Below are 72089 nucleotides of genomic sequence, written 5' to 3'. Positions count from 1 at the left end.
ATACCTTTCCTAATAATACCCAACATTCTATTCGCTTTCCTAGCCGCAGCAGCACACTGAGAAGAAAGTTTCAGCGTATTATCGACGACGACACCCAGATCCCTTTCTTGGTCCGTAACTCCTAACGTGGAACCTTGCATGACATAGCTATAATTCGGGTTCTTTTTTCCCACATGCATCACCTTGCACTTGCTCACATTAAACGTCATCTGCCATTTAGCCACCCAGTCTCCCAGTCTCATAAGGTCCTTCTGTAATTTTTCACAATCCTGTCGTGAGTTAACGACTTTGAATAACTTTGTGTCATCAGCAAATTTAATTACCTCGCTAGTTACTCCCATCTCTAAATCATTTATAAATATATTAAAAAGCAGCGGTCCTAGCATAGACCCCTGAGGAACCCCACTAACTACCCTTCTCCATTGTGAATACTGCCCATTTAACCCCACTCTCTGTTTCCTATCCTTCAACCAGTTTTTAATCCACAATAGGACATTTCCTCCTATCCCATGACCCTCCAATTTCCTCTGTAGCCTTTCATGAGGTACCTTGCCAAACGCCTTTTGAAAATCCAGATACACAATATCAACCAGCTCCCTTTTGTCCATATGTTTGTTTACTCCTTGAATTGAAGTAAATTGGTCAGCCAGGATTTCCCCACACAAAAGCCATGCTAACTTGGTCTCAGTAATCCATCTCCTTGGATGTGCTTTGTAATTTTGTTTTTAATAATAGCCTCTACCATTTTCCCCCGGCACCGACGTCAGACTCACTGGTCTATAATTTCCCGGATCTCCCCTGGAACCCTTTTTAAAAAATCGGCGTTACATTGGCCACCCTCCAATCTTCCGGTACCACGCTCGATTTTAAGGATAAATTGCATATCACTAACAGTAGCTCAGAAAGCTCATTTTTCAGTTCCATCAGTACTCTAGGATGAATACCATCCAATCCAGGAGATTTGCTATTCTTCAGTTTGCTGAACTGCCCCATTATATCCTCCAGGTTTACCGTGAAGTCAGTAAGTTTCTCCGACTCGTCCGCTTGAAATACCATTTCCGACACCGGTATCCCACCCAAATCTTCCTCGGTGTCAAGGTACTTTGACACTGGACCTGCCTCGACGCCGAGGAATGATGTCCTCTGTAGCGGTGTCGAGAAGTCAACTGTCGATCCGACTGCGGTGAAGCTCCCTCCACCGACGTCGAAGGGGAGTCGACCTGGGTGGCAGCTGAAGCCGATGCCACAGGCAGCACCACAGTCGGAGACCTCACCACAGGAGAAGAGCAAGGCACCGCTGCAGCAGATGGCATAGAAGGCGCATGCACCCCCGACACCGAAGCTGATTGTTGCAGTAAGCCTTCCAGAAGTTCTGGAAACAAGGCTCGGATATGCTCGTCAAGAGCCACCATCAGAGAAGGCTGTGGGGCCGGTGGAACAGGCGGTGTCAGAATCCATGGAGGCTCGGGAGCAGGTACCGGGCTGCCAAGAGACCGACGCATCTGCACCTCCTGCACTGAGGGGGAGAGGTCCTCTCGGCGCCAACACTTCTCGGATGCTGACTCTCTCGAAGTCCCAGAGCTCCCAGTACCATGCGGCGAAGGAGAACGATGACTGTGCTTCTTAGCCTTCATTCGACACCCATCATCGAGACTCCTCGGTACTGATGAGGAGGACATGAAATCCTCACATCTCCTCGGGGCCGGGGCCGACGAAGGTCGGTCCCGGGGGGCCTACATAACAGGAGGCCTCGAGACAGGTGGAGATCCACTCGACGCCTCACTGCTCCCAGTGCGAGTTGGTCTCTCAGCAGCCATCACAACCTGTGTCCAGTGCTTTCGACATGGTCAACCATAACATACTACTAAGACTACTTCGGCATCAGCAGAAACATACTCAAATGGATCAAGGGTTTCCTAACCACCAGAACTTATCAAGTGAAATCTAACACAAACACATTACCAGCTTGGAAACCAGTCTGCGGAGTACCGCAAGGATCACCATTATCACCAATCCTCTTCAACCGGAACTTCTCACTAAACACCCAAGCGAAATCCACCATAAAGAAAATGTTTCACTCTATGTGGAAACTCAAACGCATGAAACCATTCATCCCAAGGGAAATATTTTGCAACCTGATACAATCAATGGTACTAAGCCATGCAGACTACTGCAATGGAATTTATGCGGGTTGCAAAGAACAAATTACAAAGAAACTTCAGACCGCTCAAAATACAGCAGCCAGGCTTATATTTGTAAAAAGCGTGCTTTGAAAGTGCCAAACCCCTCCGAGAAGAACTGCACTGGTTCCCAATCAAAGAACCTATTGCTTTCAAAATCTGCACCCTGGTCCATAAAATAATCTACGGCGAAGCCCCGGGATACATGACAGGCCTCATAGACCTGCCAACCAGAAATACAACAAGATCAGCACGAACATACCTAATCTTCACTACCCAAGCTGCAAAGGACTCAAATACAAATCAACGTATGCATCCAGCTTCTCCTATTTAAGCGCTCAACTATGGAACGCACTGCCAAAAATAGTAAAAACAACGTACGACTGCCTAAATTTCAAGAAAGAACTAAAAACAAACCTGTTCAGAAAGGCATATCCCACCGACCCAACATAAGAACCTAATCACCTGCTACACAACAAAACCAAGATCGTAATGCACACAACCCAACTCTCCCTCTTCCTCTCTTATGTTCCCCCAATGTATCTACCATACATGAACCTTATCCTACCACTATGACACCTTGTATTTGTTATACAGGAACTGGCGAACGCCGTTACGGTCATACGTAAGCCACATTGAGCCTGCAAATAGGTGGGAAAATGTGGGATACAAATGTAACAAAAAAATAAATAAATAACCTCTCCTCGACGTCAATGCTCCTGTCGATGTTGCCGCCGCCACCCTCGGTACCAATGTCGATGTCGAAGGACCGGACTGAGCCCAAAAAAGCTTTTCTCGTTGGGCTTCTCGAGATGCTTGGGTCTGTTTCTTCATACGAAGATACAGACTACAAGCGGCTGGGCTATGGTTGGGCCCAAGGCTCTGGATACAGCAGGCATGGGTATCTGTACCTAAGATGGTCCTGTTGCACCGAGAACAACGTTTGAAGCCGCTGGGTGTCTTCGATGACATGGAAGAAAAAAATGGCTTCAGCGAAATCAAACGACACGATTGTGCCAAAAAAGAAAAAGCACAAAAAAGGGGAAAATCCCGACCACGTTGCCCAAAGGCAAGCCGCGTCGAAAAAGAAAGGAAACTTTAAAAGTAGAGAAAAAGATAAAGTTAGAAAACTACGGGGAAAAACTACTCTTTTTAAAAAAAAAATCTTTACAATGAAAAGAAAAATAAAAACTGAATGTTGTGAAGAGAAGTCTTCTTCCTGGGCCTGATGGAGCGGAGCGGAAACACTGCCGCACCTAACCGCGGAGAAAAAAGAACTAAAGAGACACGCTCGTGCGGCAGGCAGGAAGTCGTTTGCGCATGCGCGGTTCGCGTTGTCTGGACGACGGAGCTATCTAGAAAGACTTTGTTTATTTTGCTTGCAAAATTGTTCCCGATTCCTGGGCCGCCGCGGACGTCAACCCACATGTGAGAACAAGCAGCCTGCTTGTCCTCGGAGAATTCCATTCCACCCCCAGCATGCATCATTTCAGGCACTAGCAGAAATATTGAGAAAATATATCCACAGGGGATTGCCAGGTCAGCACAGGAACCCTTACTGCCACCTCATTGGGTGGCAGTAAGTGCTCCTCCCCAAAATGGCCATGCGGCAAGTGTGAACCTACCGCACGGCCATGGTGCTGCAGTAAAAAGGGCATTTGCATGGCATAAAGGGCCACTGCCGCTAGTGCAGAGCCCTTTTTACCACAGCTTAGTAAAAGGGCCCCTAAGTTACAAAATAATTAGAAAAATATAATAAATTGATGTCATTATTATAAACATTGTAGAAGTAGCATGCTTTGTATAAAAATGTGGTCTATAAAACCTAAACAAATGACAGCCTTGCGAAATAAAAGGGGTTGAACTATTCTGGGGATATGTTATAGGGCTGAGATATGAGGGATGAATACAAACAGCAATGTGGTACAGGACAGAGACAGGAGAGGGAATGAGATACTGGATGAGCATGATGGTCTTGTAAGGCTTTTATTATTTTACCTGTTTCCTTTCGTAATAATTCCATTTCACTTTTCAGCTTGACACTGAGTTTTTCTCTGGCCTCTTTTTCATCCTCTCTACCCTTGACTGGAATTACAAAATGCGAGTATTATCTTAGAAATTCAAAGTACTTTACAAATCAGGAGGGTGTAGGTACTCATAAGTACATAAGTATTGTCATACTGGGACAGACTGAAGGTCTATCATGCCCAGCATCCTGCTTCCAACAGTGGCTAATCTAGGTCAAAAGTACCTGGCAAGATCCCAAAACAGTACAATACAGTTTGGAAAGAGTAAACAAGTGATTCACCTCTACCCATTCCACTCCACTCATTATTTTATAGACCTCTATCACATCTCCCCTCAGATGTCTTTTCTGCAAGCTGAAGAGCCCTAGCCACTTTAGCCTTTCCTCATAGGGAAGTCCTCCCATCCACTTTATCATTTTCATTGCTCTTCTCTGTACCTTTTCTAATTCCACTATCAGGGGCATAATCGAAAGAGAAGGGTGCCCATCTTCCGACACAAATCGGGAGATGGGCGTACTTTTCGCAAGGTCGCCCAAATCGGCATAATCGAAAGCCGATTTTGGGCACACTCAACTGCTTTCTGTCGCGGGGACGACCAAAGTTCATGAGGGCATGTCAGCACTGTACCGAAGGCGGGACTGGAGCATGATTAAGAGATGGGCGTCCTCGGCCGATAATGGAAAAAAGAAGGGCGTCCCTGACGACCATTTGGCCGACTTTACTTGGTCCATTTTTTTTCACAACCAAGCATCAAAAAGGTGCCTGAATTGACCAGATGACCAGCGGAGGGAATCGGGGATGACCTCCCTTTACTCCCCCAGTGGTCACTAACCCCCTCCCACCATAAAAAAAGTTTTAAAATACTTTTTTGCCAGCCTCTATGCCAGCCTCAAATGCCATACTCAGGTCCATCGCAGCAGTATGCAGGTCCCTGGAGCAGTTGTAGTGGGTGCAGTGCACTTCAGGCAGGCGGACCCAGACCCATCCCCCCCTACCTTTTACACTTGTGGTGGAAAATGTGAGCCCTCCAAAACCCACATCTAGGTGCCCCCCTTCATCCCTAAGGGCTATGGTAGTGGTGTACAGTTGTGGGAAGTGGGGTTTGGGAGGGGGTTTGGGGGGCTCAACACCCAAGGTAAGGGAGCTATGTTGCTGGGAGCAATTTTTGAAGTCCACTGCAGTGCCCCCTAGGGTGCCCGGTTGGTGTCCTGGCATGTGAGGGGGGATCAGGGCACTATGAAAGCTGGCTCCTCCCATGACCAAAGGGCTTCGATTTGGTTGTTTTTGAGATGGGCATCCTCGGTTTCCATTATCGCCGAAAACCGGGGACGGCCATCTCAAAAACGACCTAAGGATGACCATCTCTAAGGTCGACCTAAATTTCATGATTTAGGCGTCCCCGACCGTATTATCAAAACGAAAAATGGACGCTCATCTTGTTTCAATAATACGGGTTGCCCCGCCCCTTTACGGGGCCATCCTGTAAGGACACGATCATGAAAACTTGGGCGCCCCGTTCGATTATGCCCCTCCACATCTTTTTTGAGATGCGGTGACCAAAATTGAATACAATATTCGAGGTGCCGTCACACCATGGAGCGATACAAAGGCATTATAACATCCTCATTTTTGTTTTCCATTCCTTTCCTAATAATACCTAACATCCTATTTGCCTTCTTAGCCACCGCCGCACACTGAGCAGAGGGTTTCAAAGTATCATCAACAATGACGCCTATATCCTTGCATTGGAACCTTGCATGTGGAACCTTGCATTACATAGCTATATTTCAGGTTCCTCATTGCCACATGCATCACTTTGCATTTGCTCAAATTAAACATCATCTGCCATTTAGACACCCAGTCTCCCAGTCTTGTAAGGTCCTCTTGTAATTTTTCACAATCCTCCCGCAATTTAACAACTTTGAATAGTTTTACTCAATGATTGTAAACGGTGAATCACCCCTATGTACCAGCCTCCCTTATTGTCTGATAAGAATTCATAGAAGACCCACCTCCAACTTGATTAGTAGGTTGAGTGCATAGATCTGCACTTCCAAACTTCCTTGAGGTAAGCAAAATAAACTACAACTGTGTGAATCCATCAAAGTTAAAACCAGGACTGCACTTGCCTGGGCACAGAATCTGGAGCCAATCAGTATCCCTAACTGATAACCCTGGATTTTTTTGTTTTGAGAATCTCTCTGCCACACTCTCTTACCAGTGTTGTTTTGAACCTCCAATAGGTCACTCTGCATATCATTTCTGACTCCTCTCTGCTCCATCCTCACTTCTGCCTCATGCACTGACACTGGAACACAAGGAGTTTTAGGAAATACAGAGAAGACTGTCCAGCTTATTTTAGAAAGAGAAAGACGCCCATATTTCGACCCAAATCGGGAGATGGGCACCTTTCTCCTATGGGCGCCCAAATCAGTATAATTGAAAGCCGATTTTGGGCGTCTCCAACTGCAATCTGTCACGGGAATGGAAAACGTTGACGGGGGGGGGGGGGGGGTGTCGGAGGCGTGGTGAAGGCGGGACTGGGACGTGTTTATCGGCCAAGGAGAGATGGGCACCCTCAGCCGATAATCAAAAAAAGAAGGGCGCCAGAAGCGAGAATTTGGGTCACTTTTTCTGGACCCTTTTTTCTCACGAACAAGTCCCCCAAAAGTGCCCCAACTACCTAGATGACCACCGCAGGGAATCGGGGATGACCTCCCCTGACTCCCCCAGTGGTCACTAACCCCCTCACACCAAAAAAAAAGAACTTTAAAAACTTTTTTTTCCAGCCTGTATGCCAGCCTCAAATGTCATACCCAGCTCCATCACAGCAGTATGAAGGTCCCTGGAGCAGTTGTTAGTGGGTGCAGTGGACTTCAGCCAGGTAGACCCAGACCTATCCCCCCCTACCTGTTACACTTGTGGTGGTAAATGGGAGCCCTCCAAACCGCCCCCAAAACCCACTGTACCCACATGTAGGTGCCCCCCTTCAGCCATAAGTGCTATGGTAATGGTGTAGAGTTGTGGGCAGTGGGTTTTTGGGGGGATTTGGGGGGCTCAGCACCCAAGGCAATGGAGCTATGGATTTGAGAAGTATTTTACTTTTTTTTTTTTACTTGTTACAAGTGCCCTCTAGGGTGCCCGGTTGGTGTCCTGGCATGTGAGGGGGATCAGTGCACTACGAATCCTGGCCCCTCCCATGACCAAATGCCTTGGATTTGTTCGTTCTTGAGCTGGGAACCTTCTGTTTCCATTATCGCTGAAAAACGATAACGCCCAGCTCAAATCCGCCCAAATCCAATGCATTTGCCCGGCACAAACCGTATTATCGAAAAAAAAGATGGACGCCCATCTTTTTCGAAAATACGGTCTGGCCCGCCCCTTCACGTACCCATCCTCAGAGATAGACACCCATGGAGATGGGCGTTCACGTTCGATTATGCCCCTCCACATATACCTTTTAAGACTGACATGCAGAGGAGGCAGTGCATGCAAATCTTTCTCATGAATATTCATTGTGGATATCCTGAAATCCTGACTGGCTGCGGTACCTCCAGGACCACGTTTGGGAACCACTGGCTTAGATATTTTAATTATAGGTGGTATATCAAATAAAGTGAGTGAATGAATAAAAACCTACGTTGAATGGATTTGTCTCTATCTATTACTAAGTGATCCACTACCACTGCCTGCCTCCTTCTGCATGCAAACTGGTTCTGCTCAGAATCTCACCATTGTTGACGATGTCCAAGTATCCCATGTGTACTCTATCCAGCTCTTCAGAAATCTTTGAGACTACAACAAGACAAGAAGGAAAAGCACCATTTCATATTCTTTCACAAGATACTCTGAACTTGGGAGGGGAGGGGCAGGGCTGGTCTTAGCAGTTGCAGGGCCCTGTGCAGACCAATTCAGTGGGCCCCCCCACCCGCCCACGCCCACCACCATAAGCCATAATTTATCAGTTTAAAAAGAGGTTTAGAGCTCTCAGAACCCCACCTCACCCTATACTTTGATATGCATCCATCACATTTCAATAGAGAGCGGCAGCGATTTTCATATCCCATGAGCTGCCGATCCCAAAGCCTTCTTGCTGCTGCATCCCAACCTTGCGGAAGCAGGAAGTGACTAAGGAAGAAATTGATGTCTCATTGACTTAGCTAAGGGTGCTCTTTGGTTAACTCGGTGTTAGAATGCTTAGTTTTGTGCAGGTTCGAATCCCAAGATCCCCCAAGAGGAACAAGGAGACTGTGACACTGGAGGACCCTTCAACTACTCAAGGAACACCTCTATTCATACGTACATTTCAGAAAAGTCACTTTACTTAGGATTACCCACAGCAACAGAAGAATTACTAGCAGAACATAGAGTTTGACACTGGGATTTCTGTCTTTGCTCTTCTCGATGTGGGGAACTGGAAAGAGAGAAGGTGATTAGCATTCGTAATTCATCTTACATTGGGACACATGGAATATGCCAGGTGATACCTTGCTTTCTAACACAACTGTGAACCTCATGGAGACACTGTTAGAATACAAGACCCTTGTTTCAGGAAATCCAGACAACGGGGCTGGTTTAGTAAACCGTGCTCCTTTTTCCAGATCATTAATTAATAAGTTAAACAAGAGCAGTCCTAGTTCAGATTGGTGAGCTTCTCTGGTATTTGTGTTTTTTTCCATTGAGCTCTGACCATGAAGTCCTACTCTTTATTTCTTATTTTTTAATTAGCTACCAAGTCACAACCTCCTATTATTTCCTGAAGAATCACTGTTAAAGGCCTTTATAAAATTTCTTTTAAAAATCCAAACATACTATATCAACCAATTCATCCTTTCCCACAGTAGAGGAGTGTGGTAGCTGTGTTAGTCCACTCTTAAGGTTATCAATAGAAATCAAACAAAATAAAACATGGAAAAGAAAGTAAGATGATATCTTTTTTATTGGACATAACTTAATACATTTCTTGATTAGCTTTTGAAGGTTGCCCTTCTTCGTCAGATCGGAAATAAGCAAATGTGCTAGCTGACAGTGTATATAAGTGAAAACATTCAAGCATTACTATGACAGTCTGACAGGGTGGGAGGATGGGGGTGGGTCGGAGGTATGCATGGGGACATCAAAGCATATCATTGATATTCTACCAGGATGGGTGTGGATAATTGAGGGGTGGGGTGATCAACAGAGAAATACAGCTTTATGGTTTATAATGGGCTAGTAACCCCACATCCTTGTTAAGTCCTTTCTGTTGGGTGTTAAAATATTCAATCATTCTGACTTCAAAGGTCTTACGTTCTTGTATGGTTTTAAAGTTACCTTTCAGGATTCTCACTGTGAAATCACTGGTACAGTGTCCTGGTCCTGTAAAATGCTGACCAACAGGGGTGGGAGCCCTACTGGCACCACTATTGTTCATGTGATGTCTATGCAGTGCATTTCTCCTAGCAAAAAAGGTGCCGGTACTCAAAAACCTGGCCACCCATCAGGGGTGGGGTGATCACTGAGGGACCCACCCCCACAATAGCCAAGCCCCCTGCAACCAGTCACAGAATCTATGACAAGGCAGAATTGGTGTGTAGAGCCTGAGCTGTTTCATTAAAACTTGGGGACCATGGGTCAATTTTAGCAGACAATGGAAAAGGTGCCGGTACTCAGTACCCCCAAGTACCCCCTCAAAAAAAGCCCTGTGTCTATGTAAATTGAATCTTGTCTTAAGCATCTGGCCTGTTTCTCCAATATAGCATCCTTCGTTACATTTTTTACACTGAATGATATATACCACATTGGAAGATGAGCAAGTGAAAGATTCCTTTATGTTGAATATCTTTCCTTTGTGGATTACTGTGGGGTCCTGTGAAATGTTTTGGCATAGTTTGCAACTGGATAAATTACAGGGAAGTGTGCTCTTCTGTTCCTTTTCAGTCTGTGATGGAAGTTTACTTCTGATTAGCTTGTGTTTTAAGTTGGGTGGCTGTTGGAAGGCCAGTACTGGTGGGGATGGGAATATCTCTTTCAGTAATTCATCCTCCTGGAGTATAGGTTGTAGATCTCTTATGATTTTCCTCAGTTTTTCCAGCTCTGGATTGTATGTCACTACAAGGGGGATTCTGTCTGTGGATTTTTTCTCCTTGTACTGTAGCAGATTCTCCCTGGGTGTTTTGAGGGAGGAGGCAATATTCTTGGAGATAATTTTGGGGTTGTAGCCTTTCTGTTTGAAGGATGCAGTCAGGCTTTTAAGGTGTCTGTCTCTGTCCCCTGGGTCAGAGCAGATATGGTGGTATCTTGTGGCTTGGCTGTAAATGATGGATCTTCTTGTATGTGAAGGATGGAAGCTGGAGTTGTGGAGGTAGCTGCATCTGTCTGTGGGTTTCTTGTATATACTGTAGATGTTTGTATACAGCCATCACTGATTGAGACCGTGGTGTCCAAAAAATTGACTTTTTCTGGGGAGTAGTCAATTTTGAATCTGATTGTAGGATGGTATGTATTGAAGGAAGAATAAAATTGTTTCAGAGTTTCTTCACCCTCCGTCCAAATCATAAAAATGTCATCGATGTACCGGTAGTATTTTAGAGGTTTGGTCTGGTGTGTATTCAGAAATGTCTCTTCCAGCTCAGCCATAAAAAGGTTGGCATATTGGGGTGCTGTCCTGGTGCCCATCGAAGTGCCCATTATTTGTAGATAGATATCATTGTTAAAGTGGAAGTAGTTGTGAGTTAAAATGAATTTGATTAATTTTGTAATAGTTTCTAGTGAGTATTGATGGTCCAGTGTGGATTTTTTTAGGAGTCTTCCACATGCAGCTATGCCATCCGCATGTGGAATGTTGCTGTATAGTGATTCTACATCCATCGTGACCAGAAGGGTGTTAGGTGGTAGTTGCTTGATATTTTTCAATTTATTCAGAAAGTCTGTGGTGTCTTGTATGAAGCTGTTAGTTTTGTGTACGAGAGGTTTCAGAATTCCCTCTATGAATCCAGATATTTCTTCCGTGAGTGTGCCAATACCTGATATGATTGGTCTGCCAGGGTTTCCCGGTTCGTGGATCTTGGGTAGCATGTAGAATGTGCCCACAGAAGGCTGGTTTGGTATGAGTTTCTTCAGGTGAGGTTGCGCTTGTGTAGGAAATGTTTTGATAAGGTCTTTCAGCTGTTTTGTGTAATCCTGTGTGGGGTCCTCAGTTAGTTTCCTGTAGTATTTTTTTGTCTGAGAGCTGTCTGTGCCCCTCTTCAATGTATTTTTGTATGTCCATAATTACCACTGCGCCTCCTTTGTCTGCAGGTTTGATGATAATGCGTTCGTTAGTTTGTAGGGTTCTTATGGCCGCTCTTTCTGGTGGGGTAAGATTGTACAGGATTCTTTTTTGTTTGTTGGAAAGTTGGGATTTCACCCTATGTCTGAAACTTTCTATGTAATTATCCAGCTTGTAGTTTTGTCCCTCCTGTGGGGTGAAATAAGTGTTCTTTTGTTTAAGACTGTATTCCGATGTGGTATATATCATTCAGTGTAAAAAATGTAATGAAGGATGCTATATTGGAGAAACAGGCCAGATGCTTAAGACAAGATTCAATTTACATAGACATCACATGAACAATAGTGGTGCCAGTAGGGCTCCCACCCCTGTTGGTCAGCATTTTAAAGGACCAGGACACTGTATCAGTGATTTCACAGTGAGAATCCTGAAAGGTAACTTTAAAACCATACAAGAACGTAAGACCTTTGAAGTCAGAATGATTGAATATTTTAACACCCAACAGAAAGGACTTAACAAGGATCTGGGGTTCCTAGCCCATTATAAACCATAAAGCTGTATTTCTCTGTTGATCACCTTTCCCTCACCTACCCACACCAATCCTGTTAGAATATCAATGATATGCTTTGATGTCCCCATGCATACCTCCGACCCACCCCCATCCTCCCACCCTGTCAGACTGTCATAATAATGCTTGAATGTTTTCACTTATATACACTGTCAGCTAGCACATTTGCTTATTTCCGATCTGACGAAGAAGGGCAACCTTCGAAAGCTAATCAAGAAATGTATTAAGTTATGTCCAATAAAAAAGACACTTACTGTAACACTTTTTGGGGAGGATGGCAAGAAAACATGCGAAAAGTAGTGAACTACTGTTATTACAAGTGGAGTCCTGCTGAAACTCGGCAAATAGACTTGTTCATTAGCCTTGGCACTGTGAATTCACCATGATTCTCTCTCAGTCACCATGCAAGCACTACAGTGAGCATTAGCAGGGGGGCATTCAAGATACTGAGATCCTACTCCACATGTCTTTGCTGAGGAGTGAAATTCATTGCTGTCATAGTACACACAAAACTAACCCATTTGGAGACATTACCCCGACAGTCACCATCATTTTCTCTGTGCTTCATCCCTTTTCCCAGCCCTCCCTCTCTCTCTCTCTCTCCCCCCCTCCCCGCCCAACTTTTCCCCTTTTCTCTCTCACTGTCTCCTGTCTTTTCCCCTTCTCTTTCTCTCTCCCTCCCATCATTTTCCCTTCTCTATGTGTGTCTCTCTCTTTTTCTCCCATTATGTCCCCTTCTCTCACACCCTTCTCTCTCTCTGTCTCTAGCTCTCCCTCTCTCTCTCTCTCTCTCTCTCGTTGTCTTTGTCTCAGAAAGTATCCTCCCTTTTTCTCCCTATCACTGTTTTTCACGCTCCCCTTTCTCTGTCTCCAAAACATACTCTCTGTTTCTCTCCAAGGCATAGGAGCCGGCTCTGTGGGTGCTGTGGGTACTTGAACACCCCCAATATTGAGAAAAGTCCTTGTATATGTCCAAGGAAAGATTATTTCCATTGGGCTTAACACCCACAATAGTTTTGAAACGTTGGCTCCCATGCTCCCAGGTCATCATGCTACCACCTTGTCTAGTCATCTCAGACCTGGCTAATAACACCTACAGTGACAGCACCATGTCCTAGCCTGTACAGCTGACAGACCCATGAAAGTGGTCGGGGCGGACTGACCATTCGGGCAACTGGGCAGTGCCTGAGGGCCCAGAGTCTCTGCCCAGATGCCTGGTGCGCTGCGCCACTGGTGATCTAGTGACCTCAGTGGAGGGGGGGAGGAAGGAGGAGGAGAGGAACATGTTCTTTCCTGCCTGGCCCGCTGGGCTGCCTCTATTCCCCCCCCCCCCCCCCCTCCGGCAACACCATATTTTTTTAAAAATAGCAGCTGAGACTCCCTTCAGAAGTCTCGCAAGACTGTTGAGACCTGTGAAACTGCAGTGGGCGGGGCAGCGGGGGGGGGGGGGGAGTGTTAGGTAGTGGCCGGGCAGGGAGCCCAAACCACCCTCAGTGCCTGGGGGCCCAGATTACCCTCAGTCCTTCTCCTGAAAGTGGCAATGAATGGGCTGTGAGACCAAGCAACTTTCCTTTCCTAAATATATTCTGACCTTTCCTCAGTAAATATGACCAGTAATTTTGTCCTTAAGAATAGCTTCCATCAGTGGACTAAATTCTTCCCTCACAGCCCCCACATAGGGGAGAAGATACCAGTCAAGAAGGGAGCCACACAACCCTGCTCAGTAGTGAGGCAAAGCATGGCAAATATAACTTATTTTTCAGACAGTTGCCACAACACCTTTCTCAATGAGAGCACTCTCTGCTCTGCCCCTGTCACTTAGAGAAGTATCTCCACCTCCCCTGTGCCAGAGCCGGTGGTGGGAGGCGGAACTGGTGGTTGGGAGGCGGGGATAGTGCTGGGCAGACTAATACGGTCTGTGCCCTGAAGAGGACAGGTACAAATCAAAGTAGGGTATACACAAAAAGTAGCACATATGAGTTTATCTTGTTGGGCAGACTGGATGGACTGTGCAGGTCTTTTTCTGCCGTCATCTACTATGTTACTATCCAGCTGATTTTCGAAAGTGATCGCCGGCCATTTCCCGACATAAATCGGGAGATGGCCAGCGATTTCTTAAAAGCGGCAAAATCGGTATAATTAAAAGTGGCATTTACTATGTTGCTATATTCAATGTGTAGAAAAATGCTATCAGTTGCCTTCAGTGAAACCCAGGTCAAAGCCAGGCTTAGAGCTGAGAGCTAGGCCTCTAAAAATCAAAGACCATGTCTGACTCAGATAATGTCACTGTGACAAAATGCTGAATTAAGCAACTGAGAAGCTGACAGAGGAAGACGGAATCTGTTCTCAAAACAACAGGTGGACAGACAATAACAAGACAATACCAAGAGCTTGTGAGCAAAGATGTTTTGGGTAAAGGCAGATAGCAGTGGGTCAGATGAAAGTAAAATAAGAACATCCAGGGAGGCTGAGGGGGGGCTGAAGGGAAACTTGGAAACATGTGAAGTCATTGCAATCAAAGATGTTGATGTCTAAAAGTTACTAGCTGATAATGTGCGAAGATTGCCGGTGAGAAAATAAATTGCTAATAGAAATCAATGATAGAAGAAATGTATTTAAAGGCTAGTAGCTAAGGCATTGCCCCGGAGACTACAGAAAATGTTCATGGCACCAGTTGTATGTCACAGAGCTCTGCACTCCCAGGCCCAGATGCATCAACCATACGTTAAAAAAATCTAAAACGTTAAAGTCCTTAACGAATTTGAAAAAACGAAGCATGCACCAAAAAAACAAGTTGCACATGTTCGGTGCGGTATTGAAAAGTACAATGTATCAAAGATTCGTAATCCTCGTCGGTAATCGGCCCCTAAAACATGCGCAGAGCAGCCAAGCGTTATGCTGGCTGCTCTACGCATGCCACAAACGTCCAAAACAGCAACAAAAAAAACCCACAAACACGTGGCTCCCCGCTTCCCCCTGCATCAATACAAAAATAAACATACATCAAAAAAGGATCTGGAGGGGGCAAAGGCGCTCATCAGAAGCATCCAGTATGGATGGCCTTGCCCCCCCCCCCCCCCGAGGTCGCTGCTGCTCCCCACTTCTGCTCGTATAAAATAAAAAATTAAAACAAAACTAAAAACTTTAGCAGCTCCGGTCCCCCTCCCTTCCTGTCTCTCTCTGTACTCCTTCTCCCATAGTTCCACCTCCCGGGAGCTAGAGCAGTTAAGCAAGTTCAATAAACTATAACTAAACTTGACCATGTAAACTGCAGCTGGCCATATATGACAGCCCACCTTTCATCTTACTTACGGATTCTGATAGGATTTTGATAGGACCGTGCTCTCTCTGCTTGACTCAGCTTGCATAGCTGAGATTTTCGGGAAGTCCGTTCTCCACCCACAATGTCTCATCCCATGTATCTCTTTGTACATAATCATCTTTGGCAGTATAGTCCACCCTCCTATTCCTTTTATCCTCTTCTTTCTCCTCTTGAACTCTTTTAAAGCCATTACAGAGATGCAAAGTAGGAAGTAAACCCCAAATGGTGATCGACGCTGGCAGAAAACAGTGGCCATCATTCCAGCAGTGTCCAGATAGCTCTAGAGTCAGGCAGGGGACAGAGCCAGGGTACAGCTGGGAGTTACTCAGAAACCAGTAATATTCAGTGCCAGAATCTGGATTTATTTATTTATTTATCATGACATTTCTACCCTGCATTTTCCCAAAGTTTTAGAGCGATGTACAATAAGATAAACACACAATCTCCAGCACCATTTTGAAAGTCATCTGAGTCCGGTTGCAGTTTCTCCTCAACTCTGTCTGATACCGGGGTTCCTGAAAAAGATTACGAAACAGAGCTCTGTACAGCCATCAGTTGTAGAGTTTCACTACCAATCTGTTGATTTTCAGATAAGTAAAATATTTTTTGAGTGACTGTGACTTTTTATTGGATTATTGTGGGGTTTTTTTTTGGCATTTTGGCATTCTTTTGGGGGACAATTCTTTTGAATATGGGATGTTACTTATATTGTATTACACTTTCACATGCACATTAATGGTGGACTCAAGGATTTATTTATTTATTTATTTTATTGCATTTGTATCCCACATTTTCCCACCTATTTGTGGGCTCAGTGTGGCTTACAATACATTGTAAATAATGGAAATGCAGTTTGTTACAATCAGTACCTTAAATGCAGTATCACAGTGTAATATGTTACATAATTACCTAGTCCAGTGTTTCACAACATTTTCAAATTCAAGGCACGCTCCCTTTTTAAAAATGTTGTGCAGCACAGCAACTTCCAAATATTTCAAGCAGAGCAGGCAAAGTGGATATGGGTTAGGACTCTCTCATCCCCACCCCACCCCCTTCAAATAAAATAAAAAGGCTGGAGAAGCACCAAAGCAGTGGTTTAGTAGAAGAACACAGAAGAGGTGCAGTGTGTTATGTGAATGCTGTACAAAGCAGGGCCCAGCCACCCATGCCCAACATGCTGCCTGCTAATTGCCACACTCCCTCACTCCAAATAATATTTAGTAGGGATAGAGTCATGTGTAATTAAACATGTGCTTGTAAAAGAAACTCCTGCTCATTCAAGGGCCATCACGGGGTGTGTCTCAATTCTAAGAGGTGTTGAGAACAATGTCCATGAGTGATGGCTATTTGGAGGCATACCTAATTATGGGCCTCTTATCAAGCCACACTAGTGATTCCTGTGTGGAAAATGAGGAAGCCCATTCAATTCCTATGGGCTTCCTCTCATGTGCTGCGCCGAAATTGCTGACATGGATTTGTAAATGAAGCCCTATGTCTGAAAGCACATTGACTAGGCCAGTGTTTCTCAACCAAACAAAAACAGTCTTATGGCTTGTACGATTGTGTGTGTGTGTGGGGGGGGGGGGGGGGGGGGGGGGGGGAGGAGATGCAAAAATCTTTTGCATTCAATTGTCTTTTATCTGTCTTCCATCTACTAAACACTCTTTCAACAACTTTAAGAATGGGATAAATGTAGAACAGGAAATTACCTGAAGCTTACAAGTCAATTTGCTTCTACAGTTCTGAGGTGATACAGCTTGAATTTCTTGTAACTTATGGAAAACTAAGAAATTCCACAGGAAAAAAACAAATCAGCAGGCAAAAGTGTGCAAAACAAGGTATGGGATTTTGCCCCCCCCCCCCCCCCATTAAACTTGAGAATAACTGAAAATTTCACAATAACTGTGCACAAGTTTTAGCTAGTGTAATGTTTGAGAGGGAAATGCTGTAGAAAATATGAAAGCCTTAGGCAAAAAAGATTTATTACATTAGAGTTATGCAAAAGCAAATGTTCTTACATGCCATTTTTACGTGTTTTGCCCTTGCTCTAACCATCCCTAGAACTTGCCCATACCTGCCTATTTGCTCTTATTCCAAAAGAAAACAAGTCAACTCATACTGGATTATAAAGCCTTTTTATACTAGTTTTTGGCTACCACTTTCAAACAACATGGCTTTTTCCAGTTCTATTTGGTGTTCCTAAGAAAAGATCTGGATGAATCAGGGCTAAAAGGAAGGAAACATTTACACTTTGTTTAAACCATCTTTATTAAATGCAACCATTCAAAAACTGATACAAAGTCGCAGCAACTAGATAGATAGATAGATAGATAGACAGACAGATAGCTGGTTAAAAAGGTTATAAAGTTGCCCAAGAACACTTCCACTTTCGTAGGCAAAGTACACCATCCCTTGAGAAAATATCCTTGATATCAAAACGTTCCAATTTAAGTAAATCAATCAAATGGGTACGCCACATTGCAAGAGTGGTAACAAAGGGCTCTCGCCAACACAGCAGAATCACTTTTTCCCCCAAGGAAGGTAGCAAATGGTGGAACACATCAAAAATCACCAAGGGATGCAATGCTACCAGGTGGCCCCATTGAAGATGAACCATAGATAATAAGTGGGACCAGAAATTGGTGATCAGGGTGCAGGCCCAAAACATGCGACTTAAAACGGCAGGATCATGACAACATTTTGGGCATGCCCCCATGAGGCCGAATGAGACTCGAAATGCTCTGAAGGGAGATATAGTCACAGGGCAAACTTGTACTGCAATTCTCAAAAACGAACGAAGGGAGAATATCGTTTGATTCCCAACATACAGTTCTTAAGCTGATCAGCAGTCAGCTCCACAGACCACGTAATAGCTATTTTACTGTAATACAGGTCCTCAGTAGAGTCTAAAAGATATCTAAGATGATAATGGAAGGGCACCACATTCTGAGATGCCAAGGTAAATACTGTGTTAAGAGTGTCTTATACATCTCTTCACTGTGGTTAGCCCACCCTAATGCAGTGATATAATACAACTGTAAATGCGCAAAAACAACTTACCCTCATCATTCAGGAGTTGAAACAAATAATATATTCCTAAATTCCACCAGTGGGCAAAAACAGGAAAAGTCGTGCCCACAGGGAAATCAGGATTCTGAAAAATGGCCAAATAAGGTGTGGCTGCAGCAGAAAAGTAATGGATTCAAAACTATATAAAAGAGGAAAGGTCTCACTGAACTTTCTTTCTGAGAAGTTCTGCGAGAAAAGGACATTTCTCTGGTAAGTGAACATTATTTTGCTTTGTGCTTTGGGAACTTAAAGATTGGAGTTTATGGGAGGAACTGTAGGTTAATGATAGGCAGAATAAAAATATTTTTAAAAAAAAATGAAACTATCAACTAATCTCCATACTCTTTTTCTCCCTAGTTTTAAAACTAGAACTTTGTACCAAACATTAACAGGTAGCCTCCAGCAGGCACTGCAGGAACTAGTTTAGGCTCTCCAATTTCCTCTGGAGTCTTTCATGAGGTACTCTGTCAAATGCCTTTTGAAAATCCAGATACACAGTGTCAACCAGCTCACCATTATCCACGTGTTTGTTCACCCCTTCAAAGCAATGTAATAGATTGGTGAGGCAAGATTTCTCTTCACTGAATCCATGTTGGTTTTGTCTCATGCTTTTGAATATGCTCCGTAATTTTGTTCTTTATAATAGTACCTACCATTTTGACCGGTTTCTCCTTTAAGGTGCTGTCGTACACAGATGATTTACTATTAATTCTGGGTGAGCCTCAGCATGTTCTCCCACAGTTAAATCATGTTGTTCAGTATGGGGCACTTTTGGGGTTCCAACTTAACTCAACCAAATCTTGTATCTGGGCACCAAATGTAAGAGCCTCATAAAGAGCTCAGACTTCTTGTTACCTTACAAAGGTTTAGACACGTCATAGCTTAGATAACTGAGAGGGCCATAATCGAATTGGACTGGCCATCTATAAGAGCGGCCATCTATAACGCCGGCCCCGTCAAGCGCCGTACCCGACCGTATTATCGAAACAAGATGGGCGGCCATCTTTCGTTTCGATAATACGGTCGGGGCCGGCCAAATCTCAACATTTGGCCTGCCCTTAGAGATCGCTGGCGTTAGAGATGGCCGCCATTGGTTTTCGCTGATAATGGAAACTAATGGCGGCCATCTCAAACCCGGCCAAATCCAAAGCATTTGGTCATGGGAGGAGCCAGCATTTGTAGTGCACTGGTTCCCCTCACATGCCAGGACACCAACCGGGCACCCTAGGGGGCACTGCAGTGGACTTCACAAATTGATTCCAGGTATATAGCTCCCTTACCTTGGGTGCTGAGCCCACCAAATCCCCCCCAAAACCCACTCCACACAACTGTACACCACTACCATAGCTCTTAGGGATGAAGGGGGGAACCTACATGTGGGTACAGTGGGTTTTGGGGGGGGGAGTGTTTGGAGGGCTCCCATTTACCACCACAAGTGTAACAGGTAGGGGGGATGGGCCTGGGTCTGCCTGCCTGAAGTGCACTGCACCCACTAAAACTTCTCCAGGGACCTGCATACTGCTGACATGGAGCTGGGTATGACATTTGAGGCTGGCATAGAGGCTGGCAAAAAATGTTTTTTATAATTTTTTTTGGGTGGGAGGTGGTTGGTGACCACTGGGGGAGTAAGGGGAGGTCATCCCCGATTCCCTCCGCTGGTCATCTGGTCAGTTGGAGCACCTTTTTGAGGCTTGGTCGTGATCAAAAAGGGACCAAGTAAAGTCGGCCAAATGCTCATCAGGGCCGGCTTTCTTTTTTCCATTATCGGCCGAAGCCGGCCATCTCTTAACCACGCCCCCGTCCCACCTTCGATACACTGCCGACGCGCCCCCTTGATCTTTTGCCGGCTCTGCGACGGAAAGCAGTTGAAGCTGGCCAAAATCGGCTTTCAATTATACCAATTTGGCCAGCTTTAGGAGAAGGCCGGCCATCTCCCGATTTGTGTTGGAAGATGGCCGGCCTTCTCGTTCGAAAATAAGCAGGTGAGTCACCATTTCCTTCACACAATCTATACGCAGGTTGCAAAGAGCAAATACTGAGGAAACTTCAAACGGCCCAGAATACAGCAACCAGACTCATCTTTGGAAAACCAAAATATGAAAGTGCAAAGCCATTAAGAGAGAAACTACACTGGCTACCACTCAAGGAACGCTTCACTTTCAAAGTATGCACATTAGTCCACAAAATCATTCACGGCGAAGCCCCAGCCTACATGTCTGAGTTAATAAACTTACCACCCAGGAACGCCAAAAGATCATCTCGAACTTTCCTCGACTTTCACTTCCCCAAATGCAAGGGCCTGAAATACAAGATGCTACACGCGTCAACCTTCTCTCACATAAGCACGGTTTTGGAATACACTGCCGCGCAACTTAAGAACAATCCACAAACTTCCTTCCGCAAAGTATTGAAGACCCATCTTTTTGAAAAAACATACGGAAAGAGCCAAAACACATAAAGTCCATACTCACTGTTCACTAATGCATCACACATTCAATTCTACAATCCTCTCCCCGTAATCTCACACCACTCATACCTCCACTCAGAGAAATATGTATACCATATGTCTTCATGCCTTAATATTGCCCTTTAAGCCTCCCATTGTCCCCTTCCAATGTTTCAATGTCTGTGTTCCATTGTTATATTCCTTAACGTTACTTGACTGTCTCGCTTAAATCTACACAATGTAATCCATAACCAAGTTGTAACAAATTGTATTTCCATCATTTATATCATATTGTAAGCCACACTGAACCCGCAAAAAGGTGGGAAAATGTGGGATACAAATGCAATAAATAAATAAATAAATAAATAAAATAAATGATATGTTAATTGTGACATCCTTTCATATTGTTTTCATTTTGGGGGGATATTTTCTTTTTCAATAAAATAAACGGTCACAAATTTACAATAAAAAATTATATAAAAAAATCAAAAGTCCAAATATGCAGCATTTTTTCAAACCTAATTCACGCCATCCTAGGTGATCTGGTTTGTTATCTGGGATATGGCTTTGAATATTGCTATTACTTGGATATTTGTGGTTCTGGTTATTCTACACCGATGTCCAGATGATAATACTAATAATTTCTATAGGGCTACTAGATGTACGCAGCACTGTACATGTTATATGCAGGTACTTTCTCTGTCCCTAGAGGGCTCACAAAGTTTTTGTACCTGGGGCAATAGAAGGTTTTGGGGTCCTTTTACTAAGCCGCCAAGGTGCCTACATGTGCCCAATGTGCGCTAATTTGGAGTTACCACCCGGCTACCGCGTGGCCCTTGCGGTAATTTCATTTTTTGTGTGCGCCTGCTACGCGCATCCGAAAAATAATTTTTATTTTCTCACGCATGTCAGCTTTGCGCGTAGGTCATTACCACCCGGTTAATGCTTGAGACCTTACCGCTAAGTCAATAGCTGGCGGTAAGGCCTCAGACACAAAATGGACGCGCGCCATTTTGCCGCACATCCATTTTCGGCAAAAATTTTAAAACAGGCATTTTTTACATGCACGCTGAAAAATGGATCTGCGCGTGCCCAAAACCTGCGCCTACACTACCACAGGCCATTTTTCAGCACACCTTAGTAAAAGGACCCCTAACAGGCTTATTTTCGAAAGAGAAGGACGCCCATCTTTCGACACAAATCGCAAGATGGGCATCCTTCTCACAGGGTTGCCGAAATCAGCATAATCGAAAGCCGATTTTGGGCGTCCCCAACTGCTTTCCGTCGCGAGGATGACCAAAGTTCCCAGGGGTGTGTCGGAGGCGTAGTGAAGGCGGGATTTGGGCGTGCCTAACACATGGGCATCCTCGACCCATAATGGAAAAAAAAGGGCGTCCCTGACGAACACTTAGACGACTTTATCTGGTCCTTTTTTTCTTACGACGAAGCCACAAAACGGTGCCCGAACTGACCAGATGACGACCGGAGGGAATCGGGGATGACCTCCCCTTACTCCCCCAGTGGTCACTAACCCCCTCCCACCCTGAAAAAAAATTTTTTAAATACTTTTTGCCAGCCTCAAATATCATACCCAGCTCCATGACAGCAGTATGCAGGTCCCTGGAGCAGTTTTAGTAGGTGCAGTGCACTTCAGGCAGGTGGACCCAGCAGGGGCGTAGCCAGACACCCAATTTTGAGTGGGCAGAAGAACTTCGCCCCGTCCCACAGGTGATTTGGTCTCTCCTCTTGCCTGCATGCCATATAGTAACATAGTAGATGACGGCAGAAAAAGACCTGCACGGTCCATCCAGTCTGCCCAACAAGATAACTCATATTTGCTGCTTTTTGTGTAAACCCTACTTTGATTTGTACCTATGCTCTTCAGGGCACAGACCGTATAAGTCTGCCCCGCACTATCCCCGCCTTCCAACCACCAGCCCCACCTCCCAACCACCGGCTCTGGCACAGGCACAGACCGTATAAGTCTGCCCAGCACTATCCTCACCTCCCCAGCCCTGCCTCCCAACCCCGGCTCTGGCACAGACTGTACAAGTCTGTCCAGCACTATCCCCGCCTCCCAACCACCAGTCCTGCTTCCCACCACCGGCTCTGGCACAGACCGTATAAGTCTGCCCAGCCCTATCCCCGCCTTCCAACCTCCAGCCCCGCCTCCCGATCTTGACTAAGCTCCTGAGGATCCATTCCTTCGGCACAGGATTCCTTTATGCTTATCCCATGCATGTTTGAATTCCGTTACCGTTTTCATTTCCACCACCTCCCGCGGGAGGGCATTCCAAGCATCCACTACTCTCTCCGTGAAAAAATACTTCCTGACATTTTTCTTGAGTCTGCCCCCCTTCAATCTCATTTCATGTCCTCTCGTTCTACCACCTTCCCATCTCCGGAAAAGATTCGTTTGCGGATTAATACCTTTCAAATATTTGAACGTCTGTATCATATCACCCCTGTTTCTCCTTTCCTCCAGAGTATACATGTTTAGTTCAGCAAGTCTCTCCTCATACGTCTTGTATCGCAAATCCCATACCATTCTCGTAGCTTTTCTTTGCACTGCTTCAATTCTTTTTACATCCTTAACAAGATACGGCCTCCAAAACTGAACACAATACTCCAGGTAGGGTCTCACCAACGACTTATACAGGGGTATCAACACCCCCTTTCTTCTGCTGGTCACACCTCTCTTTATACAGCCTAACAACCTTCTAGCTACTGCCACCGCCTTGTCACACTGTTTCTTCGCCTTCAAATCCTCAGATACTATCACCCCAAGATCCCTCTCTTCGCCCGTACCTATCAGACTCTCCCCACCTAACACATACGTCTCCCGTGGGTTTCTACTTCCTAAGTGCATCACTTTGCATTTCTTCGCATTGAATTTTAATTGCCAAACCTTAGACCATTCTTCTAGCTTCCGTATGTCCTTTTTCATGTTTTCCACTCTCTCCGGGGTGTCCACTCTGTTACAGATCTTAGTATCATCCGCAAATAGGCAAACTTTACCTTCTAACCCTTCGGCAATGTCACTCACAAATATATTGAACAGAATCGGCCCCAGCACCGATCCTTGAGGCACTCCACTACTTACCTTTCGCTCCTCCGAGCGAATTCCATTCACCACCACCCTCTGGCGTCTGTCCGTCAACCAGTTCCTTATCCAGTTCACCACTTCGGGTCCTCAAACATCCCCCCTCTCCCGTATACCTTTTAAATAGCAGATTTTCACCAGCAGCGAGCAGCAACTAATATACACTGCTCATGTTGGCCCCACACCCTTCCCTCTGATGCAGCTTCCTGTTTCCGCCTAGGCAGAAATACATCAGAGGGAAGGCTGTGGGGCCAGTGCGAGCAGTATGTATGTCACTGCTCACTGCAAGCGAAGATCTGCTACTTACAAGTTATGCAGGAGGGACACTTGTTGGGAGTTTTCAGCTGGTGGGGCTTGGGGATCCCTGCTAGCCACATCATAGGTATGCTGCTACTGGGTGGGCCTGAACCCAAAGTGGGTGGGCCTGTGCCCACTCAAGCCCACCCTTGGCTACGCCACTGGGACCCAGGCCCATCTCCCCCTACCTGGTACACTTGTGGTGGTAAATGTAAGCCCTTCAAAACCCACCAGAAACCCACTGTACCCACATCTCGGTGCCCCCCTTCACCTCTAAGGGCTATGGTAGTGGTGTACAGTTGTGGGGGAGTGGGCTTTGGGGGGTTCAGCACACAAGGTAAGGGAGCTATGTACCTGGGAGCTTTTTCTGAAGTCCACTGCAGAGCACCCTAGGGTGCCCAGTCGGTGTCCCAGCATGTCAGGGGGACCAGTGCACTACGAATGCTGGTTCCTCCCTCGAGGAAAGGGCTTGCATTTGTTCGTTTCTGAGATGGGCGTCCTTACTTTCCATTATCGCCGAAAATCAGAAACGACCAAGTCTAAGGACGACCATCTCTAGGGATGACCTAAATTTCGTGATTTGGGCGTCCCCGACCGTATTATCGAAAAGAAAGATGGACGCCCATCTTGTTTCGATAATACGGGTTTCCCTGCCCCTTCGCTGGGACATCCTGCGAGGACTTCCTCAGGAAAACTTGGGTGCCTCTTTCGAAAATGCCCCTCCACGTGACTTGCCCAAGGTCACTAGGAGCTGCAGTTGGAATCAAGCCCAGGTAGCCAGGATCAAGGCCCACTGCACTAACCATCAGGCCATTCCTCCATGGGCTGATATCGTTTATCATTTATTTATTTACTAGACCGTCACTTATTACAAAGGTAAATCAGAACGGTTTACAATATAAAATAACATTAAGACAATCAGTAGACATACTCTGAAATCCATTTATGATAGAAAAGCACTGCAAAAAGTCAACACACATACAGATATCACAAGCTATAATCATAAAAACATTGTTAAAAATAAAAAAACTAAAAAATTTTTCCCCTTTATTTCTATTTTAAGCGTTTTTTTCAAATGACTCTCGAAAGAAATGTGGTTTTAAAGCTTTATGAAAATGAGTATAAGAATCTTCAAGCCTAAGTTCTTTAGGAAGACAATTCCAAAGTGATGGAGTTAAGAAACAAATTGCCGATGTTCGCGTTGATTCCCATCTACTGATGCCGTGGCCAATATTTAAATGAAGCGCTGACCGCAGAGTCTGAACATTGACTCAGTAGTTTATGCATCTGATTTAGATATAGAAAAAACAGGTATAAATGTTGCATCTCAGCCAGATGTATAACCTATGGGCTAGATTCTATATACCGTACCTCAATTTCCGTGCAGAAATTTAAGAGTATTCTATAAAATATGCTTTAACTTAGGTGTACATTATAGACTACGCCGAGTGCTGCTCCGCGTGACTCAATTTCGTCACGGTTAATTACACCAGCTAAAACCTAGTGTAAATCCCTATTCGTAAATTATGCGCAGAGCGAGAGTATTCTATAACACACAGATTTTAGAAATGCCCATGACCAACCCATACCACGCCTACTTTTCAACTATGTGACTTAGAATTTACACGCATCACGTTACAGAATATGCTTAGTGAGTTCTGTGCGTAAATTTTAATTAATGCCAATTAGTGCTGATAATTGCTTGTTAACATCCAATTAATAGCGCTGATTAGCTAGTTAACCAATTAAGCTACGTACGTGCATTGTTATAGAATATGCTTCGATTTCCACAAGGAAATTAAGGCGCCATATATAGAACCCCAGGGAATATGTAAAAGGCTGTTGCTCTGCAAGGAGGAATCGTCCTCTAAATTTAAAAGTCCTTTCCTGATTTTTGGGGGCACAGACCCTGCTTAGTAACCTGCATGTTTTGTGTGGTATGTGTGTGCGTGTGGTTTGTTCACATATCGAAAAATGGGCATTCTTTTCTAAATGTTTCTTTGATTCTGGCAACCTGGGTTCAATTCCCATTGGAGCTTCTTGTGACCTTGGGCAAGCCACTTAACCCACCATTGCCCCAGGTCCAAAAAACTTAGGGATACTTTTACAAAGGCGTGCTGAAAAATGGCTTGCGGTACTGTAGGTGCGGGTTTTGGGCTCGCGCAGAATCATTTTTCAGCGCACCTTTAAAAAAGCCCTCTTCCCCGCCCCCGAAAATGGATGTAAGAGAAAAAAAAAATCAAAATTGCCGCGCGTCCATTTTGGGTCTGAGACCTTAATGCCAGAAATAGACCTAGCTGTAAAGAATTTGGGCGGTAATGATCTACGTGTGTCAGATGCCACTTGGCGCGCGTCCGCTACAGACATCAGAATATAAAAAGTGTTTTCCAAACGCGTGTATCGGGCGCGTGCCAAAAATGAAATTACGGCTAGAGCCATGCAGTAGTCGGGCGGTAACTGCATTTTGGCGCGCGTTGGGTGTGCGTAGACGCCTATTCGGCTTAGTAAAAGGGGCCCTTAGATTCTGAGCCCTCTAGGGACAGAGAAAGTACCTGCATCTATAATGTGCACAGTGCTGCGTATGTCTAGTAATGCTATAGAAATGATTAGCAGCATAGTAAGTGTTTAATAAACAAAAACAGAGATCAAGAAGTATTTGTATAATTGGTATTTTCAGCAATGTTCATCATTTATATATAGTTCCACAGAATGTACTAATAATTTGAAATATCCTGTTTGTATTTTTTTTTTTGTTACATTTGTACCCCGTGCTTTCCCACTCATGGCAGGCTCAATGTGGCTTACATGGGGCAATGGAGGGTTAAGTGACTTGCCCAGAGTCACAAGGAGCTGCCTGTACCGGGAATTGAACTCAGTTCCAAAGTCCACCACCCTAACCACTAGGCCACTCCTGCTTTTATAATCTTGAAATCTAAAATATTGAACTACTTGACCTTCTATATCTAGGATGTTTGTCTAAAGGTGTTGTCATGGAACAATGACAATGTTGTTCTGATCTTTATTTAAGCTTATTTACCGTGGAGTGTTGTTTTTGTTTGCTTTTGTATTTACTTTTCTGTCTTATGTTCTGAAAAACCTTTAATAAAAATATGGAAAAAAAATAAAATATTGAACTCTATGGAAGAGTTTAAAAAAATTGTCAATACTTTTTTTCTTTTTTTTAGGAAAAGGGGTTAAATTCATCTTCTCTACATTCTTCCTTACTTTGTCATCCTTTGCCTGGAGGTTCGTAATCCAAACCTGGGATTTCTGAGTATGACTCATATGTATCAGGACACAAAGATCTCAGAGAGAGAGAACCCTATCACAGACGGAGAAGCACACTTTTTTTTTTTCTGTCTTGTAAACAAAAAAAATCAGGAAATGAGAGAAACCGAAACCTTTCTCTATTTCCCTGTGAGAAGCATGGCGGCAGGGAACTGTCTGCAAAATGAAGCTTTTTGTTCTCTCTGTCTGGATTATTTTACAGATCCGGTGACTTTAGACTGTGGACACAACTTCTGTTGCTCCTGTATCACTCAGTCCTGGAATGGGTTAGAAGAAAACTTCCCCTGTCCTCAGTGCGGCTCAACATTTCAGCAAAAGAAACTCAGACGTAACAGGCAGCTGGCAAATGTCATATACTTATTGAAAAAGCTATTGAAACCTGTCAGGAAACGAAAAAGGAAGAATCAGTGTAACAAGCATGAAGAGAAAGTGAAGCTATTGAAATCTGGCCCGAAACGAAAAAGGAAGAATCGGTGTAAGAAGCATGAGGAGAAACTGAAGCTGTTCTGCTCAGAGGATGGTAAACCAGTCTGTGTGGTGTGTAGCAAATCTCGGGATCACAGGTTGCATTCTTTCATTCCCATCGAAGAAGCTGTGGAGAAATACAAGGTATGTGTGAAATTCACAGAGGCTTTGGGCCATTACGGGTTAGCCATTGGCATTCAACATTTTGCTGGCCAATGCTGGCGTTATCCCCAGAAATTAAATAGGGGTCATGTCCGGACTCCGGCATTGAACTTCTGGGTATATGCAGGCGGCGAAAACCTAACCGGTTAAGTGTTTCATGCAGTCCTATTTAAGTGGTTATCCTAGCTGCTTAAGTGCTGATATGCAGCGCCAAATCCACCCCGCAATTCCCCCGCCCCCCCCCCCCCCCCACCCCCAAATGGCCGGTCTCAGCTTAGGCACTAACCGGGTATTTTCAGTAACACAGTCTGGTTAAGAGCCACTGAATAGGTCCAGTTAGCCCTGGACAAGCGATTTAAGTCACCAGAAGCTATTTCTGGTCATTGAAATCACTTTAAATATCTACCCCCCCCCCCCCCCCATTGCTTTTTACCCCAGTAAAGGGCTTTTTTTTGAGAGAGTACTGAGTACTGGCACCTTTTCCATTGTCTGCTAAAATTGACCCATGGTCCCCAGGTTTTAATGAAACAGCTCAGGCCTACACACCAATTCTGCCTTATCATAGATTCTGTGACTGGTTGCAGGGGGCCTGGCTATTGAGGGATGGGTCTTTCAGTGGTCACCCTAACCCTGAAGGGTGGCCTGGCATTTGAGTACCAGCACCTTTTTTTGCTATAAAAAATGCAGTTCCGCAGTATATCCTATGATATCCCCGCATTCAGTAGCTCTCTCCCCGCTTGCTGTTGCTGGGGGACTGGAGACGCCCTCTTCAAGGGCAGAAAAACACATTTCCTCTTCACACTTCCTGTGGTTTCTCATCCTCTGCATGCCTTTGCTTTCAGCCAACAGCAGTGTGTGCAGCTATGGCAAGCTGAGCAGTAATTGCAGACTAGAGAGTATGAAATTTCAGCAGAGGATGGGGGGTTCCTGCACCCACTATTGAACAATGTTAAAAACCACATGGGAAATGTTGAGTGTGTATCCCTAGAAAGTACATAAGTACATAAGCACCGCCATACTGGGACAGACCAAAGGTCCATCAAGCCCAGCATCCTGTCTCCGATAGCGACCAATCCAGGCTTCAAAAACCCGGCAACCCCTCCCCCCCCCCCAAAAAAAAATTAATAATGTTCAATGGACTTTTCCCTCAGGAATCTGTCCAAACCCCCTTTAAATTCCGTAAGGCTAGCTGCTGTTTGAGGCTTGGGTGCTGAGTGCTACCCAAGGCCTGTGAGCGGGTGGCATCCCCTCTATGCTGAGGGGAGTCCTCCACCTGCAGTCCTGCCAGAGGGAGGTGCTGTTTCACTATTACATTGTCAATAGTGAGGGACAGGCAAGCTCTGTAGAACTCCAGGGAACCTGCCTGTCCCTAGCAACTGAGGCCCTGATGCTTGAATCGCTAACAGTCGGTGATGCACAAAGGGGATCACATGCAAATGAGCTGCACGGATCCCCCTTTGTACATCCTCGCTATTTGTGAGTTTGAGCTGATGCACTGGACCTCCTCTGTTTTTTAAAATTTACCCTGGTGGTCCAGTGGATTCTCACCCCCCAATCTTTTTTTAAACTCCCCCCCCCCCCCCGTGACCCCGGAACCTTTTAAAAAACTTTTCCGGCAAAATGGAGGCAGGAGAGCAGGAGCAACAGGTCCTCCCTCCTGCCTCGGGCCTGCCCGGAACAAAATGGCAGCGCCCAGGCCCTGCCCAGTGTATTCCTGAGATGCACTGTAAACACCATATATGGAGGTTTTTTTTCCCTATTATGGTGTTTAGCCCTGCCCAGTGCATCCCAAAATGCACTGGGCAGGGCCTGGGTGCCGCCATTTTGTTCCGGACACGCCCAAGGGAGGGAGCCGTTGCTCCTGCCCTCCTGCCTCTACCTTGTTGTAAAGGTACAGGAAGGGGCGAGGGTGTGGGTCGGGTGTGGGAGGGAGGGTTGTGTGCCTGCGCAGGGGAAGTGGTTTGGTCCAATGGACCACCAGGGAAAATTTTTAAAACACATTCCAGGGTCATGGGGGGGGGGGGGCGTGGTCACCAGGGAAAGTTTTAAAAAGATTGGGGGATCGGGGTCCACTTGACCACCAGTGAAATAACAAGATGCGGGTGGGGGGTGTTTGTGGTGTACTGGACCACCATGGAAAATTATTATTATTATTATTATTTTTTTATTTTATTTTATTTATAACAATTTAATTTTACAAGCACTAAAATAACTTGCCAGAAATACAGACAAAATAATACAAGAATTATTTCAATCAGGTAATTCTATACTCTTCCTTAGACCACAAAATAGGGAGAGTGAAACAAGACAAGGAGCTCAATTAAACAACAGTAAACAAAGAAAACGTGGTATTAAACTGATTATCCCCAGTTATTATTTATCTGAATCATTATTCCACATTGATCGTCTGGTTGGCTTCTTCAAACCCAAAACGGTTGGAAACATACTTATTGTCCAATATTAGTGGAAATAATACAACTGATTTCATGTTTTCTCTTTTAAAACCAGAAATTATTTAACAATACAAACACTTGAGTCTCTAATCCAATTCCCACTGATTAAGGTAATCCCAGTTTCACAGGCTTCACTCCTTTTGAATAAATATACTAAGAGGAATCATTTCAGAGGAAAAAACTTTAGGAATCGTACCCGGAACTCTGGGAAAACAACAATCTCGATATTAATCATTTGTAATAATATTCATTTTGTTCAAATTTTTCTGGTCTATTATCATCTTCAAAATCTTAACCATTTTCTACTCCTGTAGAACTTCATTTGCCGTATCAATGTTTCATTCTCAAAGGATTCGATTAGATTATCCATGTGGCTCACTAATAAGATTATATCGGAAGCAAACTTAATTACTATCACCGTTAGGTCCTGGAGCGCCTTCCAGATGATATTCAATGTAACCTCCACGGGAGCCAAAAAGCTCCAAGCTGATAGCTCTTGCGGATTTAGGAGTGGCACCGCACTTCCGTTTCAGCATACACTCCTAACTCACTCCTCCACTCCTTTGGACATGGTGGTTAAATGATTCGGGAGCAATGAAGTTGTTTCCAGGTCCAAGAGCGTCGACGCTCCTTCGCCTGCGCTAATCAAAGGACTCACCAACCTAGTAATCTGTGGGCAGCTCGTCACGCAGCAGTCCCACACTTGTTGCACAGGGGACAAAACGCTGGCCATCAGCGGCTGACCCCCGATTGTCCCCTTCCTCTCAGTTAAGGTAACTGCAATTGCAGAGAGGAAATTTCAAGTAAACAAAGACAGAACTTCAGAGGTCAGCTGGGCCGTTGAGCGTACGAGCTTCAGGTCACCATCTTTCCACTTTCCCTAGTTTGGGACACTCTTTGTCTGGTTTCTCCTCAGAGGCCTGTCTGATATGGGTAACCCTTCAGCATAGCCCTCTGAGTCATTGAAACACAGAAGCCTTCCACCACTACAAGGTGGTGTCCCTTTGGAGGGGGGAAAATTATTTTTAAATTCAAGGTGTGGCACCGGGAGGTGAGGTAGGAAGCACAAGCAGGCAGCCTTTATAGCTTCCTGCTTGTGCTTTTCTCCTCTCCGACAGCTCCAGAGCAGCTGTAAAATTTGCTTGTTAAATTAGGGCTGCTCTGCAGCTGGGCATCCCCTGGAATAATCATTAGATTACGAATGAGCTCATTAGAATACTAATGAGCTCATTGTAATACATTTGCATGGGGTTCTTGGTGGCTTCTAATGGCACATGTTAGAACCACGGATAACCCCTTTGTGCATTCCTAGCTACGTAAACATTTGCTTTAGACTGGCTAAATGTAAATAGCAAGGTAAGCTTTGTGCATCTGGTCCTCAAAACACAATATTGACATACCACACCCTACTGGCAGCAATGCAGTTGGACAACTTCCGCACAGCTTAGAGGGAACAGCCCTGGCATCATTGTCCAGAATGGGTTGTTGATTCTTGTTGAGAACATTTTTGTGGCTTCACCTGCGAGTTATAGGTGACCACCAGGAATGCTCTGTTATTTTCCTTTTTAGGAAGGTCCTGCAGCAGATTGTTCCTGGGTATTTGTTTGGCCCTGTTTTTCTGTCTTCTCACGTCATTGAGTGGGTAGCGTAATTTCAAAACTCTCTGTTGTAGTTTCTCCAGATGGTTGTCTTTCTCATAGGAGTCAGAACAAATGCAGCAACACTATAAGACTTTGTTGTGGACAATGGAACTAGAGGGTTTCCAGTATAATGTAGCTCTTATATTAGAGTTACCATATGTCCAGTTTTACCCAGACATGTCCTCTTTTTGAGGACACTGCGGGATGTCTGGGTGGGTTTTGCCAGCCTGCCCATTTTCCCAGGGCAGGCAAGTGGGCCTTAGGGTGTCCTGTCCTCCCCTCTCCTCCTATACCTTATTATCGTGCCCTGATGGTCTAATGTGTCGCATTCTGCAGCCTAAATGATACTTTCTCAGGTCCAGATAATTGCCCAAAGTCTACAAACATCTGTAACACCACAGGCAGAGTCCACCCCGGTTCCGCCACAAGCAGCATTATGTCATCTGCAAAAGCCATATACTTTAGTGGAGCACACGTCCTTGATACTTCAATCCCCAGTATATGCTTACTACCTCGAAGCTGTACCAGCAAAGGCTCCAGAAAAAGAATATGTAGCAGAGGCGAAAGCGGGCAGCCCTGTCTTGTTCCCCTCCCCAGAGGGAACACCACAGATGATACTCCATTCACTAACACAGCCGCTGATGGGTTTGTATACAGAGTTCGTATTGCCTGGAGAAAAAAACCCTCTATATCATATCGGCCCAGTAACGAAAATAGAAAAGACCATTCCACCCTATCAAAAGCTTTTTCAGAGTCGAAACTGATAGCCAAAGCAGGGGTGTCCAATTGAGCACATCGCTCCAGCCCCCAAATCAAACGCCGTACATTTATTCCAGCATGTCGTCCCTTCACAAACCCCATTTGATCCGATCCCACAAGCTTGGGTATCACCATGGCTAGTCTTTCAGCTAAGATTTTTGCTAACAATTTAAGATCTAGATTTATGAGAGAGATAGGCCTGTAATGGGTCCTTCCCTGACTTAGGTAAGACTGTAATCAAGGCTTGGTTGGACCATTGGGGAAAAGACCTCCTCTGTATGGCCGTGTCAAAGTAGGCTCCCAGGAGACCCACCACTCCCGTATTTAAGAATTTATAAAATTTTCCACTGAACCCATCAGGCCCAGGCGATTTATGTTGCTTCAAACTCTATAGCTCTCTGTATTTCAGGCCCAGTTAAGGGCTCATTCAATTTGGTTTTTTCCTCGTCTGTTAAACACGGAACTCCACAATTATGTAGGAAAGATTCAGTTTTCTCCTGCTGCCCTCTACCCTCTGCCCCATACAGAGAGCTATAGAATTGGACAAAGAGTGTCTCTAGCTTCCCTTGCTCAGTCACAGTGTGACCTTGTGGATCTCGAAGCGCCGCTATGGCTTTTGGCCCAGTCCAGCTTTTTGTAAGATTCGTCTAAAGCTTACTAGGTTTATTGCCAAATCTAAAAAGACGAAACTTATAATAGAAAATATTTTTCTTAGCCTGTTCCTGGAAAAGATTACTTAACGCCGTCTGTGCTTGTTCTAAAGAATGCCTAAATGCCACAGTTGGATGTGTCTGCATCCGCCTCTTTAACATTCTAATTCTCCTTTCTATATCAATCATATGACTGGCTAGTTGCTTTTTCTGCTTGATAACAAAGGATATAATATCTCCTCTAATCACTGCCTTTCCTGCATCCCACATCAGAATCGGATCTGAAACATGCTGTTTATTATTGTTAAGAAATTCCTCCCACTTTTGAATGAGATAACGTCTGAAGGCTTGGTTTGTGTAAAGATGGGCCGGAAATCTCCACCTCCCTCTTTTCCCCACCCCGGGACCTCCCAGATCTACAATTACAGAGATAGGTGAGTGATCTGAAATCACTAAGGTCCCAATATCCGCCTTCTCTATCTTATGGAACAAGTCTTTAGAGACAAAGATATAGTCTATTTGGGACTGTGTTTCATGGGCCTTGGAGGCATGCATAAAATCTCTCTCCTGTGGATGCAACGTTCTCCAGGGATCCACCAGATCAAAACTACATAGAAAAACCCCTAAGCCTTCCGTAGACCTAGACCTAGATCTCTGTGCCCCCAGCATTGGTATCTAGATTTGTGTCCAAAATCGGATTAAAATCTCCCAGAAGGATTTTAGGGCCAGCAATAGTGGACAATTTTGCTATTATAGTCCTAAAAAAGGACCTTTGTGGAGCATTAGGTGCATAGATTGAGACTAGAGTGATGTTAGAGTGATTTAGCTTCCCTTCCACTGTAACAAACCGCCCCTCTGTGTCCTTTGTGACCCTATTCTGAATAAAGGGCACCAATTTGTGGATCAATATGGCTACCCCCGCCTTTCTTTTGGAGGCAGAGGCATAATAATATTGGGCCACCCAGGATCTTCTTAATTTCTGATGTTCAATATCATTAAGCTTCATTTCCTGCAGTCCCACTATATCAGCTTTGTGCCTTCCCAGGTACTGCAAAATCTTAGATCTTTTTATTGGCAACTTAACACCCAACACAGTCCATGATATTAATTTCAAACCCTTAGTCACCATTGTGGGTAACATAGAGATGAGTCCCTATACACAAGATAACATTTGTCTTGACAACCCATCAGAGAGCCCAGCCTCCTCTCTGGTAAGCACCTGGCCACACACACAGTTCAACCCTCTGTGTAAACATCCATTTCCCAAACCGCTTCCATATTTGCTCTTCATTGTACATGGTCTCCCCCCTCTTCTCCCCCCTAGTCCCTTTCCCCCCTCAGCCCCTCTCTCACTCATCAAGGTCAGCGTTATGATGCATCCCGCCCCCTCCCCACACACTCATCCCCCTTTCTCTCATCCCAAACCCCATATTCCCCCAATCACACACAACCAACAAAATCACACCGCAGAAACCTAGGATATTGATCAAAACATATACCTAATACCTGGCTGGTTGCATCATGCAATGGAGACAGAAAGAACAACACAAAATCCCCAGCACCAGTTCAAAAAAGGGAGAGGTACACCGCTGTGTCCACCCCACCCCGACAGGGTATAGATAGGTACTCCGATAAAAGTCTTCCGTAGTTGTATCAGTTCAGAAACCATTGCTGCACTTGCGACTTGGCCGCTTCAGTGGTGTCGAAAATATGGACCTTTCCCTCCTTAATGACGTGAAGTCGGGCAGGGAACTGCAAAGTGAACCTTAACTGTTTCTCCACCAATATTTTACAGATTTCCGAATAACTTTTCCGAAGTTGTGCCACTGCAGCCGAGTAATCCTGGAACAGTAGAACTTTAGTGTACTGGAACCGCATATCTTGCATGGACTGGTATTTCCGTAGAATTTGTTCTTTATGTGCGAAATTCTGAAATCTTGCCACTACCACGCGGGGCCTAGCCGCGCCTTCTACGAGTCTTCCTACGTGGTGTGCGCGTTCAATCTGTATAGGCCCCAGTGATGACTCATTCAGCAGCGATTCCGTGAACCATTTTTCTAACAACTGCTTTAGGTCCTTGTCTTTCATCGCCTCCAACAGCCCCACCACTCTTATATTGTTGCGGCGGGACCTATTTTCCAGCTCATCCAATTTGTTAGTGCAGCCTGCCACTTCCTTCCTGAGTCTCGCCAATTCTTCCAAGACTCCCTGAACACTATCTTCCGTGGCGCTGATTCTGGCTTCTATCTCACTCTGGCATTGAAGTCCACCACTGCTTGAGTTAGCCCCTGCACACTGGAATGAATCCCATCCTGCCGTGCATCGTGTGCTGTTACTACCGCTGCCGAGAGCTTTGCAATGAGAGCATCTGAGATCGCGGGGCCTTCCGCCGGCTCCTCCGCCATCTTGCTTTCATTCACTGCCACGGAGCGCACCTTAGCGCTGTCCTTTTTAGCGCTTTTAGAAGTCATTTCCACACCAGATTTCAAAAGATATTTGTCCATAAGTAATGGGGCACTTCGTCCTTCACTGAAAAAGAAGAAGAATTTCAAGGATCATAGCACAAAGGCACTCTAAAAGAGAGGGGGTCGGGGAGCTCAAAGAGAACACAGCCTCCTAGCTCAGCTGCATCAAGTGACCCCCCCCCCCCCCCCCAGTTGGCATTTTTAAAAAACACCATCTGGCACAGGCAAGAAAAGCTGGATATTTAGAGATAGTACCTGAACAGTGCCTAAATATCTAGATACCTTGGTGTGTGCCCTGCAATACTCAGGGAGTGGCAATATTCAGCTTCAATTCAGATAGCATATCCAGTCCACGTAGAACAGCTGGAAATTGCCACTGCCCAGATAACTTTAGTCTCCTCCCAACTCTGCTCCCATGGCCCTTGGTAAAGATATTCAGTGATACTCTTTCATACAATTTTGCTGAATATCTTTTGCAGCAATATTTATCTCTACTTTTGAGTACCAGATCCAGTACTGCCTCTTCCCTTATGAAGTCCATCATTATTTGTCAGAAAAGGGCTCTTGAAAGGCATTCACAGCCTCTCACTTCTTGCCGGTCTTACAGATGGGATTATGTAGGTGAAAAGTCTCCCACTAACTACACCTCCCTTCACTACCACCTTTTTAGATATCTTTGATCAGATATCTGTGTGATTTTTCTGTCTATACAAGTGGATCAAACTTGTATAAAACATAATTCTCATTGTGCCATATTTGGGACCAAATCGAATGCATTTTGGTCAAGCCTGTAAAGAGTAATGTCCTCCAACTGCACTGGTACCAGTAGGGGGCAGTGCTTCAATATTGTGTTTTCAATCTCTAGGGATAGGCAGGATCCCTGGAGTCCTGCAGAACTTACCTGTCCCTCATCATTGAAAATGTGATAGTGAAACAGAACCACCTGCTGGCAGGACTATAGATGGAGGACTCCCACTCAGCTTAGAGGGAACAGTCCTCTCAAGTGCATTTTGATTTGATATCGTGGTTTGGAAATAATAATATTAACATTCTTTTAAAAAACCTGAATGTTTACAGGAAAAATATACCAATTGCTTGAAACCTTTGAAAGAGAAGCTGGAAGAGATTCAGATATTTACATCCAATGAAGAGATGAAAGCCGATCAGCTGAAGGTAAGTGTCTCTGTAAAAACTGCAACTCATACAGAATACAGCTGCAAGACTAATATACAGATTGAATAGACATACTAGTGTTTCAACTCATCTAAAGTAGAGTGGTGTGGTAGCCGTGTTAGTCCACTTTTAAAGGTAATCAATAGAAATCAAACAAAATAAAACATGGAAAAGAAAATAAGATGATACCTTTTTTATTGGACATAACTTAATACATTTCTTGATTAGCTTTCAATACAAACCATCCTACAATCAGATTCAAAATTGACTACTCCCCAGAAAAAGTCAATTTTTTGGACACCACGGTCTCAATCAGTGATGGCTGTATACAAACATCTATATACAAGAAACCCACAGACAGATGCAGCTACCGCCACAACTCCAGCTTCCACCCTTCACATACAAAGAGATCCATTATTTACACCCAAGCCACAAGATACCACCGTATCTGCTCTGACCCAAGGGACAGAGACAGAAATCTTGAAATCCTGACTGCATCCTTCGAACGGAAAGGCTACAACCCCAAAATAATTTCCAAAAATATTGCCTCCTCCCTCAAAACACCCAGAGAAAATCTGCTACAGTACAAAGAAAAAAAAAAGCCACAGACAGAATCCCCCTTATAGTGACATACAATCCAGAGCAGGAAAAATTAAGAAAAATCATAAAAGATCTTCAGCCTGTACTCCAAGAGGATGAATTACTGAAAGAGATATTCCCAGCCCCACCAATGCTGGCCTTCTGACAGCCACCCAACTTGAAACACAAGCTAATCAGAAGTAAACTCCCAACACAGACTGAAAAAGAAGAGAAGGGCACACATCCTTGCAATATATCCAGCTGCAAGCTATGCCAAAACATTTCACAGGACCCCACAGCAGGGGCGTAGCCAGATGGGCAATTTTGGGTGGGCCTGAGCCTAAGGTGGATGGGCATGGAATTCGCTCCCCCCCCCTGGCCCCCCTCTGCTTTGCTCCTCTCCCCACCCCTCGTTGCCCACAAACCTCAAATATTAAATACTTGAGCTGGCGGGGATACCCAAACCCTGCCAGTTGAAGATTTCCTCCTCCTCCTCAAGCAGCTAGCACTCTTCCAAATGACAGCCGGCAGCACTTGCCTCAAACTGATGCTGCTGCCGACAGGCCGTGCATGCTCAGTGCTTTTACATGTGTGAAAACTGAGGATGTGCAGAAGGGCTGGTCTCAGCATCAGCTCAAAGAAAGTGCTGCTGGCTGCCCAAGAAGAGAAAATCTTCAGCTGGCAAGGTTTGGGGATCCCAATCAGCCACAGCAAGAGTGTCACAATTTTGGATGGGCCTGAGTCCAAAGTGGGTGGGCCCTGGCCCACCCAGGCCCACCTGTGGCTATGCCACTGCCCCACAGTCATTCACAAAGGAAAAATATTCAACATAAAGGAATATTTCACATGCTCATCTTCCAATGTAGTATATATCATTCAGTGTAAAAAAATCTAACGAAGGATGCTATATTGGAGAAACAGGCCAGATGCTAAAGACAAGATTTAATTTACATAGACATCACATGAACAATACTGGTGCCAGCCGGGTTCACACCCCTGTGGGCCAGCACTTTACAAAACCAGATCACTGTACCAGTGACTTCATCGTAAGAATCCTGAAAGGTAACTTTAAAACAATACAGGAACGTAAGACCTTTGAAGTCAGAATGATTTAATATTTTGACACCCAACAGACAGGACTTAACAAAGATCTGGGTTTTCTAGCCCATTATAAACCATAAAGTTGTATTGCTATGTTTATCACCCTCCTCTCACCTATCCACCCTCATCCTGCTAGACTATCTCTGAAATGCTTTGATGTTCCCATGCATACCTCCTACCCATCCCCACCCTGTTAGACTGTCAATGAAATGCTTGGAAGTTTTTCTTATATATACTGCCATCTACCACATTTGCTTATTTCCGATCTGACAAAGAAGAGCAACCTTCAAAAGCTAATCAAGAAATGTATTAAGTTATGTCCAATAAAAAGGTATCATTTTATTTTATTTTCCATGTTTTATTTTGTTTGATTTCTATTGATTAACTCATCTAAACAAACTGCAATGGCTTTCCATAGCAGAAAGACTCATGTTCAAAGCTACTTGTTTAGTTTTTCAGTTCTTACAGGGCTTCACCTCTGAACTGCTGACTAAGACCGCTTCGCTATATCTGATCCAGTCTAACAGACTGAAACGACCAATGTTAGCATCACCATTTCAAAAGACAATTTGAAATCAGAGAATTTTAGCTCTCTATTTCCCGCACAAGGAGTCAAAATATGAAACTCTCTACCTATTCCCATCAGAACAGAACACAGCTATTTCAACTTCAGGAAGAGGCTAAAAACCTTTCTCCTCCCAAAGGCTGCTTCAGAATAATCCATCATGACTTCTACTTCCTAGTATCATCCATTATCCTTTCCTTTAATGTTTTTAGTCTCATGCATTACACCAATGGTCTCTAATGTTTCTCATACCTTGCACTAACACTATCTGCTTTTCTCACCTAGAATGTAAACTGCACTGAACCCTGGAAAGGGGATATTAGCGGTATATAAGAATTGAATTGAATCACCACATAGAGAATACGGTTTTGCAGGCCAAAACATCTCATTGGTTTAGTTTTCTGTGTCTTTTATAGGAACATGCATTCGAAGTATAGTACAATCTCGATTATCCAACTTCTTTTTTTTTTTTTAATTTGTTTATTAAATTTATTTTACAAGTTAACATCCACTTGCAAAGGAAAAACAGATCCAACCGTGCTAAAATTACATAGCAGTAATATACATCACTATCCATTCAAAGAAACACTTTATATCTTCCTTAGACCTCAATTATGTGGTTAGAGGGGGGCGACAGGTATTTAAATGGAGAAATTAACCTCAATATTTAAAATAAATCGGCTTAACCTGGAACCATAACTATTATTCTTTAGTTGGTAAAGTTGTTTCTATATTGTGTTTACTTAGGTTCTTCAAGTCCAAGAATGTCCGTAGCTGTGATGGGTCATAAAACACATATTTAGTTCCTTGAAAATTGATCCTACACTTACATGGATATGCTAACATATATGTCGCCCCTAAGGCTCTAGTCTCATTTCTTAAGTCCAAAAATTGTTTCCTCCTCTCTTGTGTTGCTTTTGCAACATCAGGATAAACCCAAACTTTTTGTCCATGAAACAATTTTGATGAATTTTTAAAATAGAGCTTCAAGACCTGATTTAAATCTTGTTCAAAAACAAATTGAACAATTAAAGTACCACGATTAGTTATTTCAACATCTGATTCTTCTAAGAATGCAGTTAAATTCTGAGGCTCCTGCTTTTCTCTTTGTACCTTCTTTACAGAGTCTTTTAAAGGCAAATAATACATCTTATTACATGGGGGCATATAGAAGAATCTATCTGTAAAATTTCCTGAAGGTACATTCTAAATAAATCACTTGATTTTAATAATGATGAAATAGGAAAATTCAGGAACCTCAAGTTTAAATGACGATTATAGTTCTCCATTTGTTCAATTTTTCGCTGAGTTATTTGTTTATCTTTTATCAATGCGTCCACTGAAGATTTTAATTCATTAGCCACAATTTGGTTTTGCTGAGCCTGTTCAGAAGCATCTTTTTTAACTTTTTCAAGTGAGGCGTCAATTTTTTCTAACTTACTTACAACCGTTGTAATCTCATTAATAGACTTAGTCACTGCCAAGGTCAAACCTTGAACCGCTTTCCAAACCTCCGTAAGAGTCACCTCTCTTGGATCTTCCCTCGATATCAAATCTTCCCCGCTTAGGTCTTGAGGTGATCCGCTGATCGAAACGCCGCTAGCAGCGCCTTCCGCATCAAACGGGGTTTCCTCACCTCTGACCTTCGCTGGGCAGGGAGGCGGTACCAACTCCGGCGGCGTGAGGGAAACCTCTCGTCCTAGAAGCTCTGATGCTCCCTCGTCTCGGCTCAACAGCGGACTCGCCAAACCGGGCTCCTGCATGGTTCGCTGTATAAAACGGTCAAGAGTCTGCTGGTCTGGAGTTGAAGTAAGTGCCCTCGGCAGCTGGGTCCTCACCGCTCCTTTACGTTTAGTATGTGGCATTGTAGGAAATTTTTTCTTCCAGCGCTTCTCGAACCACTCTCAACAGCAGTATTCAGGTCGCCATCTTGGAACGCCCCCTCGATTATCCAACTTCACTGATCTGACCATCCAGCATATCTAACGGACCCCTGGTGACATCATACAGCTTCTCTTTCCTTTTTCTGAAACTGGGACCCTATTTTTACTGCAAAATAGCACCATTTGAGCCGGGACCCTGCTTTTACTGCCTTTGTTTCTGCATTGTTTGAGGGGTTACCATTGTTTTCTGTATTATCTGACTTTTCATTTATCCAACAACGAGTCAGTAGGATGGAGTCTGTTCCAGAAGATATATAAGAAGAGACTTGAAGTTCTGAATATACATATATTTAGATCGATAGACCAATAAATAAATATAGTCAGATATATCTGCAACTTGGTTTACCACTTTTCTTTTTTGTAGGAAAGGGGTTACCTTGAACACTGTAATTCATCTTCTCTACATCCTTTCCTACTTTGTCATCATTTGCCTGGAGGTTTGTAATAAAGACTTAACCCCCTGTTTACTAAAGTTTAGCTCGAGTTATCTGCAGCAGGGCCCATTTTATTCCCCATTTTGGAGGCGGCACTAGAAAGAGGAGGGAGTGCTATTCCCTCCTCCACCTTCAAGGTACAGGAGAGGAGGGTTCGGGGGCACTAGATCACCAGGGCAAAGGACTAGAGATCCACTGGACCTTAGCCCTCTCCTGGCCGAGGGGGGGGGGGGGGGGGGAGTTGCATTGATAGGTTTAATAGGTCTGGGCTTTTTAGTTTTGACAGCCTGGATCTGTCAAAGAACTTCTGTGGGAGGATTGTGCCTTGGGTGCTTCCCAGGCACAATCCTCCTGCAGAAGTACCCCCATGATCGAAGGTAGTAGCGCACATAAATTTGCATCCTATTAGCTTTGATCAAAGAGGCATTAATTTCCTGTGCTGTTCCAGCTGTTTGGAACAGCGTAGGGAAATTGATCATCTGGGCTCAAGTAAGAGAGCCTCTTGCTGGTTAACTGGTGCTGAGCGGGCCCTGAGGGAAGATTCAGCAGTACTTATCTGGATAGTGTGTTAATCTGGTTGTGAACCCTTGAGCCCAGGCTGATGCCTAGCATAGGATCTTGGCCAAGGCCTAGGGTAGACCAAACAGGCACTATGCACACCCCAGCCACCAAGCCCCGCACACACAGGACAAACAACTAGCACCACCAGAAAATGAGCGATAGAGCAGGTGGGCCTCACGGCCTATTGGGAACCCACTCGTACAGAGTCCAGCCGTGCGGGCCTCACGGCTGAACAGGAACTGATTCATACACTGGGAGGGGTTCCCAAAGGGACTGGAGCACAAGCAATGCAGACAGCGCGAGCTAGAGACACAAGGGAAAGAGCAACAGACAGAAGCTTCTGTAGGAATACACAAGTCTGTGCCACAGGGCACTCAAGAAAAAAGGAAGCCACTCAAGGGAACACTCTAGGCTGTACCATACAGCACACAAAGGTAAGGGGGAGCTACCTATAAGAATACACAAGGCTGTACCACACAGCGCACCAGGGAAAAGGGAATCCACACACAAGAATGCACAAGGCTGGCCCCACAAGGATAAAGGGAACTGCTTATAGGGATACACAAGGCTGTGCCACACAGCACTCAAGGGTAAAGGGAAGAGTAAGCAAATAGAGAAAGTTGCCTTAACATACACAGATCAGATAAGGAACACTGCTCACTGGAATCAGGAAACAGACTCAGCAAACAAAAGGGGGAAAACAGGCTCAGGGAAAAGGCTACTCCTGAAACACTGAACTACAGGAAGCAGGGCTTACATGGCAGACAAAGGTGAAGCAAGCAAAGGGAGACTGACACAAACAAACAAGAGCAAATACAAAGATAGGGAGGCTGGCAAAAGAGGCAGAACCACAGGGAGCAGAGCCTAAATTTAGCACAAAAAGGGAACACAGAGAGAAAGGAAACTTAATCAAACAAACAAGAATGATACAAGGAACAAGCTTTCCACAGACAGCACAATACTAGACAAGCAGGGAACAGGCGCAGGTGCAGTATAGTGAGGCAATCAAGCTCATGCTGGGAATACCCAGCACACACAGAATCAACAAGCTACGAGGAGAGTAAGCAAATACTGCAACGTATACAGAAAGTGCCCTAGCACAAACAGAGAGAGAGAGAGTAAGCAGGCTTCAGATGACAGCAATCAAACACTAAAGCAAAGGTTGTAGGGAGAGGTAAGGTTAAGTAGATCTTGGCTTCTGACGTCTGCAGCTACAGACATCAGCTCAATCCCTGACAGGCCAATGAGAAGCGAGTTCCAGCTATTCCCCTGCCTGTTAGCAAAGCGGGTTCCAGCCATTCCCCTGCCTGTTTAGCAAATCATAACATAGTGCTACTGAATATCCCCTCTAACCACTAAAGGCAAAACCAGCTATTGTGTAAATGGTCCAGGAGTGGCGCTAGGGCAGAGCTGGCATTTAACCAGTTAACTGCCTGTATTCAGCCCTTTTCAAACGTTTCTCTGCTGGTCTCCGGTTGAGTAGTGATGCGGTTTTGTTGGCATATCAAATATCCAGCTGCATTTGTGATACACATTTGGCATCTGTCTGATAGCGTCTTCAGATTAAGCACTATCTCTGCATTTTGTGGACTTTGAGTACTATTTTCAAGACCCCTGATGCAGGCAGTTTTGCCGAAACATGGACCATGTCGGGTCTGTCCAAGAACATTTAAGTTGACGCCCCCTATCTTGAAGGCTCCTTGTGCTTTCGTTTCTTCACTCCTGTGTGAGTGTGCTTTGGGTTATCTCTCCGGGGTTCCCTATATTCAGCCTTTAACCAGTTAAAGTTAGGCCTTTTCCACTTGATTTTTGTATCTCTTTGTCTCATTACTGTTTTGCTTTTACTTTCTCTCTTCTGCTCCTCTGAACTTTTATTGTGAACTGTCTTGCTGCTATATGGCAATTGCTGTTAAAATAAAATGAATAAGTGCTTGCCAGCTGCACATACCCGGATATTTAATACCAGTACACAGACATGGCCCGGCATTTCAGAAAATGCTTGACCTCTGCTGGCTGAATATTAACCCTTTCAATATTACTGATAATTTTCTTTAATCTAGAGTGAGACAAAGGTCAAGAGACAGAAGATCGTATCCGAGTTTCAGGAGCTGCATCAGTGTCTGAATAACGAAGAGCAAATCCTTCTATCAAGGCTGGAAGAAGAAGAGAAAGCGATTCTCCAGAAAATCAATGAAAATGTGAAGCAAATACAACAGCAAAGTTTCTCCCTCAAACTACTGATCTCAGGGATAGAAAAAAAGTGTCACCTTTCAGCCACTGCGTTCTTGAAGGTGAGACTTTTTTATGAATCCACTGTACAGTACTAAAAAGGGAATTGTATAACTAGGTACATGTGGTTCTTTGCATGCCTATGTGCGCCCAAAACATAAGAACATATGAATAGCCATACTGGGTCAGACCAATGGTCCATCTGGCCCAGTATCCTGCTTGCGGCAGTGGCCAATCCAGGTCACAAGTACCTGACATAATCTCAAAGTGTGCTGCAGCGGCTAAGAAAGCAAATAGAATGTCAGGTATTATTAGGAAAGGAATGGAAAACAAAAGTGAGGACCTTATAATGCCTTGGTATCAGTCCATGATGCGACCGCACCTCGAATATTGTGTTCAATTCTGGTCGCCGCGTCTCAAAAAAAGATATAGTGGAATTAGAAAAGGTATGGAAAAGGGCAATGAAAATGATAAAAGGGATGGGACGACTTCCCTATGAGGAAAGGCTGAAGTGTTTAGAGCTCTTCAGGTTGGAGAAAAGACGGCTGAGGGGAGATATGATAGAAGTCTATAAAATAATGAGTGGAGTGGAACAGGTAGACGTGAATCGTTTCTTTACTCTTTCCTAAAATACTAGGACTAGGGACATGCATTGAAGCTACAAAGTAGTAAATTTAAAACGAATCAGAGAATTCGTTGGCAGAGAATGTGGTAAAGGTGGTTAGCTTAGCGGGGTGTAAAAAAGGTTTGGATGGCTTCCTAAAAGAAAGTCCATAGACCATTATTAAAATGGACTTGGGGAAAATCCACTGCTTATTTCTGGGATATGCAGCATAAAATGTATTGAACTTTTTTGAGATCTTGCCAGGTATTTGTGACCTGGATTGGCCACTGTTGGAAACAAGATGCTGGTCTTGATGGACCTTTGGTCTGTCCCAATGTGGCAATACTTATGTACTTATGACAACATTCCATTCAGAACCTCAACAGTAACAAGATTCCATGCAGAACCTCAAAGAGTAGCAAGAATCCGGAATCCTAAACAGTAACAAGATTCCATTCAAATCTCAAAGTGTAACAACATTCCATGCTACTAATCCCAGGGCAAGTAATGGCTTTTTTATGTCTGTCTCAACTGCAGACTATGGACTTTTCCTCTAGGAACTTGGACAAACCTTTTTTAAACAGTTGCTCATGAAAGGCCCTAAGCGCTATTCGGTAAGGGTACACAAGTGCTATGGCATGCAAATGCAAAGGGGTCATACGTGTAATGCATAGAAGGGGCATGGTCATGTCTCCTACTTATGTAGAGACCAAAAAAAGCACCACTGGGCCTTCAAGATAGAGATAATAGCTGTCCTTTATTCTGAAAAAGACCCGACACGGGTCATGTCTCCTACTTATGTAGGCAACTTTGTAGTACCATGAGCTGCCACAAGAGGTCATTGCAGCCATTTGCTTAAGCCTGTCGCAAGGGGCAGGGGCCTTCGCTCCTGTCCCTAATAACCCCCAAGAACCACCTGGCACATCAGGTAGGGGTTGGGGAGAGGCCAAGAAGGGGATCGAGGGGGCTTTCCTGGACCAAATTAGTTATGCGGGTCGCAGCCGATATTCAACCGGGGCCTGCAAACAGTCTTATGCAGTCCCCGGATGAATATCGGCTGGGACTTGCATAAACTCAGAGGGCCAGGACCCTTTCAGTTAGCCCCACCTCTTCAGTTCTGGTGCCACTGAAAATGAGCAGTTAGCACCGAACAAGCGATTTAACTGGCCAGGAACCGTTTTGGGCCAGTTAAATCACTTTGAATATCGACCCTACTATTTTGTATGGAATCCTTGTCAAAATTGGTAACCAGTATTCTGATTTTAGAAGCGGTATAAGGCATACGTCTCCCTTGTATTTACTTGCTACGCCACTTACGTGTGCTGTTACAGAATAGCGCTTAAGGGTCCTTTTACTAAGGTACACTAAGAGATTTAGGGCACACTAAATAAGACACCCGTAGGAATATCATTTAAATTTAATAACATTTATAGCCTGCTTAACCGCCAAGTTCAAAGTGGTTTACAACAGAGATGCAATCATACAGCACAAAAAGATACAATCAATGCCCCAAATTATGAGAAATAACGTTGAAAAAATAAAGTCCATACAGCTCTTTGAAAACTCATATAATATGAAATATTTCTGACCTCAGATGATAAATTATTCGAAAGATCAGAGGCTGTTCCAAATAATGTACTCTTTTTGGTACTAAGCAATCGACAATGAGCAGATGAAGGTGATGACAATGACAATAACAATTCCTGTGTGAGAATCATAGGCAACGAGATAAGTCTATAAACAGTAATCAATCCCACTAAATATAATATATAATGGGTGTGCTAATGATTAGTGTGTGCTAAATCTGTTAGCATACCTCTGTAAAAGGACCTCTTTGTGGAAATGAACACAGCAGATCAATGAACGGTCCAAAATGTTCTTTATTGCAGTATCTGAAAAGTAAAATGCCTGACATGGGCCGTGTTTCACCGAAAAAGGGCTGCGTCAGGGGCTATATGTTATTCTTCAACATCGAGTCAACATACATCTATGCACTCTATCATTGCTGGAACAATAGAGTGCATAGGTTTATGCTGCCATTCCATTTGGAGTACCCCTCCAATTGCTGACAGAGATCACGCTGGTTATTGACTGCCAACCATTTGGTTGTCGTTATCACACCAAACAGTTGACTCAATGTTGAAGACTAACATATAGCCCCTGACGCAGCCCTTTTTGGGCGAAACACGGCCCGTGTCAGGCATTTTACTTTTCAGATACTGCAATAAAGAACATTTTTGACCATTCATTGATACGTTCATTTCCACACTGGAGTTTGCAAATCGGTTGCTTTGTTGTTTAAGACAAGCAAGTGTAAAAAAGAATATCCTTTTTTATGACTTTAATCCAGCGTGAATGGGCTGGATCTGCCTCTCCCTCCTCTATGTCCTTGTCTCCCTATCCTCTTTCTTCTACCTCTTTTACTCTTGCTGTCCTTTCATAAGAATTGTTCTTTCCCTCCTTTTTAAATTGTAAAATGCCTAGCTTGGTTTTTTTCAAAAAAAGCGTATATCAAATGTATTAAACATTAAGCATTAATTATTTCACGGCTCTTCGTCTAGTGGAAGCCAAAACCTCTGTGAATAAATCAAACCTGTGCCCTGCGTTCTTGACTCAAATTTGGTGAATCGATGCCACAATAAACAAGCTTTGATGTGTTTGCCTGCATTTGTGCGTGTAAACTATAGCTATGTGATGCAAAGCTCTGCATTAGGAGTCACCGACCATGAAAGGGATCTAGGCGTCATCGTCGGTACGTTGAAATGCTTTGCTCAATGTGCAGCGATGGCTAAGAAAGCAAATAGAATGTTAGGTATTATTAGGCAAGGAATGGAAAACAAAAATGAGGACGTTATAATGCCTTTGTATCACTCAGTGGTGCGACCACACCTCGAATATTGTGTTCAGTTCTGGTCACAGCATCTCAAAAAAAGTTATAGCGGAATTAGAAAAGGTACAGAGAAAGGCGATGAAAATGATAGAGAGGATGGGATGACTTCCCTATGAGGTAAGGCTAAAGCAGCTAGGGCTCTTCAGTTTGGCGAAAAGACGACTGAGGGAAGATATGATAGAGGTGAATCGCTTGTTTACTCTTTCCAAAAATACTAGTACTAGGGGGCATGCAATAAAGGTACAAAGTAGTAAATTTAAAACAAATCATCTCTGAAATTCATTGCCATAGAATGTGGTAAAAGCAGTTAGCTTGGTGGGGTTTAAAAAAGGTTTGGATTACTTCTTAAAAGAAAAGTCCACAAGCCATTATTAAGGTAGACTTGGGAAAATTCACTGCTTATTTCTAGGATAAGCAGCATAAAATGTATTATACTGTATTGGGATCTTGCCAGGTACTTGTGACCTGAATTGACCACTGTTGGAAACAGGATGCTGGGCTTTATGGACCTTCGGTCTGTCCCAGAATGGCAATGCTTATGTTCTTCTGTTATGTTCAATGTTGGTCCGTGTATATGATTGTACTCTGACCTGTGTCTTTTACACTAAAAATAATCCTTGTTTCATTTCTCCTTTAGGATGTGGAGGATGACATAAGCAGGTAAGACTCTGTTGTCATGTGCCCTTCTCTATGTGAAATATCTGCCCTTTAATGGCACAATAGGATATTATGGTAACATGAACAAGGGCGGGCCCTGAGCCCAGGTAAAACAGAGTCACACAGCAGTTGCAGGTGAAGGAACATAACGTTTATTAAATGTGTTAGTTCAGAGGTCCTGCTCCATCCACAGGTAGGAGAAAAGGCAACATAAAACTAGTCCATAAATGTAACAATATCCTCATGTGGCCTGTTCCTGCAGGACCACTGTGTAGTCTCTAGCAATTACTTGGGGAAAAGGTTCAAAATCTGCAAGTTTCCAAGTGGAGCTTGTGCTTTACTGACTGTAGCAGTTGCAGTTGACACATAGGTGGTGGAGGCACATGCTGTGGGGTGTTGCTGCTTCCCTCTGGGCCTTTAACCTAGCTATGGCCTTGGCTTATCTAGTTCTTGGGCCATGTCCTCCCTGGCTCCACCCATCCCATGTCACTTCCCCCTTGGGCGGGACTACGGGTTTTAAGGTGACTCTGAACAAATGATAGTGGGAACTTGGAGAAGGCTAGAGAAAGACCAAGGAAATGAGAAAATCAGCAATGATGAAAACCCTTTATTGCTGATACTTGCAAAAACATGCAAGGCCCAACACAGTACCGTGTTTCGGCACAAAGTGCCAGCCTCAGGGGTCATAAAGTGCCTTTGTATCCCAAACAATGTTAGAATTCAAAAGCTAAGAATTCGCTTCTATAAATATGAAACTGGTCTTCAGAAAGACCTTTGTGATAGGCGATGCGCTTGTGACAAACTGAGGTGTAAACATAGCAGTTTAATTGGGTAATAGCAGCATTATTGGTCCAAGGCATCTTTAGTAAATAGACCTTCCCCTCAGATTGTAAGCTTTCCTGTTTGAGTTTGGATTTTGAAAGGAGAGTAATAAAATCACGATATGAAGTAATATAAAATGATTAATAATAGTGAATACATTTGGCATTTATTAGAGTTGATTGATTCCTGATGTGAAGTGGGAGGTCATACCACAAATTTGGGTCAATAAAGTGAAAGGCAGTAGAACGCGAAAAGGTTAGATGATGTTCTGAGGGTGACGGCAGCTGAAGAAGATTGTGATCAGCAGAACAGAAGAAGCGGAGGGGAGTGTAGGGGATGAGAAGTCTGAGATAAGCAGGAACAGATGGCGAGCTTGATTTGTAAACCAAAACGAGAAGTTTAAAAGTGAATTCTAAATTGTGCACTTAGATTTAGGTGCCGATATTGGTGCGGATTCTATAATAGCATGCGTAACTTAAATTGGCTTAGCAAGATAATGAGCGCTTATAACAGCACTTAACAAGCAATAATGAGCACTAATTGGCACTGATTAGAATTTAGGTGCAAACTCGCTAAGCATATTCTGTAACGATGTCTGCCAAACTTCTAATGTGCGCAGGCAAAAAAGGGGGCACGGTTATGGGTGAGGAAATGGGCGTTTCATAGGCATTCCAAAATTTAGGGTCCTAGTTATAGAATATTGCCAAGTATGCTGAGATTTATACCAGGTTTTTATTGGTGTAAATGGATGCACACAGATATTGGCACTGAAATATCAATAAAGCATATGCCGATTATAGAATACGCCTAGTCAGCACCAATTTCAGCACCAATTTTTATAGAATCTCCTCCACAGTGATTGGAAGCCAGTGTTTAAGCTTAAACAGAGGGGTAACATGGTCAAAATGGTGTGCATTGTAGAGAGCATCTTGACTCATGTAGATTAAAGTGTCCTTATAAAAAGGCGCGCTGAAAAATGGCTTGCGGTAGTGTAGGCACGGGTTTTGGGCATGTGCCGATCCATTTTTCAATGCGCCTGTACAAAAGGCCTCTCCACCCCCCCCCCCCCAAAAAAAATGGACGTGCAGCAAAATGAAAATTGCCGCGCGTTCATTTTGGGTCTGAGACCTTACCGCCAGCCATAGACCTAGCGGTAAAGAATCTGGGCGGTAATGACCTATGCCAAATGCTACTTGGTGTGTGTCCGTTACTCGCGCCAGAAAATAATAAATATTTTTCAGACGTGCATAGCAGATGCGCCAAAATTGAAATGACATCAAGGACCAGGTGGTAACTCCAATTTGACACGCGTTCGGCACGCATAGGCGCCTATGTGGTTTAGTAATAGGTGCCCTAAATGAGCTGAAGGTGCATCATTTGAGAACATTGCTTGTTTTCAGTATATGTAGATAGATCTTGTTTGTAAACATCTTTCTTTCCTTACTTCTGCCTCACGGTGGGAAGATTCCCATTCCATTTCTATCCCTGGGGATTCTGAGAGATGAACATCTCCAAAAATAATCTTGGTAATTTTCTTTCTCGTAGGTGTCTGACAGTGGAGATTCCCAAACCAGAGACTGTTTCTGTTGAAGGGAAAATGTACTTGCAATTAAGCTACCCACGACAAAATATTATTTTAAAGAAACTAAACACAAAATTTGGACGTAAGGAAAAATCATTATCTATTACTTTTGTTTCTTTTTAATTTGCATTTGTTTACTTTGGTTTGATGTGAAAGAGAAGAAAGATGGGGAGATAAGACATAAACATTTATATTATCAAAAAAATAAATTTACTTACAATTGAGCTACCCACGAAAAAATATTATTTTGAGGAAACTAAACACAAAATCTGGACATAAGTAATATTTTATTATGTAGTTTATTATTTATCATTTGTCATTTTTATATTTTTTATGTCCATTTTTATCTCTTATTTAGATATATTGACCCCTGAGGCAGGCCATAGTGCCAAAACATGGCTGTGTCGGGTCATTTTTTATGCTTCTCAGAATTAAAGACTTATTGAACATCCTCTTTCAGTTCTCCTCACTTTGTTCTTCTGTGCTCACGTTTGCGTGAGGGATTTTTCCTCCTTTGTTTTATCTGAGATAAGATATAAACATTTATATTATCAAAAAAATAAGTGTACTTACAATTGAGCTACCCATGAAAAAATATTATTTTGAGGAAACTAAACACAAAATTTGGACGTAAGGAAAAATCATTATCAATTACTTTTGTTTCTTTTTTTTTAAATTTGCATTCATTTACTTTGGTTTGATGTGAAAGAGAGGAGAGATGGGGGAGATAAGATATAAACATTTATATTATAAAAAAAAATAATAAAACAATTCTTTCCAAAAAATGGTAAAGATATAGAACTAGAGGACATGAAATGAAGATGCAAGGAGGTAGACTTAAAAGCAGCATCAAGAAATACTTTTTCACAAAGGGGGTGCTGGACGCCTAGAAAGTAGTGTGGTCAAAAACAGTGATGGAATTGAATAAGGTGTGGGATAAACACAGAGGTTTGTTATATAGCATGAAGATGGAATACATTTCACTCACAGTATACTTTTTTTAAAGAGAAAAAAGACACTTTGAGACAGGGCTGCCGAGAGACAAAACCAGGCCCAAGGCAAACACCTCCCCGGGTCCGCACGTTGCCCCCCTCCCCCCAGGCCTGCTTACTTGCTTCTCTTTCTCTCCTGCTAGTTCCGCTCTGCTGTACGGGTCCTTCTTCCTACCATGTCCAAACAGGAAGTACTTTACACAGGAGGCAGGACGCGGCAGAAAGAATGACCTGTGGCCGGCAGAGCAGAGTTAATGCGATAACTCTGTTCTGTGGACACAGGAGCAGGAGAGCCATGCAAGCGCTGGGCCCCCTTTGGAGCCTGGACCCTGGGGAATTTTGTTCCTTCCAGCCCCCCCCTCTCGGCGGCCCTGCTTTAAGGAAAAAAAACGTAGAGGAGGGTAGACAGCACCAACGTCAGTTGGAGCCCTAAAGACTTTGAAAGAGGGGTAACCCACACAGAATCTCAGAAACAACCCTGGCCAGTTTTCTGGGCAGACTGGATGGGTCATATTGGTCTTTATCTGCCGTCATTTACTATGTAAGTTAGTAAGATATTATACAGTCTATTTCAGTATAAATATATGCTTGACAATCAAAGAGTTTTATATTGACTGCTGGGTGGCAAATACATTGCTTCCTTACCTGTGGATTTAAAAAATATACAGTTAATATTGAGCCATTTAAGTTGCTAAAAGGTTAGATATTATCTCTACATTTGTAGGTCGAAATAGGGATGGAGGAAGGGTGGGTCAAAAATTACTCATTTAAAGAGGAATTTTATATATGGCGTGGAAAAGTGCTAGTCTATAAGCCATACAAAGTTAGGTGCGGTTTATAGAATACCGCTTATGCGCAGGGGTCGCACGTAAATTTAGATGCTGCCATTTACACCAATGAAAATCTGTGTAAATACCAATGAAATGTAATTAGGGCCAATAACGGCTTGTTAAAAAGCCAATTATTGGCACTAATTGGTTCATTATTCAGTTTAAATTGTGACAAATTAGGCGCATGTACAAATTTGCACGTGCAATTTTCAGTGACTTTTATAGAATTAGGGCATTTAGTGGAGATATTCAGCCCCTAAGAGGACAACTTTATGATCTAGCCGTCCGCAATTACATGCTTCTTCCCCACGAAAATCTCTAGAATGCTAGTACTTTTGGAGAGGGGGGAATGGGACTTGATGTACCGCCTTTCTGTGGGTTTTTTTGCAACTACATTCAAAGCAGTTTCATAGTATTTACAAGGTACTTATTTGTACCGGGGGCAATGGAGGCTTAAGTGTAGGGTTACCATGTGTCTGGCCGGGCAACCAGAGGGTTTTGCCATCCTGCCCATTTGTCCGGATTTCCGGACAAATGGGTAGGCTGGCGGGTGGGCCTAATGGTGTCCTATTCCCTCCCCTTACCTTAATCTACTACCTTGGTGGTCTAATGACCTCTTCGGGGCAGGAAAGAGCCCCCTCTTTTCTGCCTGGAGCGTTGCCCTGCCTGCATTCTGTTCCCCTTGCAATTCTGACGGTCCTGGTGCTGATTCAAACTGGCTGCCGAGAGTTGAAGCAACCTCACGAGACTTCTCTAGAAGTCTTGCGAGGTTGCTTCAACTCTCGGCGGCCATTTTGAATCGGCACCAGGACCGTCACCATTGCAAGGGGAAGAGAATGCAGGCAGGGCAGCGCTCCAGGCCAGAAAGAGGGGGCTCTTTCCTGCTCCAAACAGGACACTAGATCACCAGGGCAGTAGAGTAAGGTAAGGGGAGGAGACTAGGGGATAGGACACCCTTAGAGGGTGTAGGGGGGCAGGGGTGAAAAGGGTGGGGTGATATGTGACGGGGCGAGGTGGGTATGACAGGGGGCGGAGCGGGGCATGTGTCCTCTTTTTGGGGAGACCAAATATGGTAACCCTACTTAAGTGACTTGCTCAGAGTCACAAGGAGCTGTAGTTCCCCAGGATCAAAAGTCTGCTGCATTAACCACTAGGCTACTCCTCCATTCCGAACGTAAGTTGCACATTGACCTACACATTTCTTGCAGGGTGTCTAAGAGCTATTCTGTAAATAACCCACTTAAATTACATTAGTGTGTATTTGCAAGGGCTCCCTATAACCATACTAGGAGAGACTTGCTGACCTGAACATGTATACCTTGGAGGAAAGGAGAAACAGAGGTGACATGATACAGACGTTTAAATATTTGAAAGCTATTAATCCGCAAATGAACCTTTTCTGGAGACGGGAAGGCGATAGAACTAGAGGACATGAATTGAGGTTGAAGGAGGGCAGAAGGGTGTTACCACTGTGCAAGCCATTTCCAGGAGTTTTCTTTTTCCCCTGGAAATGGCGCGCGCTTGGGACGGGACTACTGCCACCAGCCGCGTTGGGCTGGCGGCAGTAGTCCCGGAAGAGCGAGTATAAGACTGCGTTGGGCTTACCGCCTCTCTGTAAAAGTGCCCCTGAGTTATGCACAATCATGCCACATTAAAGCGCCTGTACTTACACCAGGTCTAAGGCCTTTATAACTGCAGGTATGTACATGTTAGCTGTACCAATACTGGTTTACACTTGTATTGGCTCTTACCGTGTATCCTTGCGGTGCCAAAATGGAGGTGCACAATTGTAGAATTGCTTCCTAAGAGCACCCCAAAATTAGTACTTACAGGCATAAGTACATAAGTGTTGCCATACAGGGACACACCAAAGGTCCATCAAGCCCAGCATCCTGTTTCCAACAGTGGCCAATCCAGGTCACAAGTACCTGGCAAGATCCCAAAAACGTTCAGTACATTTTATGCTGTTTATCCTAGAAGTAAGCAGTGGATTTTTCCCAAGACCATTTTAACAATGGCTTATGGACTTCTCTTGTAGGAAGCTATCCAAATGTTTTTTAAACCCCACTGAGCTAACTGCTTTTAATACATTCTCTGACAATGAATTCCAGTGTTTAATTACATGTTAAGTGAAGAAATATTTTTTCTGATTCATTTAAAATTTTTCTACTTTGTAGCTTCATTGTGTGCCCCCTAGTCCTAGTATTTTTGGAAAGAGTAATCAAGTGATTTACGTCTACACATTTCATTCCATTCATTATTTTAGTGATTTACGTCGAGATGTTCCATTCCACTCATTATTTTGTAGATCTCTATTATATCTCCCCTCAGCTGTCTTTCCTCCAAGTTCAACAGCCCTAGCCACTTTAGCCTTTCCTCAGAGGGAACTCACCCCATCCCTTCATCATTTACGTTACACATTAACTGCAAGGTGGCGTGGAACTGGGTGGATCAGGGGCATGCCTAACACATAAGAACATAAGAATAACCATACTGGTATCCATGTCACCAGTACCTGGCAGAATCCCAAATAGTAGCAAGATTCCATTCAGAATCTCAGAGTAGCAAGATTCCTGCTACCAATCCCAGGGCAAGTAGTGACTTCCCTTTGTCTATGTGCATAGGTTTTATAATACTAGCTGGTTACACCAACCTTTAAGTTAGTATAAGTGGTCACACCTAAAGTTAGGCATGTGATGACAATCGCACGCACATTTACAGTTGTAGAATCTGTGCTTAGCACACCTCATCCCGGCGCCTAACTTTAGGCGATCTTTACAGAATTTCCTCTTATAGAGAAGGTTTAAAAAAAAATCAGCACACGCACAGAGAGACAAGATGGCGGCGATAACGGACGTGTGATCCCTGAGCTCCTCAGAATCTTCCTTGTTTGACCCTGAGAATTTCTTTCCCCGACTGTTAAGATGGGGAAAAGAAAGGCGAAAACGTTGGCACCTACCTCCGTGGCACCAACGTCGACACCAATCTCGAGGCAATCAACATTGGAGAACTTTGGTATCGGGATCCTTGGTGAGCTGACCTCCACTTCGACGGTCTCAAACCCTTCGGGAGATGAGTGCAGCGCTGAGGGAGCGACGCTGAGTCCTCCCGTTCTCACCGTACCTCCACAACCCGGAAGTGAATTGCTAGCAGTGGGGTCACTGCAGCTGGAAGCTTGTGCTCCGTTGCGTGTGGTTGGAGGACCCATTACTGGATTAACCCCGAGTTTAGGAACACCAAAGCAGGGGCAGACGCAGGACGCCACCCCTGCCACTCGAGGTTTGACTACCGAGCAGAGTGGAGGACGAAAAAGACCATTATCGGTGACCATGGACAGTTTGTGGGACGCAATACAGGAGGTAAACGGAATGTTACTGCAGATGAACATTTCTATTAAGGGCGAGATAGGTGAATTGAAGCAAATTGTTCAAGATCTATCTTTAAATGTCCAAGAGCATAAGGAAAAGATTTCTCAGATGGAAAATGAGGTTGTACAATTAAAGAATTTAACTCTAACCTTGGTTAAGGATAAAGAAATTCAGGAAAGAAAATTAGAATATTTGGAAAATAATACCCGGAAGAATAACCTGAGGCTGTTGAATTTCCCCAAATCTCCTCTAATATCAGCAGATGAAATGCTTAAAAAATACTTCGGAGAAGTTTTGGGGATTCTGAAAGAGGGATTTCCACCTATCACACGGCTCCAGTATATTACTGGAACCGAGAAACTATCGAAAGAACAACCCCAGGCTACGGCAAATTTGAACTTGACTGAATTTCTTGAGAGCTCTCTGGAATGTATTACAGAGAGAACAACATTGCTTGTGACTTTTGCTCTTGAACTTGATAGACATAATATTCTTAGATTATATTTTCGCCACTTAAATGATGTTTTTTTGGGGCAAAAAATACAGATTTTCCCCGACTTAGCTAGGAATACACAAAAGAGAAGAAAGGAATTTCTACTTCATAAACCTAGAGTGTTAAAATTGGGTGCTACTTTTCTTTTGAAATTCCCATGCAAATGTCATATAATGATTGGTTCAAATAATTATATATTCTTTACCCCTCAAAAACTATTACAGTTTATTTCATCTAAGGAAAATGTTCAAGTACCAAATGTGTTGACCCCCTAAGTAAGCGCTGATACGTCGGCTGTGGATATCAACTACGCCCTTACCGTTATGAATAATTGGCTTATTTTTATAGGCTTGTTTTTCCTTTCAATTTCCTAGTATCTTGTCTCATTTATTGTGGACTAAAATTAATTTGTTAATCTTAACTTAGAACCTATTTTGGTAATAAGTAATTTTGTTTTACAGCTAAGTTTATATTTCTGAAATTCCTGGTTTATGTCATGAGATGTAAATTTGAAAACTATAAATAAAGAATTAAAAAAAAAAAAAAAAAAAAATCAGCACTGAAATCGGTGCCGACTAAGTGTATTCTATAATTGGCACCTAGATTTAGGCGCCAATTATAGAATATTCTTAGTTGATATTTCCGTGCCGGATATCTGCGTGCATCCATTTACGCCAAGGAAAATCAGGTGTAAATCTCAGCGCGTAGATTTATTTATTTATTTGTTACATTTGTATCCCACACTTTCCCACCTATTTGTAGGCTCAATGTGGCTTACATAGTACCGGAGAGGCCTTTGCAGACTCCGGTGTGAACAAATACAAAGTGATGTTGTGATAAGATAAAGTTCATGTGGCCCAGCCACACTAGGGAATCGTTCAATGGAAGAGTTGTGTTATGTCCATTACGTGCTTTAGTTTTGTTGTGTTGCAGAGATTTAGGTGCAGTGGATCATTTTCTATAAGTAGGCACCTAAATTTTAGAATGCCCATATTCCCTGCCCATAACCACACCCATTTTTGCCTCCACATATTAGACGTTCGGCACACATTGTTACAGAATATGCTTAGCGAGTTGTGCACCTAAATTCTAATCAGTGCCAATTTGTGCTCATTATTGCTTGCTCAGTGCTGTTATCAGCGCTCATCAGCTGGTTAAGTCGATTAAGTTATGCATGGTGTTATAGAATCTGTTCCGATTTCAGCACCTAAATCTAAGCGCACTATATAGAATCCGGGGCTGTGTGACTTCTGAGATCACAAGGAGCTGTAGGGGGATTTGAAGCGGGGTTCCCTGATCCGTAGCCCACCCCACTAACCACTTCTCCACTCTAAATGGAAATTAGAAGCAACTTTTGGTAAAGACATCAGCTTAAAACAGTAAATTCATGATTACCATGTGCAATATAAAAACTTGATGGACATTTTCTAAAACAAATTTCTAGCATGTATTTTTACTTTTTTCTCTTATCTGATAGCTGTTTGTCTTTTTTTTTATTATTTAATTCAGAGTGCTGGATGGAACATGGCAGATATGCAGGTAACTACCTCTGTTTTACAATTAATTCTGTAGTTAAGAATGGGACCTGCCAATCCTTCTTTTAACCATTGTCATGCTAACCTCAGAACAACTAGCTACAAATTTGGGGATCTTGTATTCTGCTGTGATAGATGAGTATGTGTTGTGTTTAGTGATCAGACACTTCAGAATCAGGAAGTGACCTTTCTGGTAAGGGAGAAAATAGTGACAAAACGTTTTCTGGGAAAGGTGTCTTCAAATGGGCTTCTCTTGAGTGGACACCCTGGAGGGAGTGGAAAACATGAAAAAGGATCTGCGAAAGTTAGAAGAATGGTCCAGTGTTTGGCAGCTAACCCAGTGGAAACTCCAACTCTTAATCCAATTATTCTTTAATACAGTGTTACAGAATAGCAGGGATCTGCATCCAACTTGCTCATGAGGATTTAAACCAAGTTTCAGCTGGCGTAAGCAGGGGTGGACCATTAGGCCACCTGAGATGGGAGTCTCAGGCAGCACTTTTTTGGGAGCAGCAACTCCCACCTTCCTTCCTCCACCCTGTTCCCCAATTTTACCTTCTTTTTATGTCTTTTTAAAAGCCAGCGGCTGTAGCGATTCTCATATGCTGCCCTGCCACCAATATCCGCCTCTTCCCTTTATTGTGATCGCCTCTCTGATGTAACTTCCTGTTTCCTCAGAGGTGGGCTCATAAAGGAAAGAGACGGGTGCCGGTGGCAGGGCAGCGTATGGGAATTGTTGTCTCCGCCGACTTAAAAAAAAAACATAAAAAGAAGGTAAAATTGGGGAACGGGGTGGATGAAGGAAGGGAGAGATGGCAGAACTTGACCTGGGGGAGGGGGTGGTCTATCAACCCTGCCTTAGGTGGCATTTTGCCTTGGGCCACCACTGGACGTAAGGATAAAGAAAACAAAACACAATTGAGATTTATTTATTTCTTGATTTATATCCTTCTTTAATAACAAAGCAAGTTACAATATAAAAACATTCATAAAAATATAACAAACAATATAAAACTTTCATAAAATCTAAATCAAAGCTGTGTACTGCAGGAAGAGCTGTAGGACAAATTGAAGATCAATTCTCCATAAAAGCCTTCACAAAATAAAAAGTATTTAAGAATTTCTTAAAATGAAATTCCCAGAACACAATTGCAAATAACTAGGGAGATGATTCCACAAATCTGTCCCTGCAATAGAAAAAAAACACTTACATGTATTGCAGTAATGCAAGTATTAATTGTTTTGCTGCTTCAGATCAAAGTGCTCAATTTGGTTGATGCATAATCAAACTTTCGCTGAAATATTGAGAAACAACATCATATATTTGTTGATGAATCAATACTATAGTTTTGAATAATATTCAAAATTTTATTGGTAGCCAAAGAAGGCTCTTCAAAGTTAGTGTAACATGGTCTGATTTTTTTCAATCGGTATGTAATCGTGCTGCCATATTTTGAACAACCTGTAGAGCTTGTGTCCTCGCTGCTGACATGCCAAGATATAAAGAATTACAGTAATCTAGTCTGGATATTAGTAGTCTCTGCACAATTGTTATGAGGTCCTGGGGTCCTGCTCCAGGGGCAGTGACGTGAGAGGCGAGAGGAGCGGCTGCAGAGCCGACAGCCAATGCCTGATGGCTGCCAGCGGTGCCGTGCTTGCTTTTTAAAAACATTTTTGGTTAATTAGCTCTTTTTGTTTTTGTCGCGGCCGCTGTTGCTCAACAGGAGAAGCAGCAGTGGCCAGAAATGGGTGCTGGCGCCGCGTGTTTCGCGGGAGACTTGGCAGGTCTGTGTTGAGTGGGCGGGCCTCGAGGGAAAGTGGCTGGGCCTGTCCAGGCCCGCCCGTGGCTACGCCCCTGCAGTAAGTGCAGATACGTCAGCCACACTGTCTTCTTTGTCTTCATAACCCAGACACACAGTAAAGGATGGGGAAATCGGCTAACTAGAAGATACATTTAAAACAGATACATGCTGTCCTTATAAGTGTATAAAAGGCCAGGTTGACCACAAATCTAAAAAATATTTCTTAGTAGTACAAATAGAAACCTTTATAAAATTTAGTTATGGATTCAAATTCCCCAGGAGCTTTTTTCCAAATATAGCTGAATTGTAGAGTTTAAGATCTTTCCATTGACTGTAAGGCATCAGAATGAACCAAATGCATTTCAGAGCTTTGAAAACAAGCTATTATTTGCTGTGCATTCCTACTATTACCCTTCCCCTAAGCTCTCTTCTGCAGCAGCATTCTAACCAGCAAGTCCAACAATAACTGTTATCAAGGTTCCCTCCTCTAAATGTTTTTGTTCTTTTTTTTCTTTTATACTTTCCTTATTAATGCATTAAATTAGTGCTCTGGATTAACCAAGATTATTAGAAACTGATCACAATTGTTGCTCTTTTTGCCTGAGGCCAATGCTGGCACTTAACTTGACTGTACCAGCTGAATATCAAGTCCATAAATTGCAGGGCAAGTTCTGTAACTTCAAGTTCAAGATCAAGGGTATGTTGGAATATCTGCACTGGGGGCTGATTCCTTTCTCCCTTGAGCTCACCGCTGTGTCCAAATCACTTGAGCATCCTATAAATTCCAGAAATTTCAGGTAAAAGGCCCTACATCCTTCTTAATTTCAAGTATTTTGGGGTGGGAGAATAATCAAATTCAGAAATAGGCATGGTAGGTGGCTGTTGGAAAGAGGACATACTGATGCTTTTACTACATTGGTCTCCTAAGCACACAGTCCTGCTTATAATCAAACGAGAAAAACGCCCAAGTTCCGACCTAAATTGGGAGATGGATGTTTATCTCACAAAAACGAATAACGCGGTATAATCGAAAGCCGAACTTGGACGTTTTCAACTGCACTCCATCGCGGAAGTGTACAAAGTTGATGGGGGCATGTCGGAGGTGTGGTGAAGGCAGGAATGGGGCATGGTTATTACCCGAACAGAGATGGGTGCCTTTCGCCGATAATGGAAAAAAAGTATGCGTTTGTAGCTAGAATTTAGGGCACTTTACCTGGACCCTGTTTTTTCACGAATAAGGCCCCAAAAAGTGCCCTAAATGACCAGATTACCACCAGAGGGAATCGGGGATGACCTCCCCTGACTCCCCCAGTGGTCACTAACCCCCTCCCACCACAAAACATGATGTTTCACAACTTTTTATTTTCACCCTCAAATGTCATACCCACCTCCCTGGCAGCAGTATGCAGGTCCCTGGAGCAGTTGTTAGAGGGTGCAGTGGACTTCAGGCAGGTGGACCCAGGCCCATCCCCCCCTACTTGTTACAATTGTGCTGCTTAATGCTTAGTCGTCCAACCCCCCAAACCCACTGTACCCACATGTAGGTGCCCCCCTTCACCCCTTAGGGCTATAGTAATGGTGTAGACTTGTGGGCAGTGGGTTTTGAGGGGGATTTGGGGGGCTCAACACACAAGGGAAGGGTGCTATGCACCTGGGAGCTCTTTTACCTTTTTTTTGTTTTTGTAAAAGTGCCCCCTAGGGTGCCCGGTTGGTGTCCTGGCATGTGAGGGGGACCAGTGCCCTATGAATCCTGGCCCCTCCCACGAACAAATGCCTTGGATTTATTCGTTTTTGAGCTGGGCACTTTCATTTTCCATTATCACTGAAAAACAAAAACGCCCATCTCACAAATTGTCGAATAAAACATGGACGTCTATTTTTTTTTGAAAATACGGTTCGGTCCACCCCTTCACGGACCCGTTCTCGGAGATAAACGCCCATGGAGATAAACGTTTTCATTCAATTATGCCCCTCCACGTAAGCCCAACTTAAGAGGAGGGTCAATTTCTGGAATTTCCCATATTGATTCTGGAATTAGTCTTCTAAGATGTTCACTTTTCCTTTTCCTCTTCTTCCGTAGAAATGTCTATTTTTGTTCCCAGTGCTGGAGGTCCCTAAACATGCACAGGGTTTCCTGAATTAGTTTACAGGACCCACTTCATACAAGGGGATCCATAAACTATTATGCAGGGGTTTATGGGATATAGACATCCAAGTGATGATCCATTGGAACTTATTATACCCCAACGAGAACCCTTAAACTTATTATGGGACACCAGATTCCATTGAACAGTATTTACGCTAAAAAAAAGTCCCTGTATATTTTACTTCAGCTAAAATTAAAGGTAGCAATATCCAGCACTAGTTAAGCAGGTAGGAAAGACTCCTGTTTGGTTAATAGTGCTAACTGGGTCCTGATAGGATCTTCAGTAGCACATAACTAGAAAGTGCTACTTAATATCTTATCTGACGTAAGAACATAAGAATAGCCATGCTGGGTCAGGTCCATCTGAACCAGTTTCCTGCTTCTAGCAGTGGCCAATCCAGATCACCAGTACCTGGCAGAAACCCAAATAGTAGCAGCATTCCATTCAGAATCTCAAAGGGTAGCAAGATTCCATGTAGAAAGGGAAAGGAATGGGACTTTCCATACTGCCTTTCTGTGGTTTTTGCAACTACATTCAAAGGAGAACTTGCCCAGACTCACAAGGAGCTGCAGTGAGATTCGAACCCAGTTCCCCAGGGTCAGTCTGCTGCAGTAATCACTAGGCTACTCTTCCAAGATTAGCAACGTTCCTTGCTACTAATCCCAGGGACAGCAGTGGCTTCCTCTATTTCTGCCTCAATAGCAGACTATGGACTTTTCCTCCAGTAACTTGTCCAAACCTTTTTTTAAACCCAGGTGCGCTAACTTCATCGAATTTCCCCTGGTTGTGCTTTTTGAAAGAGTGAAAATCGATTCACATTTACCCATTCTACGCCACTCAGGATTTTGTAGATCTCAAATATATATCTCCCGCAGCCATCTCTTTTCCAAGCTGAAGAGCTTTAATCATCTCAGGATGTCCAGGGGAAGAATCGGAGTGGAACCAGGGCGATGGTACCTAGTTACAAATCTAATTAATGTAGGGCAACAACAAAAGCTATTGTTAGTTAACTGGGATCCTTTCACTAAGGTGCGCCGAAAAATGGCCTGCGCTGGTATAGACGTGTGTATTGGATACACACAGGTCCATTTTTCAACGCACCTGCAAAAAAGGCCTTTTTTTTTTACCAAAAATGGTGGTGTGGCAAAATAAAAATTGGCGCGCCTCCATTTTGGGCGTGAGACCTTACTGCCAACCATTGACCTAGCAGTAAGGTCTCACGCATTAACCAGGTGGTAATGGTCTACACGCATACAATACCAATTACTGCCTGGTTAGCGCCACATGCCGTAAATTTTATTTATTTATTTTTTAAATTTTATTTATTACATTTGTACCCCATGCTTTCCCATGCATGGCAGGCTCAATGCGGCTTACATGGAGGGGCATAATGGAACAGAAACGCCTATCTCCATGGGCGTTTATCTCCGAGAACGGGTCCGTGAAGGGGCGGGGCGGATCGTATTTTTTAAAAGAAAAAGACGCCCATGTTTTATTCGTCAAGGTGTGAGCTGGGCGTTTTTGCTTTTCAGCGATAATGGAAAATGAAATCGCCCAGCTCAAAAACGAATAAATCCAAGGCATTTGTTCGTGGGAGGGGCCAGGATTCATAGTGCACTGGTCCCCCTCACATGGCAGGACACCAACCGGGCACCCTAGGGGGCACTTTTACAAAAACCAAATAAAAGGTAAAAGAGCTCCCAGGTGCATAGCACCCTTCCCTTGGGTGTTGAGCCCCCCAAATCCCCCTCAAAACCCACTGCCCACAAGTCTACATCATTACTATAGCCCTAAGAGGTGAAGGGGGGCACCTACATGTGGGTACAGTGGGTTTGGGGGGGTTGGACGACTAGTAGCATTAAGCAGCACAATTGTAACAGGTAGGGGGGGGATGGGCCTGGGTCCACCTGCCTGACGTCCACTGCACCCCCTAACAACTGCTCCAGGGACCTGCATACTGCTGCTTGGGAGGAGGGTATGACATTTGAGGGTGAAAGTAAAAAGTTGTGAAACATCATTTGTTGTGGTGGGAGGGGGTTAGTGACCACTGGGGGAGTCAGGGGAGGTCATCCCCGACTCCCTCTGGGGGTCATCTGGTCATTTAGGGCACTTTTGGGGGCCTTATTCATCAAAAAACAGGGTCCAGGAAAAGTGTCCTAAATTCTAGCTCAAAACTGTTCCATTATCGGCGAAGGGCGCCCATCTCTGTTCGCCCGATAACCACGCCCCAGTTCCGCCTTCGACACGCCTTCGATACGCCCCCGTCAACTTTGTCCGCATCCGCGACGGAGTGCAGTTGAAAGCGTCCAAAGTTCGGCTTTCGATTATACCGCTTTATTTGTTTTTGTGAGAAGAACGCCCATCTCCCGATTTAGGTCGGAACTTGGGCGTTATTCTCGTTCGATTATAAGCTGGATAGTAACAATATAAAGAAATACAAAGTCGTGAGAAGAATATACAGTTTGTGGTAAATGCAAAGCTAATGGGGTTAACGGATAAGTAAGTGAATATGGGAGGAATTGGGTTCGGAAGGAAATGAGCATAGGGAGGTAGGCATAGAAAGATGAAAAGGAATGGATATGGGATGGTAATAGGATAATGGGAAACATGGTCAATGTATAACTCTTGTCAATGAGAATCATGTGGACAAGTATTGGTTAAGTTGGGTCGTTAGGGTAAAATTTCCAATGGGCTTAGTGGACGTGCTTAAAAAATGAAATTACTGCCCGGGCCACGCAGTAGCCGGGCAGTAGTTCAAAATTGACGCATGTAGGATGCGCGTACGTGCCTTCACGGCTTAGTAAAAGGGCCCCTTGGTAACTATCGAGGTACCATCATAGAATATGAACATCACCAGCACCCCAGACCTGGATGTTCACTAACCAGAATCTCCCATTTTTGTGTATTCAATCAAAACTACTGATGTGGGCTGCATTTAAGAGTTGATTAATACATTCTTAGATCCTGGCAAGGAAAGGTGGTAAAAAGCAGAGCTGTTTTTATTTATCAAATGAGTAACAAAAAAAAAAAGCAACGAGAAGTGCTTTTTTCATGACCGTCTTTAATTTATCTCTCTTTCTGCAGTTAATGTAACTCTGGACCCTGAAACTGCTCACCCTGAACTCATCCTGTCTGAGGACTGGAAAAATGTGAGGCGTGGAGAGAAAAGACAGGATCTACCTGACAATCTCAAGAGATTTGATACTCATATCTGCATCCTGGCTAGTGAGAGCTTCAGCTCAGGGAGACATTACTGGGAGGTGGAGGTGGGAGACAAGACTGGCTGGGGTTTGGGAATCTGCAAAGATTCTGTGAGCAGGAAGGGAGGAATCACACCATCACCTGAAAATGGATACTGGGTGCTTTGGCTAAGGGATGGAGATAAATATTGGGCCTCTACCTCCCCCTGGTCTCGGCTCTTCCTGATGAGACCCCAAGCAGTGGGGATTTTCCTGGACTATGAGGCAGGAAAGGTCTCATTTTACAATGCAGATACTAAATCTCATCTCTTCACCTTCAACGACACCTTTACTGAGAAACTCCGGCCATATTTCAACCCTTTTCTCAAATATGGCGACAAAAGTGCAGGAACTCTAAAAATCCGACCAGTCTCAGACTGGGACTAAGAAAGACAGAATTAGTGGGGTCCATATTCAGCCGGTAACACTCGGCATTTTCCTGAACTCTGCAGGCATCGTGCCAGAAATTCAATGCTGGGCCATATCCGGGCTCCAGCATTGAGGGGCCCTTTTACGAAGAAGCGGTAGAGCTAACACCCGGGTAGTGTATGCCAAATCGACACTACTGCCGGGCTAGCGTGGGCACCCAGTGGTAATTTCAAATTGGGCATGTGCTGTTTCCCCCTGTAGAAAATATTTTTCTATTTTCTACCACAGGAGGCATTCCCGGCGGTAATCAGTAACATTGGGATACTGTTGACTCATCACTCACTCTGATCCCATCAAATATTGTCTCTACCATCTACAGCAACTTTGAAATCTCTTTCCATATATTGAGAAGACAGATCTGACCACAGTGGTCCAAGCCATGATAACATCACGACTAGACTACTGTAATGCCCTGTACACTGGCAAAACAAAAAAAAACGTTTGTACCAGCTCCATCTAATTCAGAATACAGCAGCACAACTGATAGAAGGCTGCAAGGGGCATGACCACATCACACCCATCCTGCAAAAGCTACACTGGCTACCAGTACCTTACAGGGCTAAATTTAAAACTCATGTTTAATTTTCAAGGTCCTCAGACAAAATGGGCTAGAATACTTAAAGAATAAGTTAGCCCTTTACACACATTTGAGACCTCTAAGGCCCTCTCAAGGATCATCACTAACTCGTCAAAAGAAATTGTACAATGTGATACCCGCCAGCGAGCAGTCTCAGGCGTAGCCTGGAATTTACTCCCAGAGAAGCTATGTTTAACTCAAGACTATCTCTGCTTCAGCAAGGAGGTGAAAGCCTGGCTCTTCTCCCAAGCCTTTAGTTCGTAGGGTGATTGACTATACACTCATTCTGCACTTGGACTAGCTTACTACACACTTAGATCAGTTCCTTATCTCTTGCTTAACTATACAAAGAATTTGCCTTGAGTTTAGCTAGCCATCTAATTATCTCAATTGACTCTGTAACATACATCATGTTCCCATCATATATATGCACTTGGTCCCTCAGTTATATAGTAAGCTGTATTGTAGAAAATCTTTACCATCATATCTTTGTTAGTTGAATGTGCTTATTAGGTGTGTCATTAGTATTATGTCTCTGGTATTTGAATTCCAGTGCTGTTAAAAGTGCATATTTTTGATACTGTTTCACCGTAGTCTACTGTTAGGTTTCAATTTACAGTTAATACTAAGGTAACTAAATAACACTAAATGAAATTTAAATAGAATCTGTGATGAATGTAATAATAACTTTTTAAGAAGTGCTTAGTTCACATGTCAGTCATATGACTGACGTGTGAACTGAGCACTTCTTAAAAATGTAATTTATTATTATATTCATTACAGATTCTAGTTACATTTTGTTTAGTGTTATTTAGTTACCTTAGAATTATTTATTTCAAAAAGAGTTACTATTTGATTTGTGATTGTCCCTAAATTTTGTTGTATTCAATTTACTGTTTTCAAGTTTAACTCATGTATTGTATTTATGTTTATATTTGGTTATTTTACTATTGTTATGCTGTTAACAAAATTGTAAGTTTTATGTTAAATTCTACCTGCTATACACTGCCTTGGGTGAATCTCTTCATAAAGGTGGTTAATAAATCCCAATAAATAAATAAATAAATATGGAAGGATAGGAAACACTAGAATGAGGAGACACTGAATGGGGATGGGGGGATATGATGGACATGGGAAGAAGAGAGAAAGAGGAGATTTAGTGAAAGACTGGGGAATAGGAATCTGGGGAAGAATGAGATGAGAAATGGGAAAGTTAGGGTGAGGGTTAAAAAGCTTTAAGTAGATGCAGTAAAAAGCGGAAAATGAAGGAGTGGTTGGTAAGAAGGAGGAGTAAAATCTAGATAGAGAAGTGGAAAAATAAACAGATACAAAAACTGATTAAGGATTTTATTTTCTAATCAGGGGTCCTTTTACTAAGCCGCGTAGGTGTCTACTTGCGCCCAAATTGGAGTTACCACCTGGTTACCGCGTGACCCTTGCAGTAATTTCAATTTTGTTGCGTGTCCGCTACGTACATCTGAAAAATATTTTATTATTTTCTGACGCGCAGCAGCTACGCATGTCAAGTGGAATTTGACGCGTGTAGACCATTACCGCCCGGTTACCGTGTGATACCTTACCACTAGGTCAATGGCTTGCGCTAAGGTCTCGGACCTAAAATGGAGGTGCGGCAATTTTCATTTTGCCGCATGTCCATTTTCGGCAAAAATTTTAAAAAGGCATTTTTTGTAGGTGCGCTAAAACACGTGTCTACACTACCGCAGACCATTTTTCAGCATACCTTAGTAAAAGGTCCCCTTAATGACTAGAATATATCAGTTTTTGGAATATACATCTACCAGAGAGCTGATTGTATTAGTGGTCTGTAGATGAAAGTTTATGTTCTTTTTCCAAGATAATCCGTATTGCTTTCCCTAATGCCCCTGCATTGCAGCCATCACATACAAGGCTACACCACCACCATCTAGATTCTGTTTCTGTTAGTCCTGATGTCCTGCACGTTCCTACATGCAGGACATCAGGACTCACAGAAACAGAATCCAGATCAGCCACGCGCCGGAGACCGGCACTGAAGAGGACTTCGGCTGGCGGGGCTTGGGGACCCCCACCAGCAAAGGTACCTGACAGCGGCGGGGGAAGGGTCGACGGGGGTGTGTGAAAGCAGGGGGGCCAGGGCTAAATCTGCGGGGGCCCATGCCCCCGTGGCCCCACCTACCTATGCCCCTGCTTCCCACCCCTAGCACACTGTCATATCTGGTGCTACCCAAATTTATTTATGTAGCACCGGAGTGTACCCGGTGGTAATTGGGCAGTGCCATGTGCTGCCCGGTTACTGCCAGGTTAGCGCGGGAGTCTCTACCGCCACCTCAATAGGTAGCGGTAAGGGCTCCCCCTAAACAAATGGCTGCATGGCCATTTCCTGCAGGAAAGACTTTCCTTTTACCCGCGGTGGTAAAAGGGGGCCTCGGCGTGTGTGAAAAACACACACCAATGCCAGCACAGGCCCCCTTTTGCCGCAGCTTGGTAAAAGGGGCTCTCAATCATTTACCAGTGTCTAGGAAGCATCAGGCTGTCCTATGTTTATCTGGGTTTGAACATCAGTTGGCACCCAGATAACTTCCAGGGGCCAGGCATTAAATATATGGACCAAATTCTGCCCACAACAATCAGCACCTTAACAGTTGCTGGCCACCTTGTCCTCAAGGGCTGCAACCCACTTGGGTTTTCAGGATTTCCACCATGAATATGCATGGAATACATTTGCATACACAGTCTCCATTGAATGCAAGAATATGCATATATGGTGGGAAATTCTGCAAACCTGAAGGGTTGCCTGAAAAAGGTGTGATCTAAATCCATATTATTATTATTATTCATAATAATATTGCTCCTGTTCTTTCTGCATTGCATTGGTTGTCAACGACTCCACAGCAGAGTTTAACATCATCTGTTTAACCTTTACTTCTTTGCATGGTTTTCAGCCTTTGTCTTGTAAACCAATAGAAATATATCCCAAGGCATAGTTTTGTTGTTGTTGTTGTTGTTGTTTTTATTCTTGCACTAATTTTTTTCTTTCCTTTTTTTTAATGTGTTTGATCTGCTCTGCTGGAATCACAGCTTATAGTTCTTTGCATTCCTCTTATGCAGTGAGCAAACATTTCCACTCTGACTTATCTTTTATTCACAGCAGGTGGAAATTCCAGCAAACTGGTAGATACTCAGGTTCATAAATCAGGAATGACAGTATTAGAGGTGGATACTCAGCTGTTTTGCATGTAAATACTGCAGATGACAATCAGCACAATCAGGAAGATAATTATAGCAGAAGATCATAACCTTTAGCTAGGGTTGCAGAAGACAGGTATGGGGGGGGGGGGGGGGGGGGGGGGGTGGCTCCTCAGTTCTCTGTTCTGCTTCCTGGAAATTCTGGAGTAAGACAGGCCACAGGTACCAGCTCTGCTTCACAAGGCAGGCCTTACACAGACTTTGGTGCTTGCATTGGTATAAAATATATTTGTGCAAAAGTCCCGAGTCTACAAGAAATTCAGCCTTTTTTTCACAGCACCTAAATTGTAGAATGGCCTTCCACCTACGATTAGATGTGAGCTTTCCTCTACTAAATTCAAATCCCTACGGAAGACCCCTTTTTTTTGTCTGAATTATGGGGCTTTGCTGCGAGCTGCTATGAACGATTCGTCTGTAATGGTAGTATGTCAAGTCTGTAATACACTAAACTAAATTAAAACTTCTAACAGCATTCTTATAGATGCTATTGCAAGTAGAAGGCATGTTTGCTGGATGGTGTTTCAATTTACTGTGAGATTGCTATATAAGCTATATACACCAGAAAAGGAAAATATGTTGCATCATTTTCTGTAACTATCCCCAATTTGTTATTTGTAGTACTCTACTACTTTTATAAAATTATAATTATTAACCAGTAGGTAGATATGAAAGAAAAGCGGTTTTATCAAAACAGACTTGCAAGAGTCTAGAGCACCAAACAAAAGAACGTGGAGACCAGTATAGAGGTAATTATATAGGGGACTCCTCATTGCATAAATCTGTATCACAGCAGGGAACTTCAAGGCATGTTTCATTGTTTACACATCCAGTATAAACAATTACATATAGAAGAAACAAAGAAAATCATTTTAGAACATTCTGAAGGTTGATTTCAGACTGTACACTGAACATGAAAGTATTTTTCTCTGCAGGTGGTCTGCAAATTTTCAGTGGGATCAATTTCTCTTTGAGGAAGTACACACAGCAATCTGTACTTGTGATTTATGCAGACACCAGGTTTTACTTGGTGGGTGTGGATCTCAGTGCCAAACCCTTTTCTATCAACGGTGCCCAAATCTGAGCACCATTTATAGAACAGCGATTATAGAATTGAGGCCAAAACCCTAGTTTAGCCACTTAAAAGCCTTTGAAATTTCCATTAAAAAGGGATAAGATTATATAAAATATAAATTTCTCAATAAACTGATTACTCCTGGGGGAATTCTGCATCACTACACCTAGCAGAATTTGCACTAAATATTCCCATTTTTGCATAATTCCACACTTGCCACGCCAAAATCTGCATAGGAACCAAGGAGGCAGCAGCAATTCCATTTTTGCATGCTCCCTCTCCCTCTGCACATCCCTAGAACTTAGCCCCTCTGTTCCTACTTTCTGTAGAATACCCCCATGGATCCACCTTGCAGGACAAACAATATTTTCCCATAGCCCTGCAGCCTAAGAATGAGGAAAACAGCTGTACATCAGACCGCATTCTTCTCAACTGCTCAGGCTGACTGTAGTAGTGCGGGCATTCAATGGCCACCTTGCTATGTTACCTTTGATTCAGTTGGTCTGTTCCCTTGCAAACAACACAGCCGGCAGCACAATTAGTGCAAAGGAGAAATCCTGCCTCACAGGGCCTTCAGTGGATACATTGAATTTCCAAATGTTTGGGGGGATGTATCAAATGTGCGCAGGATTCAGGAGGCTAGGGTCAGGGGTGGCCCAAAGCAAGATATCGCCTGAGGCGGAGCTACTATGCCACCTCACCCAGGACAAGATGCCGTTTCCCCCTCCTGGGCCTCTTTCTTTAACTGCGGCCGTCTCTGACAAAATAGGAAGTTACATCAGAGAGGCGGCTGCAGTAAAGGGAAGAGGCAGGTGCTGACAGCAGGGTAGCATATGGAGGCTCAGACATGTCCATTTTGAAAGTATTCTTTTTTTTGTCTTTTGGGGTTTTTTCTTTAAGGACTTATGCTACGTCCTCATCCTGGGAAAGGGGGAGGGGGAAACCAAGACTAACTGTCTGAAAGGCCAAGAGGAATTTAGCCTAAATGCTGAAAGACTGTGTTAAGACTGTCTAGAAATCAGAAAGGAGAAACTGAACTAATTTCAATGTAGATAACTAATTTGCATAAAGCTCCC

At 43.7% G+C, this 72089-nt stretch overlaps 1 protein-coding gene across 1 annotated transcript; it reads left to right on the top strand.

Moving 5' to 3' along the window:
* Positions 1 to 18599: 18599 nt before the first annotated feature.
* Positions 18600 to 66312, top strand: LOC115464978 (E3 ubiquitin-protein ligase TRIM39-like). Its single transcript, XM_030195372.1, has 8 exons — positions 18600 to 18625; positions 27447 to 28158; positions 37221 to 37316; positions 44560 to 44790; positions 48860 to 48882; positions 51247 to 51365; positions 58476 to 58505; positions 65535 to 66312. Exons 2-8 carry the CDS (start codon positions 27538 to 27540, stop codon positions 66074 to 66076), a joined length of 1662 nt encoding a protein of 553 aa, XP_030051232.1. The 5' UTR covers positions 18600 to 18625; positions 27447 to 27537; the 3' UTR covers positions 66077 to 66312.
* The last annotated feature ends 5777 nt before the right edge of the window (positions 66313 to 72089 follow it).

The sequence above is a fragment of the Microcaecilia unicolor genome, chromosome 3 (genome assembly GCF_901765095.1).
Source record: "Microcaecilia unicolor chromosome 3, aMicUni1.1, whole genome shotgun sequence".
Lineage (NCBI taxonomy): Eukaryota > Metazoa > Chordata > Amphibia > Gymnophiona > Siphonopidae > Microcaecilia > Microcaecilia unicolor.
Note: the sequence above shows the minus strand (reverse complement) of the source record. Positions and strands in the feature narration are given on the sequence as shown.

Coding starts and splice junctions, on each gene's coding strand:
- LOC115464978 (XM_030195372.1), top strand. CDS start 27,538: ATGACTCATATGTATCAGGACACAAAGATCTCAGAGAGAGAGAACCCT. Junction 48,883..51,246: donor GTGGAGGATGACATAAGCAG/GTAAGACTCTGT, acceptor TCTTTCTCGTAG/GTGTCTGACAGTGGAGATTC. Junction 58,506..65,534: donor GGAACATGGCAGATATGCAG/GTAACTACCTCT, acceptor CTCTTTCTGCAG/TTAATGTAACTCTGGACCCT.